This window comes from Capricornis sumatraensis, chromosome 21 (assembly GCF_032405125.1).
Source record: "Capricornis sumatraensis isolate serow.1 chromosome 21, serow.2, whole genome shotgun sequence".
Lineage (NCBI taxonomy): Eukaryota > Metazoa > Chordata > Mammalia > Artiodactyla > Bovidae > Capricornis > Capricornis sumatraensis.
The window spans coordinates 32,130,693-32,202,781 of NC_091089.1; positions in this window are offsets into that span (position 1 = coordinate 32,130,693).

The window sequence follows — 72,089 nt, forward strand, 5'->3', positions numbered from 1 at the left end:
CGTGGTTTCTCCCTCCTTAATGTTAGATCTCTATCCAGACAGATCTTAGATCTCAGTTTCTGTCCACGTTCAGAAATGGCAGTGCCTCCGGGCAAAACTCCCTACTGATGGCAGTTCTTACCTTAAGTACCTCACGCTCTGGCACTATCAGAAGATGACTTTTGTGTTCTATATAGCTTTTCTGGTTGTTCTCAGTGTGTGAATTGGCCTACCACCATATAACCTGAAAACAGAAACTTCTAAGGATTTTAAGTACTCCTTAGACATATTTGAGAATAGTTCTTAAAGGAAAAAAAAAGTGGCTTCAAGCAAGATACTTCCTATGGAAGAGTGATGAAAGTGATGAAAGTGAAATAACCTGAGACTCTAATGATAAAGAGGACTGTAACAGGGAGGCTGGCCACTGTGAATGATCACCATAGATCTCTACCCAGCTGATTTCCAAGTGTAGCTGCACTTTTAGTGACCTACTTTAGTGCATCTATAAAAGTTTCCAGGGGATTAGAACTAAAACCTACTTTGCTTTCTCCATTCTCTACTTGTTTCTTAAGAAAATAGGATTCTAAATGTGTGTTCCATTGCAATTAAGAATGGATCTCAACAATTAATTAATTAACATAGACTGCAACAACTTCATCTGGGGTGAAAGTGAAAGTGAAGTTGCGTCCGACTCTGCAATCCCATGGACTATAGCCTACCAGGCTCCTCAGTCCATGGAATTTTCCAGGTAAGAGTACTAGAGTGGATTGCCATTTCCTTCTCCAGAGGATCTTCCTGACCCAGGGATCGAACCCGGGTCTCCTGCATTGCAGGCAGATGCTTTACTGTCTGAGTCACCAGGGAAGCCCATTGATAAAATTTAGTAATTAAAATTATCTAATCCTGCACACATTCTTTTTCTAGAAGTTATTCATATTTTGCATCTTATACCTTTTTATCATCTCCTGCTCAGATTCTTCTCTGAGCCAAACTATAAAGTTCTCAGTTGATATGCTACTGGAGAAGAATGGAGAAATAGCTCCAGAAGGAATTCTTGAAGAGGCTGAGCCAAAGTGGAAACAACACCCAAGTATGGATGTGTCTGGTGGAAGTAAAGTCCGAGGCTGTAAAGAACAACACTGCATAGGAACCTGGAATATTTGGTCCATGAATCAAGGTAAATTGGAAGTGGTCAAACAGGAGATGGCAAGAGTGCATATCAACATTTAAGGAGTCAGTGAACTAAAACAGACTGGAATAGGTGAATTTAATTCAAATAACCATTATATCTACTACTGTGCACAAGAATCCCTGAGAAGAAATGGAGTAGCCCTCATAGTTAACAAAAGAGTCCAAAATGCAGTAATTGGGTGCAATCTCAAAAAAGACAGAATTATCTCTGTTTGTTTCCAAGGTAAACCATTCAATATCAGAGTAATTCAAGTCTATACCCCAACCACTAATGCCAAAGAAGCTGAACTTGAACAGTGTATGAAGACCTACATGACCTTCTAGAACTAATACCAAAAAAAAAAAAAAAAAAAGTCCTTTTCATTATAGGGGACTGGAATGCAAAAGAAGGAAGTCAAGAGATACCTGGAGTAACAGGCAAATTTGGCCTTGGAGTACAAAATGAAGCAAGGCAAAGGCTAACAGAGTTTTGCCAAGAGAACACACTGGTCATAGCAAACATCCTCTTCCAACAACACAAGAAACAACTTTACACGTGGACATCACCAGATGGTCAACACCAAAATCAGATTGATTATATTCTTTGCAGGAAAAGATGGAGAAGCTCTGTACAGTCAGCAAAAACAAGAACGGGAGCTGATTGTGGCTCATATCATGAACTCCTTATTGCAAAATTCAGACTTAAATTGAGGAAAGTAGGGAAAATCACTAGGGCATTCAGGTATGACTAAATCAAATCTCATGATTATACAGTGGAAGTGATAAATAGATTCAAGGGATTAGGTCTGATAGACAGAGTGCCTGAAGAACTATGGACAGAGGTATGTAACATTGTGCAGGAGATGGTGATCAAAACCATCCCAAGAAAAAGAAATGCAAAAGGACAGAATGGTTATCTGAGGAGGCTTTACAAATAGCTGAGTAAAGAAGAGAGACAAACAGCAAAGGAGAAAAGGAAAGATATACCCATATGAATGCAGAGTTCCAACGAATAGCAAAGAGAGATAAGAAAGCCCTTCTAAATGATCAATTCAAAGAAACAGAGGAAAACAATAGAATGGGATAGACTAGAAATCTCTTCAAGCAAATTAGAGATACCAAGGAAACATTTCATGCAAAGATGGGCTCGATAAAGGACAGAAATGGTATGGACCTAACAGAAGCAGAAAATATTAAGAAGAGGTGACAAGAATACACAGAAGAACTATACGAAAGATATCTTAATGACCCAGATAACCATGGTGGTGTGATCACTCACCTAGAGCCAGACATCCTGGAATGTGAAGTCAAATGGGCCTTAGAAATCATCACTATAAAGAAAGCTAGTGGAGGTGATGGAACTCCAGTTGAGCTATTTCAAACCCTGAAAGATGATGCTGTGAAAGTGCTGCACTCAATATTCCAGCAAATTTGGAAAACTCAGCAATGGCCACAGGACTGGAAAGGTTCAGTTTTCATTCCAATTTGAAAGAAAGGCAATGCCAAAGAGTGTTGAAACTACCTCAAAATTGCACTTATTTTGGATGCTAGCAAAGTATTGCTCAAGATTCTCCAAGCTAAGCTTCAACAGTAGGTGAACTGAGAACTTCCAGATGTTCAAGCTGGGTTTAGAAAAGGCAGAGGAACCAGAGATCAAATTGCCAACATCCAAGCTTCCCCCTGTGGCTCAGATGGTAAAGAATTAGCCTGCAATGAGGGAGACCTGGATTCAATCCCTGGGTTGGGAATATATCCTGGAGAAGGGAAAGGCTACCCACTACAATATTCTGGCCTGTAGAATTCCATGGACTGTATAGTTCAAGGGCTCTCAAAGAGTTGGACATGACTGAATGACTTTCACTTTCACTGTATCATACAAAAAAGCAAGAGAATTCCAGAACAGCATCTACTTCTGCTTCATTGACTATGCTAAAGGCTTTGACTGTGTGGATCAAACAAACTGTGGAAAAAGAAGAGAAGGGAATACCAGAGATGGGAATACCAGACCACCTTACCTGCCTCTGGAGAAACCTGTATGCAGGTCAAGAAGCAACAGTTAGAACCAGACATGGAACAATGGACTGGTTCCAGATTGGAAAAGGAGTATGTCAAGGCTGTATATCGTGACCCTGGTTATTTAACTTACATGTGGAGTACATCATGCAAAAGGCCAGGCTGGATGAAGCACAAGCTGGAATTAAGATTGCCAGGAGAAATATCAATAACTTCAGATATGCAGATGACACCACCCTTATTTCAGAAAGTGAAGAGGAACTAAAGAGCTTCTTTATGAAAGTGAAAGAGAAGAGTGAAAATGGTGCCTTAAAACTCAACTTTCAGAAAACGAAGATCATGGCATCTGGTCCCATCACTTCATGGCAAATAGATGGAGAAACAATGGAAATAGTGAAGCTTTACTTTCTTGTTTCCAAAATCACTGCAGATGTTGACTGCAGCCATGAAATTAAAAGACACTTGTTCCTTGGAAGAAAAGCTATGACCAACCTAGACAGCATATTAAAAAGCAGAGACATTACTTTGCCAACAAAGGTCCATCTAATCAAAGCTATTGTTTTTCCAGTAGTCATGTATGGATGTGAGAGTTGGAACATAAGGAAGTCTGAGCACTGAAGAACTGATGCTTTTAACTGTGGTGCTGGAGAAGGCTCTTGAGAGTCCCTTGGACTGCAAGGAGATCAAACCAGTCAATCCTAAAGGAAATCAGTCCTCAATATGTTTTGGAAGGACTGATGTTGAAGCTTCAATACTCTGGCCACCTGATGTGAAGAGCTGACTCATTAGAAAAGACCCTGATGCTGGGAAAGATTGAGGGCTGGAGGAGCATGGGATGACAGAGGATGAGATGGTTGGAGGACATCAATGACCTGATGGACGTGAGTTTGAGCAAGCTCTGGGAGTTGGTGATGGACAGGGAAGCCTGGGGTGCTGCAGTTCATGGGTCGCAAAGAGTCAGACGTGTGAGTGACTGAACAACAACAGACAATTGAAGACCTATTACGTCATCACTCCCAGTTAGTCAGTTGAGATCATCTGTTTCTATCTATCTGCCTTTCCTTGACTTCCACATATTATTAATATCTGTTTATTCCATGTCCCACCTTTGAGTTTTGAAATTCTGACTGGCAGGAACATTGAAGGATCCTGACTGTACACATAAGCTGGCTGTCTGAAGCAATTCCCGTGTAATTCTTTCCCATAGCATTACATCTTGGCATAGTGCTAGCAAGTTAAATGTACATTTATAATGCATATTAAGGTCACTTGAGGGAAGAAGTCAGTGTCTATGCTAATGAGGGATGAACACTGATCCCTTAATGAAGCCGTCATGCAGCCGAATGCTGTGACAGCATTGCCTTGCAGCCTGTTTAAAAGGCGTACCCATCATGATATGATAGATTCCTCCATATTGGGCTATGCTACTTTACTAACGCAGGAAAAGCCATTCATCTGAAAAGATACAGCCATTCGGGAATCTGAAAACATTTTGATTGGCTTTTAAGAGAGATATCTACCCAATTTTATGTGCATCTTAAAAAGCAGGAATTTGGCCTCTATTACTATCTGTGAGATAAGTAGGTGTTTAGCTTTCCTGTGTAGGTGACTTTGGCAATGATCAGAGGCATTGTTAACCATGTTGTTCCAGGTTAGGCTGTAAAGACTTTGTCATCAGACCAGCCCCTAGACACTTAGGAAAACACATTGTTCAGTTTAGTTCAATTCAGTTGCTCAGTCATGTCCGACTCTTTGTGACCCCATGAATTGCAGCATGCCAGGCCTCCCTATCCATCACCATCTCCCGGAGTTCACTCAGACTCACGTCCATTGAGTCCGTGATGCCATCCAGCCATCTCATCCTCTGTCTTCCCCTTCTCCTGCCCCCAATCCCTCCCAGCATCAGAGTCTTCCAATGAGTCAACTCTTTGCATGAGGTGGCCAAAGTACTGGAGTTTCAGCTTTAGCATCATTCCTTCCAAAGAAATCCCAGGGCTGATCTCCTTCAGAATGGACTGGTTGGATCTCCTTGCAATCCAAGGGACTCTCAAGAGTCTTCTCCAACACCACAGTTCTAAAGCACCAATTCTTCAGTGCTCAGCCTTCTTCACAGTCCAACTCTCACATCCATACATGACCACAGGAAAAACCATAGCCTTGACTAGACGGACCTTAGTCGACAAAGTAATGTCTCTGCTTTTGAATATGCTGTCTAGGTTGGTCATAACTTTTCTTCCAAGGATTAAGCGTCTTTTAATTCCATGGCTGCAGTCACCATCTTCAGTGATTTTGGAGCCCCCAAAAATAAAGTCTGACACTGTTTCTACTGTTTCCCCATTGTAGCACAGAGGAAATTTGCTCTTGGAATAAACATGGGTAAGTCTCTCTGACCAGAACATTGTTTAGGAAGTGTTGGAATTATTAAAACAAACAGGTCAATATAATTGGCCTTATCAAACTAGCAAGCCTCATTTTGTATTTATTTTTGTGATAGATTGTGGTTATTTAGCGGCAAAAAATAGACTATTTACTTCAAAGTATCCAATGTAATTATCACTTAGAGATTTTTCACTTCTAAGGGTCATAGAGGATACCTAGGACCTGGAATCGTTTGTTCTCATCACTGTTGGCATTTTGCTTTGGGACTCTGCTGTGCTTTTACAACCAAATAAAAAGCAACAAATTTATGTCTTCTTTTTCACTTCCTACCCTCTGCCTCCTCTAGGCCTTCCAAAGATACAGTCTTTTCAGGTAATTCAAGGCAAATAGGGATCTAAGACTCTGTCTCAATTGAACCTCCAATTATGGTGATGTTTTAGTAGATTGCAAGCTGTCTCTACAACACAAAGAAGAAGCACAAAAACATTTCCCAATGACCTATACCTCATCTACATCTTTGAATTTATGTGTTTTTACTTCTAATCTGTGAAGCAGTTTGCTGCTGCTGCTGCTGCTGCTGCTACTAAGTCGCTTCAGTCGTGTGCAACTCTGTGCGACCCCATAGACAGCAGCCCACCAGGCTCCCCCATCCCTGGTATTCTCCAGGCAAGAACACTGGAGTGGGTTGCCATTTCCTTCTCCTTACAATTTAAATATGAATTAATTCAACCAAAGACCCACACTCTCTCTTATAAGGCAATGATGCTTAAAGTGTAAATACACATCAGCCTGTTTTAAAACTGCACATTATTGACCTGAAAGATAAAGGATCTATAATGACTGATTATGTAAATCCTCAATTGCAGATTGTCACCATATTCCATAATGCCATTAATTTACATTAATGTCAGTCTTTCCTTACCAGGCACTTATTAATTAGCTGTGGCTTGACACTTATTCTAATTCAGGCTTTTTGTGAGTCATTAAAGTCCTTTGTGTGGAGACCTCTGTGAAGACCTTCTAGTTTGTGTGTAATTGACAAACCAGATGACAGCTTTTATTGTTGATCGTAAAACTACAGCCAATTCACTGGGGCACTGGATTTATGTTTTGAAACCTTTCCTTTTAATGTTTTAGTGGAGAAAAAAGTTTAAATGCAGGTACATTTTATTTATTAGATGGTCTAAAATATGCCCTTTTCTTCAAAGTCAAGTTCAGATCAGTTCTCTAACCAAATACATGATGGTTTATAGAGATTTTAAAATCACCAAACCTCCTCAGAAGAACTCACTTTCTTTGAGTTCTCTGAAAAAGTCTCACATTTTGCGATAATTTTCTAAACTAGCATTTAGAAGTACAGATTTTCATTTGTTTCATTCATTGTCTAACTGAATTCAGCCCTCTAGGTATCCAATGACTGATAACATGTACCTCCTGGAAAAACCCAACATCATTTAGACTTGAATAATGCTTACCAACCAAGGATAGCCAAGGTCCCAGATTACCTGTTTTGTGTTTTTTCATTTGACCTAATCATTGTACTGGGCTTCCCTGATGGCTCATCAGGTAAAGAATCTGCCTGCAATTCAGGAAACATTGGAAAAATCCCCTGAAGGAGGGCATGGCAACCAACTCCAGTATTGTTGTTTGGAGAATCCCATGGACAGAGGAGCTTGGTGAGCTACAGTCCATAGCGTCACAAAGAATCAGACAAGACTGAAGCATCTGCGCACATAGCACAATCACTGTACTAATAATCACTATCATCCATTTTTAAAATTTATTTTTTAATTGAAGGATAATCGCCTTACAGAATTTTGTTGTTTTCTGTCAAACCTCAACATGAATCAGCCATAGGTATACATATACCCCCTCCCTTTTGAACCTTCTCCCCACATCCCTCCCCATCCCAGCCCTCTAGGTTGATACAGAGCCCCTTTCTGAGTTTCCCGAGCCATACAGGAAATTCCCATTGACTATTTTCCATATGGTAATGTAAGTTTCCGTGTTACTATCTCCATACATCCCACCCTCTCCTCCCCTCTTTCCATGTCCATAAGTCTATTCTCTATGCCTGTTTCTCCATTACTGCCCTGTAAATGAATTCTTCAGTACCGTTTTTCTAGATTCTGTATATATATGTTATTATACATATATATATATGCAAGGAGATCCAACCAGTCCATTCTAAAGGAGATCAGCCCTGGGTGTTCTTTGGAAGAAATGATGCTAAAGCTGAAACTCTAGTACTTTGGCCACTTCATGCGAAGAGTTGACTTATTGGAAAAGACTCTGATGCTGGGAGGGATTGGGGGAAGGAGGAGAAGGGGACGACAGAGGATAAGATGGCTGGATGGCATCACCGACTTGATGGATGTGAGTTTGAACTCTGGGAGATGGTGATGGACAGGGAGGCCTGGTGTGCTTTGATTCATGGGATCACAAAGAGTCAGACACGAATGAGCGACTGAACTGAACTGATATGATATTTATCTTTCTCTTTCTGACTTACTTCACTCTGTATAATAAGTTCTAGTTTCATCCACCTCATTAGAACTGACACAAATATGTTCCTTTTATGGCTGAATAATATTCCACTCTGTATATGTACCACAACTTCTTTATCCACTCATCTGTCGATAGACATCTAGGTTGCTTCCATGTTCTAGTTATTGTAAATATTGCTGCAATGAACAATGGGATACATGTGTCTTTTTCAATTTTGGTTTCCTCAGGATTTATGCCTAGGAGTGGGATTGCTGGGTCATATGGTGGGTTTTTTGCTAGTTTTTTAAGGAATCTCCATTCTGTCTTCCATAGTGGCTGCATCAATTTACATTCTTAGCAGCAATGCAAGAACGTTTCCTTTTCTCCACATTTTTTAGTCATCCAAAGTATTTATTAAGTACTAATTAACTCCACACCCAGTACTACTTAGATTGCAGTGAAATAGATAAAAAACAAATCTCTGCCTGCATTCAGTTTACTTCCCAAGGGGGAGAGGGAATAAACCATATGATGAAAATTCTGTGGAACTTTGGAAGATAATTAAGTGCAAAGCATGGCACAAAGGAGGGGGATAAGAAGTGAAATAAATGCAAGGAGCAGCGGGGTCGAGGATAGGGGTTGAAGTAGAAATTTAAGGTGATCAGGGAAAGCATTCTTGAAAATGAAGGTATTAGACAAGGTTTGAGTAGAAGGAGGGAAGAAATTATGCAAATATCTTGGAGGAAGAGAGGTCCAGGCAGAGGAAACTAAAAGTTCTAGAAGTGCAAGAAGGCTAGTGTGATGGAGAAGAGGGAGTCACAGGAGGCCCAGGAGTCAGATTCATAGAGGCAGTTGGAGAGGCAGGCAGCGTGTGATGGACCATGAAGGCCACTGGACGGTTTTTAACTTTTACTCTGAGATGGGGCATCCTGGAGGGTTTGGTGCAGAAGAATGTGAATGTGTGAGCCGATTTTTTCCTAGTTTACATGTTAAATATGCCAAGGAGGTGGGTGAGTAGGCAAGCGCAAAAGCAGAAGTTTTAAGAAGATATCACAATAAGCCAGGCTAGGACCAAGGTGATAGTAGGTGATGTTTTGAAAAGAGGCCAGACTCACAATACGCTTAGAATACAGAGTAGAAGCTGGAATTTGTCCTTCGAGTTGGCTTTCATTCTATGAAGTATCTTTTTTAGTTCTATTCACAAATATGAAAGATAAAAATATTCATTTGCTTTTCTGGCCAAATTGCTAGGAAAACCCCAAAGAGGTGAGGTGATCCCAATGGAGGTGTTAAGACTAAAGTTCAGGGTATCAGCTTTGAAAGACTCTATGTCATTTTAATTGTATCAGGGCATTTTTGCATAGGTTTTTACAATGATCACTCTTTTAATCTCTTTTTAACTAGGTCAGGAAAGGGCAAAGGGGTTTTCTAGAGTCGAGGAAGAGAGATCATGAACAGAAGGCATCTACTTATAAGAGGTGAGCTAACATCTGCACTAAGGCAATAGAGAACAGAAAGAAATTAAATAAATAAATAAATAAAGATGTGATCCTTTTGGATTCTCAGAATTAGTTATGGAAGACAATTCCCAGGAAAAAATGTAGCTTCTGAAGTTTCTGAACAGTATGTTCTCATTAGTTATCTGTTTGATACATATTGTCAATAGTGTATATGTGTCAATCTCTAAATTCCTCCCACCTCCCCTTTCCTCCTTGGTATCCATGTATTTGTTCTCTACATCAGTGTCTCTATTTCTGCTTTTCAAATAAGCTCATAGATACCATTTTTCTGGATTCCACATATATGCATTAATATATGATATTTGTTTTTCTCTTTCTGACTTACTTCAATGTGTGTGACAATCTCTAGGTCCATCCACAGCTCTACAAATGACCAAATTTTGCTCCTGTTTATGGCTGAGTAATATACCATCAAGTATATGTATTATATGTAATTTTTAAAGTATTTTTTCTTTCATTTGCAAAAGTAACAATCCTCATCTGACATTTCTGATGCCTGCATTTAAAGTTGCTTTTTATATATGATAGTATATTCCCTTGTCCATCTTTTTTTTTTATCCATATACAACCCCTTTGTGGGGAATGAGAAGATAGCCCCCTGGGTTTGCTGAGTACAGCTGCAGAATAAAATCAAGGTGACCTGCCTACCTGAGGGTTGTTTTGTACTTGCTAACTTCATTAGCTGTGTTGTTTGACTCTGTGAAATGACTGGCCTGAGATATACTTTACTGCTATTTATTTTTCCTGGAGTCACCACAGTTATAGGATAGTTGTTTTAGCATTTGTTCCAAGTTGTAAGGAGCTCTCTATCTAATTTGATTTCATGGGCCATAATGCAGTTACATTCAAGTAGATATATTTATAAAAAATGCATTGTTTTCTAAATAGATGATAAAAAAAACCTTTGAATTCATTTTTGGCTGTTATTATTTTTACATCAGGGCTTCCCTGATAGCTCAGTTGGTAAAGAATCTGCCTACAATGCAGGAGATCCTAGTTCAATTCCTGGATCAGGAAGAGCCCCAGGAGAAGAGATAGGCTACCCACTCCAGTATCCTTGGGCTTCCCTCATGGCTCAGCTGGTAAAGAATCCACCTGCAATGCAGGAGACTTGGATTTGATCCCTGGATTGGGAAGATCCCCTGGAAAAGGGAAAGGCTACCCACTCCAGTATTCTGGCCTGGAGAATTCTATAGACTGTATAGTCCATGAGGTCACAAAGAGTCAGACACGACTGAATGAGTTTCACTTTCATTTTTACATCAAGAGAATATATTAATGAAGACAAGTAAAGATGAAATAAGAATGAACCCATGGGACTTCCCTGGTGGTCCAGGGGCTAAGACTCTGCACTCCCAATGCAGGGGGCCCAGATTCGATCCCAAGTCAGGAAGCTATATCCCACATGCTGCAACTAAGATGTGCACAGCCAAATAAATGAGTAGATAAATATTAAAAAAAAAAAAAAAACTCTGATGCCTGTAGACTTTAGTATTTAAAAATAAATAAATACTGTATTGGTGTTTTTCTTTCTGGCTTACTTCACTCTGTATAATAGGCTCCAGTTTCATCCACCTCATTAGAACTGATTCAAATGTACCAATACAGTATACTAACACATATATATGGAATTCAGAAAGATGGTAATGATAACCCTCTATGAGAGACAGCAAAAGAGACACAGAAGTATAGAACGGACTTTTAGACTCTGTGGGAGAGGGAGAGGGTGGGATGATGTGGGAGAATGGCATTGAAACATGTATAATATCATGTAAGAAACGAATCGCCAGTCTAGGTTCGATACAGGATACAGGATGCTTGGGGCTGGTGCAAGGGGATGATCCAGAGAGATGATATGGGGAGGGAGGTGGGACAGGGATTCAGGATTGGGAACTCATGTACACCCGTGGCTGATTCATGTCAATGTATGGCAAAACCAATACAGTATTGTAAAGCAAAATAAAGTAAAAATAAAAATTAAGAAAAAAGAAATTACCTATCAAATAACAGCTCTATTAGGCTCTCCTTCAATTGTTGAAAATAAAAGATTGAAAACAATTTAACCTGAAAAAATAAATAAATAAATAAAAGATTGAACTCATGATAGACTGAACTAAGGTCCACCTTTAAATTCTCAAATTTGGAGAACATTTGAATTCTTGAGTAGCATTATCAATCTAGTTTTGTCCTATATCATCACTAGAGATTCTCTAGGAAATTGAGTGAGTTTGAGTTCTTAAGAATTTTGATCTCTCTAGGACAAAAACTCATTAAGGATACTGTCTATTAAAATCACTTTTATAGTCCAAGTAATGAAATACAGTTTTGCGTCCTGTTTTAATATGTTTTCAGGGAAGCACCTGACAATTATCAATGGGCTGGACATCAACCTCTCTTCTGGGTTATTTTCTGAAATATATATTAGATTATGTGCCAAATTCTCTTTGCAAGTATTTGATAATTGAGTGCCATGGGAATATCCAATTATAAAGTGGAATTTTGTGAAGATGGGTGTTATGGTCTATTTTTGTCATTTAATTATTCTTTTTATCATCTATGTATAATCAAGACTGGTCCAAAGATAAATTCATCTCTCTTCTTTCTCTAAGCTTCCTCCCTCTAATTAACTCCACAATCCTACTTATATCTCCTTGTAATAACCTGCCATCTACTTCTAGTTTGAGTTTCTTCCTAAAAGTCAATTGAAAATAAAATCTGATTCTTCATACACTTATTATTGATAATGACTTGGGTTCAATCCCTGGATTGGGAAGATCCCCTGGAGAAATTTCAACCCAGTCTAGTATTCTTGCCTGGAAAATCCCATGGACAGAGGAGCCTGGCAGGCTACAGTTCATGGGGTCACAAAGAGTTGGACATGATTGCAACTACACAACATTATTGAAAATAAATAGCTATACTACACTTTCTGAGGAAGGAAGCATTGTACTGAGGCTGTAAAGAATTTGAAACGGTCTCTCTATTGAAGAGATTACAGTTTAATTAAAAGGAGGGGAGGATTACAAGGGCAAGATAATTGGGCTTCCCAGGTATCACAGTGGTAAACAAGTGAAAGTGTTAGTTGCTCAGGCCTTTCTGACTCTTTGCTACTCCACGAACTGTAATACACCAGGCTCCTCTGTCCGTGGGATTCTCCAGGCAAGAATACTGGAGTGGGTTTCCATTTCCTTCTCTGGGGGATATTCCACACCCAGGGATCAAACTCAGGTCTCCTGCATTACAGGCAGATTCTTTGCTGTCTGATCTGCCATGAATCCAACTGCCAATGTAGGAGACACAGAACATGTAGGCTTGATCCCTGGGTCAGGAAGATCTGCTGGAGGAGGAAATGGCAACCTGCACCAGTAATTTTGCCTGAAAAAGTCCATGGTCAGAGAAGTCTGATGGGCTGCAGTCCATTGGGTTGCAAGGAGTTGAACACAACTGAGCACTAAAAAGGAAAAAGGAACATAAATAATTGACAGCTAAGTTGTACAAATCCCAAGATAACATTCTCCATTTGGAATCGGAGGTCTCAAGTAAAGCTGGACTTAGATGTGCTTTGCTGGAAGGATGTAGCTGTATCCTGGTCCACTAAAGGCAGAGACCAGTAAACAATGGGATGGTCCCACTTAAAAGAAGTAAGGATTGGGAAAGGTTATGAAAAATTACCCATGCCATCATAAAAATCTTATTTATCTATATCTACTCTCTTTCAGATTCTTTTCTCTGGTAGGTATTACTAATACAACATTGTAAATCAACTATATTTTAATAAAAATTAAAATTAAAAAACAAAAAAAAAGACAGTCTTGTTTATCTAGCCCTATGACCCTCATCAGGGGCTGACTGTCCCTAGAGAATATTTTGGGAAGGATTTGAGGGGCTCAGGTTTGTCACATTATTAAGGAAGGGGAGTTCTGTTAATTTTTACTGACTTTTTAAATAAAGAATTTGATTTAGGTTATTCCGGAATGGTCTAGTGGCTTTCCCTACTTTCTTCAATTTAAGTCTGAATTTGGCAATAAGGAGTTCACGATCTGAGCCACAGTCAGCTCCCAGTCTTGTTTTTGCTGACTGTATAGAGCTTCTCCATCTTTGGCTGCAAAGAATATAATCAATCTGATTTTGGTGTTGATCATCTGGTGATGTCCATGTGTTATTGGAAGAAGGTGTTTGCTATGACCAGTACGTTCTCTTGGAAAAACTCTATTAGCCTTTGCCATGCTTCATTCCGTATTCCAAGGCCAAATTTGCCTGTTACCCCAGGTGTTTCTTGACTTCCTACTTTTGCATTCCAGTCCCCTATAATGAAAAGGACATCTTTTTTGGGTGTTCGTTCTAAAAGGTCTTGTAGGTCTTCATAGAACAGTTCAACTTCAGCTTCTTCAGTGTTACTGGTTGGGGCATAGGCTTGGATTACCATGATATTGAATGGTTTGCCTTGGAAACGAACAGAGATCATTCTGTCGTTTTTAAGATTGCATCCAAGTACTGCATTTCAGACTCTTTTGTTGACCATGATGGCTACTCCATTTCTTCTGAGGGATTCCTGCCCACAGTAGTAGATATAATGGTCATCTGAGTTAAATTCACCCATTCCAGTCCATTTTAGTTTGCTGATTCCTAGAATGTTGACGTTCACTCTTGCCATCTCCTGTTTGACCACTTCCAATTTGCCTTGATTCATGGACATGAGATTCCAGGTTCCTATACAATATTGCTCTTTACAGCATTGGACCTTGCTTCTATCACCAGTCACATCCACAGCTGGGTATTGTTTTTGCTTTTGCTCCACCCCTTCATTCTTTTTGAAGTTATTTCTCCACTGATTTCCTGTAGCATATTGGGCACCTACCAACCTGCGGAGTTCCTCTTTCAGTATCCTATCATTTTGCCTTCTCATACTGTTCATGGTGTTCTCAAGGCAAGAATACTGAAGTGGTTTGCCATTCCCTTCTCCAGTGGACCATATTCTGTCAGACCTCTCCACCATGACCCATCCATCTTGGGTGGCCCCACTCGGCATGGCTTAGTTTCATTGAGTTAGACTAGGCTGTGGTCTGTGTGATTAGATTGACTAGTTTTCTGTGATTATGGTTTCAGTGTGTCTGCCCTCTGATGACTCTTCAACACCTACCGTCTTACTTGGGTTTCTCTTACCTTGGATGTGGGGTATCTCTTCACAGTTCCTCCAGCAAAGTGCACCCACTGCTCCTTACCTTGGAAGAGGGGTATCTCCTCACAATCGCCCCTCCTGACCTTGAACGTGGAGTAGCTCCTCTTGGCCCTCTTGTGCCTGCACAGCCACCACTCCTTGGACATGGGAATACCAGATAATCAAATTCCTTATGATTATACAGTGGAAGTGAGAAATAGATTTAAGGGACTAGATGTGATAGATAGAGTGCCTGATAAACTATGGACAGAGGTTCATGTCATCATACAGAAGACAGGGATCAAGACCATCCCTATGGAAAGAAATGCAAAAAAGCAAAATGGCTGTCTGAAGAGGCCTTACAAATAGCTGTGAAAAGAAGAGAAGTGAAAACCAAAGGAGAAAAGGAAAGATAGAAGCATCTGAATGCAGAGTTCCAAAGAATAGCAAGGAGAGATAAGAAAGCCTTCCTCAGTGATCAATGCAAAGAAATACAGGAAAACAACAGAACAGGAAAGACTAGAGATCTCTTCAAGAAAATTACAGATGCCAATTGAAAATTTCATTCAAAGATGGGCTCGATAAAGGACAGAAATGGTATGGACCCAACAGAAGCAGAAGATATGAAGAAGAGGTGGCAAGAATACACAGAAGAACTGTACAAAAAAGATCTTCACAACCCAGATAAGCACGATGGTGTGATCACTCACCTAGAGCCAGACATCCTGGAATGTGAAGTCAAGTGGGCCTTAGAAAGCATCACTACGAACAAAGCTAGTGGTGGTGATGGAATTCCAGTTGAACTATTTCAAATCCTGAAAGATGATGCTGTGAAAGTGCTGCACTCAATATGTCAGCAAATTTGGAAAACTCAGCAGTGGCCACAGGACTGGAAAAGGGCAGTTTTCATTCCAATCCCAAAGAAAGGCAATGCCAAAGAATGCTCAAACTACCGCACAATTGCACTCATCTCACATGCTAGTAAAGTAATGCTCAAAATTCTCCAAGACAGGCTTCAGCAATATGTGAACTGTGAACTTTCAGATGTTCAAGCTGGTTTTAGAAAAGGCAGAGGAACCAGAGATTAAATTTCCAACATATGCTGGATCATGGAAAAAGCAGGAGAGTTCCAGAAAAACATCTATTTCTGCTTTATTAACTATGCCAAAGCCTTTGACTGTGTGGATCACAATAGACTGTGGAAAATTCTAAAAGAGATGGAAATACCAAACCACCTGACCTGCCTCTTGAGAAATATGTATGCAGGTCAGGAAGCCACAGTTAGAATTGGACATGGAACAACAGACTGGTTCCAAATAGGAAAAGGAGTACGTCAAGGCTGTATATTGTCACCCTGCTTATTTAACTTCTATGCAGAGGACATCATGAGAAACCCTGGGCTGGAAGAAACACAAGCTGGAATCAAGATTGCCAGAACTATCAAATATCTCAGATACGCAGATGACAGCACCCTTATGGCAAAGTGAAGAGGAACTAAAAAGCCTCTTGATAAAAGTGAAAGAGGAGAGTGAAAGAGTTGGCTAAAACCTCAACATTCAGAAAACTAAGATCATGGCATCTGGTCCCATCACTTCATGGCAAATAGATGGGAAACAGTGGAAACAGTGTCAGACTTTATTTTTGGGAGGCTCTAAAACCGCTGCAGATGGTGATTGCAGCTGTGAAATTAAAAGGCGCTTACTGCTTGGAAGGAAAGTTATGACCAACCTAGGTAACATATTCAAAAGCAGAGACATTACTTTGCCGACTAAGGTCCGTCTAGTCAAGGCTATATTTTTCCCAGTGGTCATGTATGGATGTTGGACTATAAAGAAAGTTGAGCGCTGAAGAATCGATGCTTTTGAACTGTGGTGTTGGAGAAGACTCTTGAGAATCCCTTGGACTTCAAGGAGATCCAACCATTCCATTCTGAAGGAGATCAGCCCTGGGATTTCTTTCGAAGGACTGATGCTAAAGCTGAAACTTCAGTACTTTGGCTACCTCATGCGAAGAGTTGACTCATTGGAAAAGACTCTGATGATGGGAGGGATTGGGGGCAGGAGGAGAAGGGGATGACAGAGGATGAGATGGCTGAATGGCATCATTGACTTGATGGACAAGAGTTTGGGTGAACTCTGGGAGTTGGTGATGGACAGGGAGGCCTGGCGTGCTGCAATTCATGGGGTCACAAAGAGTCAGACATGACTGAGCATCTGAACTGAACTGAATTGAAATAAAGAATTTCCTCTAAATATCTCATATAATAGGCTTTCCTGGTAGTTCAGCTGGTAAAGAATCCACCTGCAATGCACGATACCTCCAATTCAATTCCTTGGTTTGGAAGTTCCCCTGGAGAAGGGCTAGGCTACCCACTCCAGTATTCTTGGACTTCCCTGGTAGCTCAGATGGTAAAGAATCTATCTGCAATGCAAGAGATCTGTGTTAGATCCTTGAGTTGGGAAGATCCCTGGAGGAGGGCATGGCAACCCACTCGAATATTCTTGCCTGGAGAATCCCCATGGACTGAAGAGCCTGGTGGGCTACAGCCCATGGGGTTGCAAAGAGTCGGACACGACTGCCTGACTAAGTCCAGTGCAGCACAGGTGCAATGGTAATTTAACAGTGATGATTGCAATGATAGCTAGCATTGAGTATTTACCATGTCCACAGTCCTAAGTCTCATCACAACACTATGTTTTGGAATAAATTTTTATTTTCATTCCCATTTTATTTTTAAGGACAGGTCACTGGTTCTTTTTCTTTTGCAATCTGGCTCTGTTTGGGCTTAGTTGCCACATGTTGAATCTTCATTGCAGTGCATGGACTCTTCAGCTATGGCACACAGACCCTGCACACACACACACACACACACACACACACACACACAGAGACACATATGTTTACTTAATATGTTGACTAGTTTACTTAATTTAGAATTGTTAGCTTTTAAGTTATGCTCAAATTAGTCAGTCAGTATCCGTGGATTTCAGTATGATGGCTTTAAAATCAAGGAACTCTGCACTTGGATTTATTTAATGGGCTGATAAACTGCCAGAATTGTGAGTTCATTGTTAAACATTAGCCTGGAAGGGAAAGATAAGAATGCACATGCTTTGTCTGTAGATGGAGAGACTTTTCATTCAAAGCTGGAAAAATATAGCTTAGGAGTTTAAGAACTGAAGGGAACATAAGTTCAAGACCCAGGAGGAGGACATAAGACCAGACAATATGCCAATTAATGGAATTAAACTGAAAAGATTTAAAATGAGGTCCCCTCAGGAGACAATATAAGAAAAAAGGCAGTTAATTCAATAAGGACAAAAGGATAAGAGAGCTAACTATGAGAGGATCAGAATATTTAAAGTTGATAGTGTCTTAAGAATTCAAGAACATTGGCTTGTGATTGCTGTGAATTTATTATGCCCCAGTAGCTCAGTCTAATTTGGTCCTCTTCATCCTCTGAACAAATATGCTCATCCTGAAATTCTAGGACAAAAGAAATAATCCTTTTCTTTTTGCAGCCAAGCTATAAAAGTGATTATGATCGGCAGTCGTTCACAGAGGAATAAATAAGGGACCCATCCATCATGATAGTAAAGTTTTCTGTCCGTCTGTCATGTTGCATTTCAAAGACAGTTTCCTCATATTTTAGTTTCTTGAAAAGGTGTACTTAAAAAATAAATTGTATACCTGGAAACTCCTTGGTACACTGAGAGTATAAATGTATAAATGTAAATTGTCTTTTGCTAAGCAGGTTTTAGCTTGCCAAATGCATGGCAGGGGGTTGGTAAAGAATGCAATAAGGTGACTCTGGATGTGTCTGTAGCAAATAATTGAAAATCTGAATTTAAGAAATTTTGTTATAGGCTGTATTATCTAGAAAAGCAGTGGCTCAGTGTCATTATTCAATTGTGTATCAACAAATATGCCTCTAAAGACCAAAGTCAAAAAGCTATAGCAAGGAGTAGGTTTAAAATCCTACACAAAATACCAAAGTACCAACACCTTGCAGCTGGGCTTCCGTAAATGCACACTTGGAGGGATGACATTATGGAGAACACATGACTGATGGAGGCAAATAACATTACCTGAGGACAGAGGGATATAAACTTAAAAGATCATTTACAGGGAAAGAAAGTTTTTCATCAATGGGTGTCAATGAGGCTGAAATAAAGCAATTATATGAAGGAGCTTTCCAATGTGATATCATACCCGATGACTATCAGCCTTTATAATTGTCCTGCAGCTGATAAATTACACACTTTTATAATTTTTTATGAAGCCCTTGTCCACACAAATTTCATCATCTGAAAAATTCAGGAGTTAGACCAATACATTTTATGAGGTTTTTGTTTTTTTGGTTTTTTTTTTTGGTGTGAATGACCTAGATTTTCTGGCAAATAAACTATGCCCATACATAATTTTCTTTTACTCTCCTTCCCTAAAGCCTATGTGTACATACAACTAAAATTAGTTCCTTAGAAGTGGCAACAAAAATGTTCTCAGTCCATAAAGAAGTACAGGAGTGCCTTAAAGTCTGTGAATTATCTGTTCTAAAATATTTCTTTGAAGTATTTAGTTCAACCTGGAGATCAAGGAGGGGGATTCTACTCTATTAAACAAGCAGTCCTGTCTCTCTTGGTTTTTGTTTTGTTTTTATTTTTTGCTCAGTATAGAGGCAGTAAAGAGTCTGTCTGCAACACAGGAGACATGGGTTCTATCCCTGGGTGGGAAGATCCCCTGCAGGAGGGCATGGCAACACAGTCAGTATTCTTGCTGGAGAATCCCATGGACAGAAGAGCCTGGCTGGCTACAGTTCATGATGTCACAAAGAGCTGGACAGAATTGAAGTGACTGAGCATGAACATATATAGTTTAAGAGACTCACCATTCAGGTTACTGGTAAGACTGAGTCAGGATAGAATTTCTGACAGCTGTTCATTTCAATGACTCTTAGCAGTGACTGAGAGGAAAAGTCCCCCTCTTGAGACTCCTGGAATCCCTAATCTCTTCTGAAGAGGTCCTTCTCAGGATGGAACAAATCTAACATTGTCATAGATCTGGTTTCCTAGACGTTCTAATATACATTGACCCTTGAACAATGTGGATTTGAACAGCACCTTATACACATATATTTTTCAGTAGTATTAATAAATAGTATGGCACTACATTCTTGGTTGAACCCATGGGTGCAGAGGAACCCAGAATATAGAGGACCAACTACCCATTACACTCAGATTAACCTCCCAAGTTGTTCAAGTGTCCACTGTACGCTTTATATCAATTAATGAATTTATACCCCAAGGTCCAACAATGAGACTCCACGACGAAATATACCTTAAATTTGAATATATACTTGAAATACAGTTTATGTTTGACATCGCGCTCAGTACTTCATAGCACAATACAAAGAGAAAGTGAAAGTGTTAGTCGCTCAGTCGAGTCTGATTCTTTACGACCACCTGGACTGTAGCCTACCTGTCTCCTCTGTCCATGGGGTTCCCCAGGCAAGAATACTGGAGTGGGCTGCCTTGCTCCAGCGGATCTTCTGGCCCTGGGGACTGAATTGGCATCTCCTTCGGTTCCTGCATTGCAGGTGGATTCTTTATCATCTAAGCCACCAGGGAAGCCCAGCACAGTCCAAAGGTGAATGCCAATGTTCACATTACATTGGCATTAGTGGATCCATCTCATGTTGGCATCAGATTAAGAAAAGGACCTTTTTTGGTTAATGGACCTCATGGACCTCAGGCAACGTTTATCTCAAAACTCTGCAATCCAGTAGCACAGTGGAGTTGGAAGGTCTAGTAAATGGATAATTAAAATATTTTACCTACTATGTGCCTGGCACTGTGGCAGGATTAAGAGGGGGAAAAAGCAGGTGAGATACAATTTTTAATCAGCCAGAAATCACACCTACGGTAGCCTGTTCTCAGCCAATAGGGCAAGTGAGGTGGGGTGGGAACTAGCAGCTTCATGATGGCTTTTGACCTCAATCCAATGGTCTTTTGGGGGGAAGATGGGGAGAGGGTAGGTGACTAGTATGTTTCAGATCTTAGGTGAAAGCCTTATAGATTTTAGGTAATGTCATTAGTGGTGCAAATAATAGAAGCTCTCGAAGTTAGTGGTGAAAAGGTAGAGAGTTATTGTGAGTTTGACTATTCAGAGAAAGCTTCATGAGCTAGACGTCAGACAGGGTAGAAATAATGGGTTTTAAATGAAATGGGTTTGATGGTTGTGGGGAAAGAAGGCCTTTGAGATAGAAAGCAATCTAAGAAAGGCAAAGGGGGAGAAATTTGTATAATGTTTGGGGGAGTGAGGAACATGACACTATCACTGTGCCAATCATTTGTCATTCCAATGGTGCTTCACTGATCCAAAAGTTATCAATATTTCATCTAACCTGTTTACTTTGATCGCCACAGAAACAAGCCAATGCCTATCCTTTTCTGTTTGTTGAGACTCATGGCATGGAGCAAAGGATCATTCAGTGGAGACATGCCAACTCCTTGTTCTGCAAATTGCAAATATTGTAGCCGAGCTGTTCATCTATTGTTTTTGTCAGTGTTGAAAGGTCAGCGTTCTCTTTTTATACTTAGAACAGTCAGAGCCACTTTAATCCCAGAGAAGGTGTCTGACTTATAGTGTATGGTGATTTGTTTAGTCAGCAAGAAATTATCTTCTAATATAATTCTAAAATTGCTGACTAAAAAATATATTCAACTTGAAGCCCCTGCTCCTTCAGCCAAAGAAAATTCTGTGCCTTGAAATCACCTGTTTGAGAAAGTTGCTAATCTCCCGATGAGGTGCTCTTTGATACCTTGGGTAAAATAACCAGGCCAGGAGAAAAAGAAAGACAATTCTGTTAAAATGGAGATCAGAAAATTCAGACACAGGGACCTTCAACTTTTCCTTTGCCTCTTTATCTACTGCATTTGGAAATGAGTTTGACACATGCCTACGTGTCATTGTTAGAGTGACATTGAAGACTTGAGTTTTCCACTGGAATCGAGAATTTACGAGCACAGTCTAAATTTCCCCAGAATTTTCTGTCTTCTGGGCTGTTTTTTCTTTTAATATCCCCCACTAAATTAACTCTCAGTTCTCATTCTGCAGGGATGAAGAAATTCTGCGCTTTTTTCATGAATTTTTAAGAAAGGGAATGTTTGGTGTAAACAGGGTTTCGCTTGTCACCTCTCCCTCCAGACTGCCACCCAGGCATTTGCCTCCATGTCTTCCTGTTACCTAATGACTGCTTTTAGTATTGCATTGATTTTTCTGATCTTGCAAATCCCCACCTTTCATTCTCCTAAACTCCATTGAACCCAGGATTTTCTGTTCAGGAAATTATAAGGAAATTAACCAGAAAGCAAAAGTAAGACTTCAGCTGCCCAATTGTCTCCTGGCCACATTCTATTAAAGATGGAAAGATGTCTTGCTGGCTGTCTCTCTCTTAGGATCCTAGCCTGCTGGCATCTTGCAGAGCCCCTCTCATCCCTAGGAACATAGTTTTTTTCTTTTGGTTTCTCTGCCTAGTCCTTGGATCCACCAGAGAAAACCTGCATACCTTCAGAAATATTCTCTGCAGAAGTTCAACTCCCATCCCTACCATGGAGTAGACATCTAAATTATTTCTGGATACATTTCTCTTAATTACTTCAGTCTGTCTCACCATATAAAAATCTGTGAAGAAAATGGCTCTGAAAGTAATTCCCTCTCCCAAAAATACTGCCTTTGTGAGCTGGAATGCAGAAATGGCTATTTGGTATCTTTTAGAGCAGCAATAATTTTTTCATCCTTGGGCTCAAGCTGGAACCATAGAATCAAGGAAGAGGCCAGGATGAGCAGGAGCGAAATAAGGAGAGACTGGAGCATTGCATCCTGTGGGTGGGATCTCCTCTCAGATTTTAGGATCCTCTAAACTGGAACCTAAAAGTCGAACATGGCTGAGATTTCTAAGGTCAGCAGCCTAATTGTGGTAACCTGAAAACACCCTTTTTGTTGTTGTTGTTAGAAAAGACATCTGCCTTGGGGACAAGATCTGTTTTGTGCTCAGAGAAACTCCCAGACCATTTCTCCAAATCCATTATGAAAATTTTCATCTGAAGATCTGTACCCCTTATATTAAAATAAAAAAGTGTTCCTGATCATTTCCTCATTTGATGCCAAAATAATTTACAATAGTAGCCTGCAAAAATAAAGGGCCTTTTTAAATGCAGGTAATAGATTTCACTATATTATATTCTTAAAAGTAGATATATGAGGAGGGCAATTAGGTATATGGAATGAGAAACATTCATCAGAAACATTCCTGCAAATTTCGTGGCAAGAGAAATCCATTCATTTTCTGGAAAAATTATATTTTAAACACCTCTATAATATATATTGAATAAAGTACATTTTTAAAAAAGCCATTTTACCTTCTATCCTAAAGTGACTGACCAAAAAACAAAGTAAAATATGTAATTGGAAAAGAGAAAAAAAAAATCTGTTTTCTATGTTGTCGTTACTGGTATCATTACTGAGTCTTTTATAAGCTTATTGTTTTCTGACTACATTTGTTACAGCTAGTGGTGAACACCATAAAATTTCACACATGGGCGTCAAGACAAGCAAATGATGTTGTTTTGGTAATCTTGGGAATAAGAAATCTCTTTTTTCCTCCCTTTTTATAGCTGACCTTTTCAGAAATAAATCCCTCCTGAGAAGTCCCACTTTAATTTGTTATATTTTTCAAACTAGACTGTCACATATGCTTTAATGACATAGTATTTCTTAGCACCTAGAAATAAAACTAACAACATTTCTGTGGTTTTAACACTCCTGTGGTCTTATACACTGAATACAATCTTCATTAGTAACATATCACTTTATATATTTTCCTTTTAGAGATTTTTTATGTATTAGGATAGATCTCATGCTGAATAGAATTTAATTAAAAAAACCTTGGAAAGTGCTCTGCTGCTATTACTTAGGTGGGGAAATTTCGCCTTGGTCAAGAAGGTTAAATGAAGTTCACAAAAGAGCTCTTTTGTGATTCCTTATGCAGGAGTCAGTGGAGTTACTCACTTCTGTTACTTCATGGGTCATGAGAGATTTTAAGTTAGTGCTGAGCTAAAGTAAAGAAAAAAGAACATTGGTGGATATACTCTTTCACTTCCTTTGGTTTTGTTTCTTAGCATCATTCCACATCTGGTAGTAGGGAAATCAGGACCTAGTTCTGTTTCTGCCCCAAATCTCTTAATTGCTCTAGTCCTCAGTTTCCACATTTATGAAAGATGTAGCTTATCTTCATCATGCTTAAAATTTTAACTAACTGTACATCATAGCTTTGTTTGATAAGGGACTTGTAGCCAGGATATTTAGAGAACTCTTATTAGAGCTCAACAATAAAAATATAAAGCCCAATTAAAATAGGCAAAAGACCTAGATAGACGTTTCTCAAGAGAGTATTTACAAATGGTAAATAAACATTACTAATAATGGTCAACAGCATTAGCCCTTCAGTTCAGTTCAGTTCAGTCGCTCAGTCATGTCTGACTCTTTGCGACCCCATGAATCGCAGCACGCCAGGCCTCCCTGTCCATCACCAACTCCCGGAGTTCACTCAGACTCACGTCCATCGAGTCCATGATGCCATCCAACCATCTCATCCTCTGTCGTCCCCTTCTCCTCCTGCCCCTCATCCCTCCCAGCATCAAAGTCTTTTCCAATGAGTCATCTCTTCTCATGAGGTGGCCAAAGTACTGGCGTTTCAGCTTCAGCATCATTCCTTCCTAAGAAATCCCAGGGCTGATCTCCTTCAGAATGGACTGGTTGGATCTCCTTGCAATCCAAGGGACTCTCAAGAGTCTTCTCCAACACCACAGTTCAAAAGCATCAATTCTTCAGTGCTCAGCCTTCTTCACAGTCCAACTCTCACATCCGTACATGACCACAGGAAAAACCATAGCCTTGGCTAGACGGACCTTAGTCGGCAAAGTAATGTCTCTGCTTTTGAATATACTATCTAGGTTGGTCATAACTTTTCTTCCAAGGAGTAAACATCTTTTAACTTCATGGCTGCAGTCACCATCTGCAGTGATTTTGGAGCCCCCCAAAATAAAGTCTGACACTGTTTCCACTGTTTCCCCATCTATTTCCCATGAAGTGATGGGACCGGATGCCATGATCTTCGTTTTCTGGATGTTGAGATTTAAGCCAACTTTTTCACTCTCCTCTTTCAATTTCATCAAGAGGCTTTTTAGTTCCTCTTCACTTTCTGCCATAAGGGTAGTGTCATCTGCATATCTGAGGTTATTGATATTTCTCCTGGAAATCTTGATTCCAGCTTGTGTTTCTTCCTTAGGGAAGTGCAAATAAAAATCACAATAGGTACCACTTATTTCTGCTGGGGTAGCTATAATAAAAAAAAATAGCAAGTTTGGATGAGGATATAGAGAAATTGGAACCCTCATACATTGCTAGTGAGAATATTAAATGGTGCAGCCCATTTGGAAATAGTTTTGTAATTTCTCAAAATGTTCAAAATGGACCTATCACATAACCTAGCAATTCAAATCTTAAGCATATAATCACAAGAAGTAAAAACATACATTCACACAAATACTTGTACATGAATGTTCACAGCAGCATTATTTTTTAATAGTCAAAAAAAACAACTAAATTTCCTCTCAACTAATGAATAAACAAAATACTATATATTCATAAAATGAGATATTATTCTTAGGAAAAGATATTTATATTCATAAGAGAGATCAAGCATGAACACATGCCACAGCATGAATGAACCTTTAAAATATTATGCTTAGTGAAAGAAACTAGTCACTATGGCCACACAATATATGATTCCATTTACATAAAAGTCCAAAATAGTCACATCTATTGAGAAAGAGATTAGTTGTTGCTTGGTTCTTGGGAGGAGGGTAGGAGAACAGAGATAGGGATTAACTGCTGATGGGTGCAAAATTTCTATCTGAAGTGATGGCTATGTTCTAAAATTGATTGTGGTGATGGTTGAACAACTTTGAATATACTAAAAACTGTAGAGTTGTATAATTTAAATGAGTGAATTATATAGTATGTGATTTGTATTGCAATAAAGTTCTTATGAAAGCATCCTGTTTGTCTCTAAAATTTAATTTTATTATTAATTATTTTTATTAGATATTATTTACATACTTGTCCTTTTAAGTTACTTTTATACCACTATGCTTCCAATAAAACGGATTCTCAAGGTAAAAAAGGATAAATATTCCTTTGCAAGGCAACTGACTTTTTTAAAAAATAAAGATTATTTCATACATTTGTATGCTACTATCTCAATGCCATTCTTGGTGTCTTTATGACGCCAATAAAACTCTTCCTAAGCAATAGATGTCTTTATATTATAATGCCTCGGAGAGTCTTAGTGAAGATAAATCTTTAAAACATTAATTTCAAGTCCTTTTCATAATCCCTATAAGAATGAAGATATCAAAAGCGATGAGTGCAGAAGACTTTCTGAACATTATTTTGGTGAAAGAATACTTAAGAAATGAGTTTTCATGGACATACAGAGGGTGGATAAAAATGGGGAGGACAGCATGGGATGAATATCAGATTTTAGTCACCATGAAGAATTCAGTAAGTTGGAGGTCTCAGCTGGGTCCCTTAGAGCTAGTATTGATCCCCTAAGTTCCAAACAGAGAGAAACTGTAGGCAAAGGCTCAAGGAACAATCTAGAAGCTGCATCTCAGCAGGTTTTCTCTGCTGTCCAGGTGATAAACCTGAATCAAAGGTCACAATTTCAGTGTCGTAAAGTGTATGCAGTGTCTCTTTAGCACTTAGTTTTTTGAACTTTGTAGCACTGAAGACAGCATATTTGTCAGATATGTCAGAAATCTAAAAGAAGACATTAGCAATAATGAGGTGTGATCAACCACGGCTTTCAAAAGCAGCCGATTGCTGTCACAGAAGCTGGAAAGAGAGAGAAAATAAATGGACCATTAATAGATGCACGAGACATCCTCTGGGAATTCTCAAAAATACCCAAAGGAGGTTAATAATAATCCAGGTCCTGCTTCCATAGGTAAGATTTAATAATTACTATTAACATCCAGATTGCACCAGTTTTCCATGCCTTTACATGTGTGTGTATGTATGTAGTTGTATGCAGTTTTATAGTGTGTCTATATTTGTGTGCCCACAACCACAGCAAAGTACAGCTGCATCGCAAAGATCCCTCATCCTACCCTTAACAACCACAGTCAGCTCTCCCCTTGTGTAAGTGCTGTCACTTCAGTCCTGTCTGATTCCAGGCAACCCCATGGGCTGTAGCCCGCCAGGCTCCTCTGTCCATGGGATTCTCCAGGCAGGAACACTGGAGTGGGTTGCCATTTCCTTCTCCAGGATCTTCCTGACCCAGGGATCAAACTCGGGTCTCCTGCATTTCAGGTGATTCTTTACTGACTGAGCCACCAGTGAAGCCCAGTTTTTCAATAAATTAAAATTTTATTCTCTACTATATCATGAATAATCAGTTGGTTTAGTAATCAAATGTTGACTGCTCTTGATCCATTAAATGTAATTATTTTTTATGAGGTAAATGAGTATCAAAAGAAATCTCAAAAGAGCTTTTTATGCTCTTCTAGACTTTGAAATGAGAGTGTACTTTGCTAAAGATCTGTGTCTAATATTAATACATCAAACGTGCAGTGTAGTAACTCTACCATGAAGAAAAGATCTAAAACTACATGCATGTGGGAAGCGCAACTGGAGAGGTTCAAGATCATAGCAACACACTGATTTCCGATTGACTCATGGAAAGATATCCACTTGTGTTCCCTACTCCGTGTATATGTTAGACTATCCCCTCAGCACTCTGTTTGGTCACCTGCAATGTTTCTAGCTCTGGTTCTTCCTCTTGCCATAGTATTTACAGTGTTAGATCTATGAAGAGAGATCTTCATAGAAAGGATAATGCATCTTAACCACAGAAAGTTGCAAATTATCGTTAAATATGAAGTACTTCCTCTTTAAGAGATGTTTACCTTTAAAGGAGCAAAGTGTCTATAAACCAATAAAATTAAAATAAAATTTTTATTAAAATAAAAATAAAATTTTCTAAATTGGGGTATAATTTTGACATTTAAAAACACTTGACAGTGGGGCTGGTAGGTTTGTTTCAACAAGGGGATGGGTGGATTGGAAACTCTATGTATGGCTTCCCTAACCCAAAGCCAGCTCTGTCTCTTCACCACTTTGAATAGATTCTATTAATTTTAGCATGAGGATCCAGGGGAAGAAATCAACCTTACTAAAATCAAAACACCAAACTAGATGGAATTTGATCTATCAGGATAGTGAAGAATCACAGCCAAGATTTCAGCAAACAGATAGACATCTTTTATCACTTTTGAAATGGCTTTAAAGTGTTTATGATGAGGACAGTTCACTTTTGCCTATTTTGTTGGTGTATTGCAAAGTACAAAGGCTTATGGACATTGCCTTTTTTTTTTCCTATCCTTCAGGCTATGACCTCTGTCCACAGTTTGAAGAAAGACTTCCTGCTTTGACGTTCAGAATTATATTCAGAATCGTGGAACAAACTAGTTGGAGTCTCTTTATATGTCAGAGGTTTACAGTCTGAAATGGAAGCATTGAAATGAGCTTCTGATATGCACATTGTTCCCAAATAGCTCCCTAGACTCTGTGGACCGTTTTTAATGGGACCCACATTTTTCCTGACAGTCAGCCTTCTACAGAGTCAGGATTCATTCACTCCATAGGAGCCTGCATGGCTTTTGGCCATGGGTCCAGCTCTTAGGAACATTTCCAATATGATTCATGGTGTTTAGTTATGCAGCTGTCATAATTGGGTGAGTCCTTTCTCTACAGACACATCTAACTCCCATCAGTGTCAATGGGGTTGAAACTTGTGTTTCCAGGGAATAAAATGTGCCAACAGTGACAGGATGTTTTATTTTTCCCATGCTTTGATTTAGATTTCCTGTGGTGTTTTTTATTTCTTTGACAAAATTCTTTTTCTTTCCATTTGTTATCATGTTTACAGAAAATAAACTCTCCAAAGAACGTAAGGCAGCTGGAATTTCTCTGTCTCAGTCTCTCTAGCTCACTCTCTGTCTTTCTGTGTCAGATGACTGCATTTTTATTTGAGATCATTTCCTTCTCATTGCTTCTTGGGCCAGTAGCTTCACTCTTCCTTAGTCTTGTTGCTCACTCCAGATTCCTACTCCTAGAGGAAACATCTCTATGATCTTCGTTTTAGTCTTTTCCACGTTATTTTTAAATGATTCAGTTCTGTCTTCTGGTGTGACATCAAAGTCTTGGCTCAACTATATGCTTTGGGAAGGCTATCTATTTTATTTTTCTTTTCATTTATGCATACGTTGTGTACTCAGTGGTGTCCGCTCTTTGCAACTCCAAGAACTGTAGCCTGCCAAGTTCCTTTGCCCAGGAGATTTCCCAGGCAAGAAGACTGGAGTAGGGTGTCATTTCCTCCTTTAGGGGACCTTCCTGATCCAGGGATTGAACCGGCATCTCTTGCATCTCTTGCATTGTCAGGCAGATTCTTTACCACTAGCGCCACCTGGGAAGCCAGATCTATATGTTATAGATATACAATACAGAGATTCACAATTTTAAAGGTTATACTCCATTATACTCAATCTATAGTTATTATAAAATATTGGCTGTATTTCTTGTATTGTATAGTAGATCCTTGTAGCTTATCTTGCAGATAATAGTTTGTACCTCTTAATTATCTCCCCTCATACTGCCTCTTCCCACTTACCTCTCCCATTTGGTAACCACTAGCTCATATCTGTGAATCTGCTTCCTTTTTGTTATATTCACTAATTTGTAGTAATTTTTAGGTTCCACATATAGATGATCATATGGTATTTGTCTTTCTCTTTCTGAATTATTTTCCTTAGCATAATTCCTCCCAAGTTCATCCATGTTGTTGCAAGTGGAAAATTTTCATTTTTTCTTATGACTGAGTAGTATTCCTTTGCATATATAGATCACATGTTCTTTATGCTTTCATCTGTATCCATTGATGGACATTTAGATTATAGGGAGGCAGTATATTTTCATTATTTTCTTTGCATAAACCTCAAAATTATCAGTTAAATGTTCAGAGAAAGTTTATCTCAATATTATAAAAAAAATTTTAAAATTTTCCCTGAACTCGAAAGTTAAATTCTGTGATTGTGACATCATTAAATTCTCATACCTTGGAAAGTCACAACTTTAAAACATAGCCAGAAATATAAATTCTTCCCTCTCTCAAGTCCCTTAGCTTTTTACTTAAGACATAAAAGTCACTAGGCCAAGGCTTCTTAACCTAAATTCTGTGGAAACTATATTGATAGATGCATTTCAAAAGATTTGCAGAATTTCATGAAATTGTTTACTAATTTTTATCTATATACATTTTTCCAAGGAGGGTGTTAAAATCTTTCTGAAGGATTTATTACTTTGAAAAATTAGTAACCAGCCCATTAGAATTCCATTTCATGTTGCTTATGGAGATAGTCTTAATCCCTACTTTCCTGAAAATGGATAACATCTTCATGATAAACTACTTCTACATTCCTTAACAAGACCCACCAAACTATTCCCCTACCAAGTCCTTCCTGATTCATAAGACTCATTGTAGGGCCACCTTATCTCAAGTCTTCAGGGCTGTCACTTCTTGTTCTATCTGGTAGACAAGTGGAGATTCAGGTAAATTCAGGAAGACATCACCCTTGTCCATTCCTGTCTAGTAACAACAAGGTCACTGGGTCCATCCAATTCATTTCACTCTGAGATACCTCATTAAATTTGCAATATTATGCATTTTGGCAAAATGAGATTATATGAACATAATTCATGCTGTAGGTGAAAATAACCATACATAAATAGTCCCTGACTTACCACAGTTTGATGTAAGATTTTTCAACCTTATAAAGGTGCAAGGGTTTCCCTGGTGGCTCAGAGAGTAAAGAATCTGCCTGCGATTCAGGAGATCTGGGTTTAATCTCTGGGTCAGGAAGATCGCCTGCAGTGGGAATGACTACCCATTCCAGTATTCTTGCCTAGAGAATTCCACAGACAGAGGATCCTGGTGGGCTACAGTTTGCGGGGTCACAAAGAGTTAGACACGACTGAGTGACTAACACTTTCACTTTTTCACATAATGATGCTACTTGATACAAGTTTTGTGATTTACTAACTTAAAGATACTCGAATATATTTTAATGTTAAAAAGAAAAAATTGATTAAAATAATTCAATATTTTAAAAATCGTCTATAATCCAATCATTGCTACATTTTAATTTTAATACCATTTTATTCTCTGTTCCTGTGCATATATATCTTTATGCAACTTTTGTCATATGGTACACATACTCCTGCTTTTCAGTTAATACTGAACTGCATGCATTTTATTGTTGTTGTTTAGTTGCTAAGTCACATCCAACTCTTTGTGACTCCACAGACTGCAGCACACCAGGCTCCTTGTCCTCCACTGTCTTCCAAAGTTTCCTTAAATTCATGTCCTTTAAGCCAGTGATGCTATCTAACCATCTCATCCTCTGCCGTCCCCTTTCCCTTTTGCTTTCAATCTTCCCAGCATCAGGGTTTTTTTCCAGTGAGTTGGCTCTTCACATCAAGTGGCCAAGGTATTAGAGCTTCAGCATCAGCATCAGTCCTTCCAATGAATAGTCAGGGTTGATCTCCTTAAGAATTAACTGGTTTGATCTCCTTGCAGTCCAAGGGACTCTCAAGAGTCTTCTCCAACACCACAGTTCAAAAGCATCAGTTCTTTGGCACTCAGTCTACTTCATGTTCCAACTCTCACATCTGTACATAACTATTGAGAAAACCACAGCTTTGACTACATGGACTTTCTTAGCAAAGTGATGTCCCTGTTTTTTAATACACTGTCCAAGTCTATCATAGTGTTCCTTCCCAGGAGCAAGAATCTTTTAATATCATGGCTCCAATCACTGTCCACAGTGATTTTGGAGCCAAAGAAAATAGTCTGTCACTGTTTCCATTTTTCCCCCATCTACTTGCCATGAAGTGATGGGGCTGGATTCCATGATCTTAGTTTTTCGAATGTTGAGGTTTTTGTGTTTTTTTTTACTTTATTTTACTTTACAATACTGTATTGTTTTGCCATACATTGACATGAATCCACCATGGGTGTACATGAGTTCCCAAACATGAACCCCTCTCCCACCACCCACCCCATATCATCTCTCTGGATCATCCCTGTGCACCAGCCCCAAGCATCCTGTATCCTGCATCAAACATAGACTTGTGATTTGTTTCTTACATGATAGCATACATGTTTCAATGCCATTCTCCCAAATTATCCCACCCTCTCCCTCTCCCTCAGAGTCCAAAAGTCCGCTCTACACATCTGTGTCTCTTTTGCTGTCTCGCATACAGGGTCATCATTACCATCTTTCTAAATTCCATATATATGTGTTAGTATACTGTATTGGTGTTTTTCTTTCTGGCTTACTTCACTCTGTATAATTGGCTCCAGTTTCATCCACCTCATTAGAACTGATTCACATGTACTCTTTTTAATGGCTGAGTAATACTCCATTGTGTATATGTACCACTGCTTTCTTATCCATTCATCTGCTGATGGACATCTAGGTTGTTTCCATGTCCTGGCTATTATAAACAGTGCTGCGATGAACATTGGGGTACATGTGTCTCTTTCTATTCTGGTTTCCTCGGTGTGTATGCCCAGCAGTGGGATTGCTGGGTCATAAGGCAGTTCTATTTGCAATTTTTAAAGGAATCGCCACACTGTTCTCCATAGTGGCTGTATTAGTTTGCATTCCCACCAACAGTGCAAGAGGGTTCCCTTTTCTCCACACCCTCTCCAGCATTAAGTCAGGTTTTTCACTCTCTTCTTTCACCCTCATCAAGAGGCTCTTTAGTTCATTTTACAAATCTATAAATAGAAATAAGAAATGTCACTTTAACAACAGAAAAAACTTCATTATTACCAATTATGGCTTCACATATTTTCCAAAAATATATTGAACTCACACTCTCTGTCAGCTATAGTTGGTCATCAGTGAAATTTGGGTGTCCTCACTGAGGGTCAATAATAGTTATTTAAATGGGGCTGACTAGTTCAGTATCTCACTACTGATTTTCTAAGTTTTGTTACTTCCGTTCACTCTATTATTTCTTGCAAAAACATTGCAAACTCTCTCTGTTGTTTACTCAATCCCTTATGAACTCAGTTTCTCTTGTATGTTTCACTTTGGCATTCTTTTTGTATTCTTTCTCTTTTTTGCGCTTTCTACACTCTCGTCATTGTTTCCTCTAATATTTGTTCTTTGTTTCTGGGTTCCAAGTCTCTTCAGACAGATCCTTTCTTGTTTGCTCTGTCTGTGTTCAGTTTAGTTCAGTTGCTCAATCATGTCTGACTCTTTGCAACCCCATGGACTGCAGCACGCCAGACTTCCCTGTATATCAGCAACTCCCGGAGCTGCTCAAACTCATGTCCATCGAGCCAGTGATGCCATCCAACCATCTCATCGTCTGTCGTCCCCTTCTCCTCCTGCCCTCAGTCTTTCCCAGCGTGAGGGTCTTTTCCCATGAGTCAGTTCTTCACATCTATCTGTGTGCTTCTCGTCATGTTGCTGTCTTCATAACCTGGAGGCTCTGTCGTCATTCACATTAGGTGTGGCTCGCTTGGAGTTCACTATTTTCCATTTTATTTCCAACTGTTGAGTGGTTCTCTCTGACAAGAGAGGCCATTTCTCTCACCTCACAAAAGCACCCACTATCACAGGAAAAGTCTAGCTTCTGGTCAGTGTCATCGTGAATAATCTCTTCAGAAAGGAAGAAAAAAACCCTGAAGAATTTTCTGCTTTTTTTCTTTTGAGCCTCTGAGAGGAGCACAGCTATTATGTACTTAAAAGATATTTGTGCATGTGTACTAATTCACTTCAGTTGTGTCCAACTCTTTGCGACCCTATGGACTGTTGTCCACCAGGCTCCTCTGTCTGTAGGATTCTCCATGCAAGAATACTGGAATAGGTTGCTGTTTTCTCCTCCAGGGTATCTTCCTGACCCAGGGATTGAACCCGTATTTCTTATGTCTCTTGCATCAGCAGGCAGGTTCTTTTCCAATAGCGCCACCTGGGAAGCCCCTAAAAGATATCCAATCTCTTGCAATTCCATTGTGTGTTTGTGTATGTGTGTATTATCCTCTTATTCAATAGTCACAAATGTGTTAGGCAACATACAAGCTCCTGGAGATAGAAAGTTGCATGTTACCATCTCTGATCTCAAGAGGTGTATGGTCTAACATGAGAATAATCTTTGTCTTTAACCCTGCCAGCTCACTGTACTTAGATTACATTTGGTTCTTCTGGAACTAGTCAGTAACCTTATTGTTGCTGGTTTGCTTCAGTTTGTGACACTGTTTATATTCAGTATGCCAAATATTGTCATCCATAAGAAAATGCTCTGAAAGAACTTTCCTTTTCTCCAATGTCACATTTTTATAGCTACAACCTTTGACATCCATTCCTACTTTCCCCTCAGAACCTCCTTCTTCCGAGCTTTCTTATTTTATGAGAGCACTGAAAGCTATTCCTCCTTCCTTTTCACCTTTTCCCCTTGTCTTCAGTCAGAGACACCAGATTGCAATTGTAGCAGGCAAAATTGATGAGTACGTGGAGAAAAAGGCAAGCATAAAGCCAGATTGCAGGTATCTCCGTCACCTGTTCCCTTGTGTTATCTTCTGGGAATAAAGGAGAGCTATATTTTTTGTAACTCCATCAGAAATGCTTCCTATAAATGCCATAGCACACTGCCTCTGGTGATGCCCGTTTATCTCTAGCCTCCTGGAATCACTCTCTTGAAACAACCTGGAAGCTAGTCTCTATTTCTTTTCATGGAGACTCTATTATTCTGTTAAAACAATAGCCTGAATCACTAATTTATAGCCTAGGTGTCTCTCTTCTTCAGATACTGAATAGACAAAAATACTTTACTTAAATATTCTAGAAATATTTATTCACCTACACTTTCTGGTAATTTTTATACTGGGGAAATTCACCAAATACACTCAGTCATGAAACATGAGTTACATAACAGCCATGAGCCTGGTCATACGCCACACTCTGAAATTCAGAAATGTTGAAGGCCTGACCTCGGCCTTTCAAATCTACTCAAGAAAAGTGGGAAGACAAGTGTGTGAAGAGAAAGTTAAAATTGTTAAGTGTCACCCGGGACATGATTCTATAGGAGAATAAGAGAAGTTACTTTCCCTATCTTTCCTCTTTCATATAACCCCAGTATGGGAAGAAACATGATCTAAGGAATAGTTTTGATGTAATGGTAAGCTGTAAAGTACCTAGCCCCAGGTCTGGGGTTGCAACCAGCCAATGCTATTTACTCTCCATAGACCTTAGTAAGTCATACCCTCTCTCAGGTAATTTCTTGTTTTTAAAATGGGGATAATGATAAGTTTAGTTCAGGTTAGTCGCTCAGTCATGTCCGACTCTTTGTGACCCCATGAACCGCAGCATGCCAGGCCTCCCTGTCCATCACCAACTGCCAGAGTTTACCCAAACCCATGTCCATTGAGTCAGTGATGCCATCCAACCATCTCATCCTCTGTCGTCCCCTTCTCCTCCTGCCCCCAGTCCCTCGCAGCATCAAAGTCTTTTCCAATGAGTCATCTCTTCGCATGAGGTGGTCAAAGTACTGGAGTTTCAGCTTTAGCATCATTCCTTCCAAAGAAATCCCAGGGTTGATCTCCTTCAGAATGGACTGGTTGGATCTCCTTGCAGTCCAAGGGACTCTCAAGAGTCTTCTCCAACACCACAGTTCTAAAGCATCAATTCTTTGGGGCTCAGCCTTCTTCACAGTCCCACTCTCACATCCATACATGACCACAGGAAAAACCATAGCCTTGACTAGACGGACCTTGGTTGGCAAAGTAATGTCTCTGCTTTTGAATATACTATCTAGGTTGGTCATAACTTTTCTACCAAGGAGTAAGTGCCTTTTAATTTCATGGCTGCAGTCACCATCTGCAGTGATTTGACAGTGCAAAATAAAGTCTGACAGTGTTTCCACTATTTCCCCATCTATTTGCCATGAAGTGATGGGACCAGATGCCATAATCTTCGTTTTCTGAATGTTGAGATTTAAGCCAACTTTTTCACTCTCCTCTTTCACTTTCATCAAGAGGCTTTTTAGCTCCTCTTCACTTTCTGCCATAAGGGTGGTGTCATCTGCATATCTGAGGTTAATTATATTTCTCCCGGCAATCTTGATTCCAGCTTGTGTTTCTTCCAGTCCAGCATTTCTCATGATGTACTCCGCATAGAAGTTAAATAAGCAGGGTGACAATATATAGCCTTGACGTACTCCTTTCCCTATTTGGAACCAGTCTGTTGTTCCACGTCCAATTCTAACTGTGGCTTCCTGACCTGCATACAGATTTCTCAAGAGGCAGGTCAGGTAGTCTGGTATTCCCATCTCTCTCAGAATTTTCCACAGTTTCTTGTGATCCACACAGTCAAAGGCTTTGGCATAGTCAAGAAAGCTGAAATAGATGTTTTTCTGGAACTCTCTTGCTTTTTCCATGATCCAGTGGATGTTGGCAATTTGATCTCTGGTTCCTCTGCCTTTTCTAAAACCAGCTTGAACATTAGGAAGTTCCCGGTTCATGTATTGCTGAAGCCAGGCTTGGAGAATTTTCAGCATTACTTTAGTAGCATGTGAGATGAGTGCAATTGTGCAGTAGTTTGAGCATTCTTTGGCATTGCTTTTTTTTGGGATTGGAATGAAAACTGGCCTTTTCCAGTCCTGTGGCCACTGCTGAGTTTTCCAAATTTGCTGGCATATTGAGTGCAGCATTTTGACAGCATCATCTTTCAGGATTTTTAATAGTTCAACTGGAATGGCATCACCTCCACTAGCTTTGTTTGTTGCAATACTTTCTAAGGCCCACTTGACTTCACATTCCAGGATGTCTGGCTCTAGGTGAGTGATCACACCATCGTGATTACCTGGGTCATGAAGATCTTTTTTGTACAGTTCTTCTGTGTATTCTTGCCACCTCTTCTTAATATCTTCTGCTTCTGTTAGGTCCATACCATTTCTGTCCTTAATCGAGCCCATCTTTGCATGAAATTTTCCCTTGGTATCTCTAATTTTCTTGAAGAGATCTCTAGTCTTTCCCATTCTGTTGTTTTCCTCTATTTCTTTGCATTGATTGCTGAGGAAGGCTTTCTTATCTCTCCTTGCTATTCTTTGGAACTCTGCATTCAGATGCTTATATCTTTCCTTTTCTCCTTTGCTTTTCACCTCTCTTCTTTTCACAGCTATTTGTAAGGCCTTCCCAGACAGCCATTTTGCTTTTTTGCATTTCTTTTCCATGGGGATGGTCTTGATCCCTGTCTCCTGTACAATGTCACGAACCTCATTCCATAGTTCATCAGGCACTCTATCTATCAGATCTAGGCCCTTAAATCTATTTCTCACTTCCACTGTATAATCATAAGGGATTTGATTTAGGTCATATTTGAATGGTCTAGAGGTTTTCCCTACTTTCTTCAATTTAAGTCTGAATTTGGTTATAAGGAGTTCATGATCTGAGCTACAGTCAGCTCCTGGTCTAGTTTTTGTTGACTGTATAGAGCTTGTCCATCTTTGGCTGCAAAGAATATAATCAATCTGATTTCGGTTTTGACCATCTGGTGATGTCCATGTGTAGAGTCTTCTCTTTTGTTGTTGGAAGATGGTGTTTGCTATGACCAGTGCATTTTCTTGGCAAAACACTATTAGTCTTTGCCCTGCTTCATTCCGCATTCCAAGGCCAAATTTGCCTGTTACTCCAGGTGTTTCTTGACTTCCTCCTTTTGCATTCCAGTCCCCTATAATGAAAAGGACATCTTTTTTGGGTGTTAGTTCTAAAAGGTCTTGTAGGTCTTCATAGAACCGTTCAACTTCAGCTTCTTCAGCATTACTGGTTAGCGCATAGACTTGGATTACCGTGATATTGAATGGTTTGCCTTGGAGACTAACAGAGATCATTCTGTCATTTTTGAGATTGCACCCCAGAATCAGGGTCTTTTCAAATGAGTCAGCTCTTCGCATCAGTTGGCCAAAGTATTGGAGTTTCAGCTTCAACATCAGTCCTTCCAATGAACACCCAGGACTAATCTGCTTTAGGATGGACTGGTTAGATCTCCTGCAGTCCAAGGGACTATCAAGAGTCTTCTCCAACACCACAGTTCAAAAGCACCAGTTCTTCGGTGTTCAGCTTTCTTTATAGTCCAACTCTCACATCCATACATAACTACTGGAAAAACCATAGCCTTGACTAGACGGACATTTGTTGGCAAAGTAATGTCTCTGCTTTTGAATATGCTGTCAAGTTGGTCATAACTTTCCTTCTAAGGAGTAAACATTTTTTAATTTCATGGCTGCAATCACCATCTGCAGTGATTTTTAGAGCCCCATAAAATAAAGTCACCCACTGTTTCCACTGTTTCTGCATCTATTTGCCATGAAGTCTTGGGCCTGGATACCATGATCTTCGTTTTCTGAATGTTGAGCTTTAAGCCAACTTTTTCACTCTCCTCTTTCACTTTCATCTAGAGGCTTTTTAGCTCCTCTTCACTTTCTGCCATAAGGGTAGTGTTATCTGCATATCTGAGATTATTGTTATTTCTCCCGGCAATCTTGATTCCAGCTTGTGCTTCTTGCAGCCCAGCGCTTCTCATAATGTACTCTACATAGAAGTTAAATAAGCAGTGTGACAATATACAGTTTGACCTACTCCTTTTCCTATTGGGAACCAGACTGTTGTTCCATGTCCATTTCTAACTGTTGCTTCCTGACCTGCATACAGGTTTCTCAAGAGGCAGGTCAGGTGGTCTGGTATTCCCATCTCCTTCAGAATGACAAGTATTTCTCCTAATTGTCATTACACTTTGCTTAACATGTACCAGGTGTTCAATTAAATATTAGTGAAGTGAAGATATGAATGTATGTCATTGACAACATTCTCTGATGAGCATATGGCTATACCTAAGGCATGTGCTTAGTGTCAAAATAAACTAAGTCTCCCATTCCCTAGATTGTGATCATGGGTAAACTCTTTTTCTGATCCTTAAGATTTCCATTCTAAACAACACCTCATATTTTTTAAACAGAATTTATTTTTTATTTATAATCATTTTATTTCCTCATTTCACTGCCTAGAACAAATGATATAATGTTGAATAAAAGTTTTGAGAATGAACTTACTTCTCTCGTTCTTTATGAGAGAAGAAAGTGATAAATATTTCAGCATTTAGTTTGATGTTAGCTGTATGTATTTTGTAGGTAGTCTTTGTCAGGTTGACAGATTCACCTCCAAACTTAGCTTACTGTCTTTTCAGGAATAAATCTTGAAATTGTCAGACCCTTTCCTTTATCTATTGAGGAAATCACAGAATCTCCTTTTCCTGTTAATAGGGATAGTGAAAATGTAGTGAACAATTTTGTAAAATAAATGAATCAGTTCTGGGCATAATGAATTGTCCTATTTTCAGATATTTTAGTATTCAAGTTAAGAATATTTTGTTAATTTTTTCTTCTGTGCTTATGAATAATATTGGCCTATAATTATGATGACCATATAACATAAGTTGGGAAAAACTCCCATCACTTCTAATTTCTGAAAGATTTTTGTAACATTAGCATTATTTCTGCCTTAAATGCCTGAAAAATTCACCAGTGAACCCAGCAAGGCATGAAGTTTTCTTCACAACCAGTTTTTTCTTTATTATTATAAATTAAATCTCTTTAATATGTAAAGAACTATTCTGTTTTCAATTTATATGCTTGATTTAAGAAGTCATGTTTTTATAGTATTTATTTATTTGGTTTTGGCTATCCTGAGTCTTCAATACTGCATGGGCCTTTCTCTAGTTATGGTGAGTGGGGGCTATTTTCTAGTTGTGGTGCTCAGGCTTCTCATTGTGGTGGCTTCTCTTGGGGAGCCCACGCTCTAGAGCATGTGAGCTTCAACAGTTGTAGCAGATGGGCTCAGCAGTTGTGGCCCTGGGCTATAGGGGACAGGCTGAGTAGCTGTGGTCTAGGGTCTTAATTGCTCCATGGCATGTGGGATTTTCCCAGACCAGGGATCGAACCTGTATCACTTGCATTGGCGGGCAGATTCTTTAGCACTGAGCCACCAGGCAAGCCTGCTGCTGCTGCTGCTGCTGCTGCTGCTAAGTCGCTTCAGTTGTGTCCGACTCTGTGCGACCCCAAAGATGGCAGCCCACCAGGCTCCCCCGTCCCTGGGATTCTCCAGGCAAGAACACTGGGGTGGGTTGCCACTTCCTTCTCCAAGGCATGAAAGTGAAAAGTGAAAGTGAAGTCGCTCAGTTGTGTCAGACTCTTCACAGCCCCATGGACTGCAGCCCACCAGGCTCCTCCATCCACGGGATTTTCCAGGCAAGAGTACTGGAGTGGGGTGCTATTGCCTTCTCCAGCAAGCCTGAGAAGGCATTTTTTAAAATAAATTTTTCACCTAAATTCTGAATTCACTACCATTCCAGGCAAGAGTACTGGAGTGGGGTGCCATTGCCTTCTTCGGCAAGCCTGAGAAGGTACTTTTTAAAATAAATTTTTCACCTAAATTCTGAATTCACTACCATTCCAGGCAAGAGTACTGGAGTGGGGTGTCATTGCCTTCTCCGGCAAGCCTGAGAAGGTACTTTTTAAAATAAATTTTTCCATTTCACCTAAATTCTGAATTCACTACCATAAATCTCTTAATATTTTCAATGTCTATAGGATCTGTATTGATGTTCATATTGTTAATAAGTATTTGCCCTTTATTCTTATTAGTCTGACAAAAGGTTTATAATTTCTATTATACTGCTCAATAGTCAAATTTTGACTTTTTTTGGTTTGTTTTTTATTTCTACTCTTTATTTTTAACTTAGGGTTTAGTTTGCTCTTCTTTTTTTCTAGATTCTCCGTGTATAACAGCTTCCCTGGTGGCTCAGAGGGTAAGCCATCTGACTGCAATGTGGGAGACCACCCGGCTTCGATCCCTGGGTCGGGAAGCTCCCCAGAGAAGGAAATGGCAACCTAGTCCAGTATTCTTGCCTGGAGAATCCCATGGATGAAGGAGCCTGGTAAGCTATATAGTCCACGAAGAGTTGGACACGACTGAACCACTTCACTTCACTTTAGTTTGCTCTTTTTTTCTAGATTCTCCGTGTATAAACAGATATTTTTATTTCATAAATTTGTTATATTTTTATTATCATTCAGTTCAGAATATTTTCTAGCTTTAAAATTTTTTTCTTTTGTTCATGAATTATTTGGAAGTTTCTAGTTTCATTTTCAAATTGTAGGAATTTTCTGAACTATTTATTTATAATATTTTAGCTAATATTATTCTCCTTTAGTCAGATAAAATATTCTGTAGTATTTCATTCATTTAAACTTACTGATACTTATTTTATGACCGATTGCAAGTTCTATCTTGAAAACAGTGAATGTGAATTCAGCAATTATTGGGTGTGTGCATCCAGTTTCAGTCGTGTCTGACTCTTTTGCAACCCTATGGGCTGTAGCCCGCCAGACCTCTCTGTCCATGGGATTCTCTAGGCAAGAATACTGGAGTGGGTTGCCATGCCCTCCTCCAGGGGATCTTCCTGACCCAGGGTTAGAACCCATGTCTCTCATGTCTCATGTATTAGCAGGTAGGTTCTTTACCACCAGCCCCAACAGGGAAGCTCAATTATTGAGTGTATCTCTATAAATATCCTCTAGGTCAATGTAGTTTATTGTATTTGCAAATATTCTATGTCCTTATGTTATGGGGGGGTCTGATTTTTTTTATTAATTACTATAAAAAGATTAAAAATTTCTAACTATAATTATCAGTTCATTTCAGTTCAGTTGCTCAGTCGTGTCTGACTCTGCGACCCCATGAATCGCAGCACGCCAGGGCTCCCTGTCCATCACCAACTCCCGGAGTTCACTCAGATTCAAGTCCATCGAGTCAATGATGCCATCCAGCCATCTCATCCTCTGTCGTCCCCTTCTCCTCCTGCCCCCAATCTCTCCCAGCATCAAAGTCTTTTCCAACTCCCCGCATGAGGTGGCTGGATTTATGTATTTGTCTCTTTTTTAAAGTTATCTACTGATGACATTCTATTTTATTTGATCTTTCACTTATTTTATTTCACCTGTTTATTTAGACTGTGCAGGGTCTTTGCAGCACACGTTTTTTGTTGCATGTTGCAGTATATGGGCTCTTCATCCCCTGACCAGGGATCGAATCCAGACCCCTTGAATTGGGAGCAGGCACCAGGGAGGTCTCTATTTCTCTTTTTAGTTCTCTCAATATTACATATTTTAGAGTGCTGTTATTAGGTAATACACATTTGGATTGCAGTGTCTTTCTAATGAATTGACCATTTTATCAATATAAAATGACATACTTTATCACTAGTAATACTCTTTTTCTTGAAATCTACTTTATCTGACACTAAACACTGACTTTCTTATGCTTACCATTTATATTTACCATTCACATTCTAAACCTTTTTCTGTTGTTTTATTTTCAACCTATTTGTGTCATTAAAGCACATCTCTTGTAGTGAGCATATGGTTAGGTAATGCTGTTTAAATTGGAGTTTTTACTCCACTTACATTAAATGTGATTTTGCTATGCTTGGATTAATTTTGCCAAAGTTTTGTTTGCTTTCTTATTTATCCTATCCCTTTCTGGCTCTTTAGTTCCCCTGCCCTTTTCTTTTGTTTGTTTGTTTAAGATATATATTTTTTTGTGAACTGTTTATTTTTATTTTTAATTTTTTATTGGAATATAGTTGTTTTACAATGTTGTGTTAGTTTCCGCTGTACAACAAAGTGAATCAGTTATACCTATTTGCACATATCTGCTCTTTTATAGATTCCCTTCCCATTTAGATCACCAAGGATCATTGAATAGAGTTCCTCATGCTATACAGTAGATTCTCCATCATTACCTATTTTATACATAGTAGTATATGTATGTCAGTCCCAGGCTCCCAGTTTGTCTGCCTCTTCCCCCAGCTTGGTAATCGTAAGTTTGTTTTCTACATCTGTGACTCTGTTTCTACTTTGCCAATAAGTTTATCTGTACTATTTACATTTTATTCTTCAGTTTGTTAATATGATATAAATAGTGGTGCAATGAACATTAAGGTGCATGCATGCTTTTGAATTATGATTTTTTCCAGATATATGCTTAGGAGTGGGATTGCTGGATCATATCATATGGTAGCCTATTAAGGAAACTCCATACTGTTCTCTGTAGTGGCTGCACCAATTTATATTCCCACCGACAGTGTGAGAGGATTCTCTTTTCTCCACACCCTCTCCAGCATTTATTGTTTGTGGAGTTTTTTGATGATGGCCATTATGACCCATGTGAGGTGATATATTATTGTAGTTTTGATGTGCATTTCTCTAATAATTAGTGATGTTGAGCATCTTTTCATGAGCTTTCTGGCTATCTGTGTGTCTTCTTCGGAGAAATGTCTACTTAGATCTTTCCCCCATTTTTTATTAATACGGCGTAAAATATAACACACCTCCCCATAACTAGGTAGGACAAAAGGAAAAAGAAGGAATTAGGTTGGAGCCTGTGCCCCAGGGAGAAAGCTGTGCAGGAGGAAATGTTCATATGATTTTTATGATTTCTCTCCATTTTACATTTTATGGGAGATCTTCTGTTGGCACTCAGTAGCTGTTCATTGTGAATCATTCCACTTGAAGAAGTATTTTCAATGTTTCTGTGAACTCTGCTTTCTACTCCTCTGCCATATTGATCCTGACTCTCACCCCTGCTTTTTTTTCTCTCTCTCTCTCTATATATATATATGTGTGTGTATTATATTATATTTGCTACTTCCATCATGTTTTAGTTTTATATATATAATATATATATATATATTAGTGCTACTAGGGAATATAAAGTGCATCCTGAAATTTTCATTGTCTGCTTAAAATTAATATTGAACTGGTTTATGCAAAAGGTAAGAACCTCGTAACAGTTTAATCTCATCTATTCCTTATCCTTTGTGTTTTTGTTGTCAATATTTAATTTCTATGTACACATAATAAATGCTATTATTCTTACTTGAAATAGTCTTTCAGCTTTTAAGGAAATAGAGTCCTTTTTATTTGCCACATATTGACCATTTCTCTTCGTTTCTTACCTAATTATAACTTAATCTAATTCCTAACAGTGCTAAGTTTCCATCTGACAATATTTGCCTTCAGCTTGAAGAATTTCCTTCAGCATTTCCTGTGGTACAGCTTTGCTGGCAGTCGATTTTCTGAGAAATTATTTAACTGAATATCTTTGGATGATACCTTCATTATTGAAGGTAAGATTTCTGACCCTAGAATTTTTTTCCAGCACTTTACATGTGCTGTTCACAGGCTTCTGGCAGCCATAACATCTATTGGAAATTAGCCATCACTTGTAGTATTGTTCATCTGGACATAACGTGTGTTTTTCTCTCTGGCTACGTTTAAGATTTTCTGTTCAGCTCTAGTTTTCAGCAGTTTGACTATAATGTGCTTAATGTGGCTTTGTTTGGATACTGGGCATTCAACTGAGTTCCAGAAAGGCCATGTGATGAAAATGCATATGTGCTAAGTAGCTTCGGTTGTGTCTAACTTCACAACGCTGTGGACCATAGCCTGCCAGCCTCCTCTGTCTATGGGATTCTCCAGGCAAGAATACTGGAGCCGGTTGCGATGCCCTCCTCCAGGGAATCTTCCCAACCCGGGGACTGAACCCATGTCTCTTATGTCTCCTGCACTGGTAAGCAGATACTTTACCACAAGTGACAGCCGGGAAGCCCTGTGATGAGCGTTAAGGACCATAATTTAGGACCGAGGAAAGAAAACGCTGTAGACATAGATTAACTGAAGACAAAACCAAGCCTGACAAGTTCAGTAGGATACACTAACAACCTAACCAGCTTCCAGAGCACAATTCACCACTTCTCCAGGTGGGCCAGACCACTAACTTCTCCCAGCAGTGTCTGGCCTCTCTGGGCAGCTCTCACCCTGTGGCACATGTTGTCCACTGAGCCTTCCAGGCTCCCCCTGCACAGGCAGAGAGCAACTTTCAGCTGGGGTTTGACAGGGAAACCGCGCACCGTCCTTTGTACCACCATCTTCACAATTCCCTCCTTCTCCAGTTGCTTCAGCAGGTCCCAAACTGCCCTCTGGATCTCCTCTCTTCAACTCAGAGAGAGAGAGAGAGAGAGATCTCTCTGCTTGGACTCGACTTCTTTGCTCTGAGACTGGGAAAGGAGTGCCAGGCAAAAACTAGGGCAAAATGGATCACATCCCTTGTGTTTTTATACTCTGAAATATCACAGTCCTCTGATTCTGGTTGTCCAATACACTGAAACGGTTCTCTCATATACTTGGTCCCATTTTATACTTATTCACAAACAGTAGAATAAGTTGAATACCAGTTATTCCATCATGGCCAGAAATGGGAATCCTCTTTTGTTTTTAGACAAACCCTTAAGTGCTTTTTTATCTATGGCTGATTCAGGTTGAGGTTTGACAGAAAACAACAAAATTTTGTAAAGCAATTATCCTTCAATTAAAAAAAAATTAAGAGATACTTATTTACTTATTATTTTATTTTTTTTGGTTGTGGCAGGTCTTCATTGTTGCACACAGGCTTTCTCTAGTTATGGAGAGTGAGGCTACGCTCTAGTGGCAGTGTGGGCTTCTCATTGCGGTGCCTTCTCGTGTTGCAGAGCACATGCTCTAGGTGCTGAAGGCTCAGTATTTGTGACTCACAGGCTTAGTTGCTCTGCCGCATGAGGGATCTTTTGGATCAGGGATGGAAGCAGTGTCCCCTGCATGCAAGACAGATTCTCAACCACCGGACCACTAGGGAAGACATCAATTGATGTTTAAGGTATAGCCTAGAAAGAGAGTGACAGCTCCTGGATGATGGAGAGGCTGCTAATCTCTTTGTGAGCTGGGCACTCCCAGGTACTGGGGACCAGGACAGGAGGAAAGGTTATTAGAAAAGAGATTCCAGTGGAAGAGGGTCCAGTCTGCCTTTCCTGGAAGTCCCTTTACATGTTATGCGTTTCTGAGACGGCATGGTATAGTGGACGTGTGTGTGCTCAGTCACTTAATCATATCTGACTCTTCACAATCCCATGGGCTGTATAGCCTGCCAGGTTCCTCTGTCCATGGGATTTCCAGGCATCAGTGCTGGAGCGGGTTGCCATTGCCTTCTCCAGGAGATCTTCCTGACCCAAGGATCGAATCCGCATTTCTTGCATCTCCTGCATTGGCAGGCAGGTTCTTTACTCTTCTCCAAGTGAAGAAGCTTGGATTTTAGTTCTGGCTCAGCTGACAGCTGCTGGATGCCCATCGTTGACCTTGTCTTTCCATCTGCAGAATCAGGAAGTCAGATTTAGAATGCTTATTCTCATCTAGAGTCTGAGAACCATAAAATATTAGGCTATAAGGATTTCTATAACCAAATTACACAAGGGAAGGCATAAAAAATCAGGTTCTTGTTACAAAAAAAAAAATTCAAAAAACAAAACCTTTCATGGAAGGAATCCCTGTACCACTAAGGAAATGAAATGGCAAGATACAAATTAAAACTGACCATAAGAGGCTACAAGGGGTTTTGATATATTGTCAGGAACTCATTGCTGAATTTCAAGGTTTTCTGAAGCAGACACCAATTAAATCCTTAGTAATTAAGATGATAGATACTTTAAATTCCTGTTTTCTCTTTCAAATCTGCTCTGTTGTTAAAAGGGCAAGTGAATCCATTTTTAGCTGATGATAGCTGAATGCAACCACGGCCAATGAAGAAAAGGAGCATATGGAGGATAATTTTTAAACCTTACATGAATTAATTATTTTAAAAAAGCACAATCAGAAGACTTAATGGTCAGTCCAAACTCATCACACTCACATGCTTTGGTACTGAACTTGTATGTTGAAATATTAATAATAAACATTTTTTCCCCTCTTCAGATTTGTATTTCTCACATTTCTGAAGGGCTAAGTAAATCTCTTCCAAAAGCATTTGAACTGGTTCTTGGGCTCAGCATTCTGATACTCATAACATACATCCCAAGATAAAATAATCTGGAAATCTACAGTTAGGTAAAAATTTTGGCATATGTTGAGTTGAAAAAACAAGACACATTTGTCTTTGGGGGCATGTTTTTGATGACAAGACTGATATTCTAACAGAAAGTTTAGGCCTGAGGTTCTGTGCATCCTTGTCCCTTAAAAATCTTAATTTCCAGGGAGGAACTTCCCTGGTGGTCCAGTGGCTAAAACTGCATGCTCCCAATGTAGGGGACTGAGGTTTCATCCCTAGTCAGAAACTAGAGTTTGTTTGCCACAACTAAGACCCAGGGAAGCCAATTAAATAAGTAAAAAGAAATATTTTAAGAAAATCTTGATTTCCAGCTTTTCTTCTAACATATTTGCATACTTTCTCTACTATTCCAACTTTCTGAGACTCTAATTTTGCCTTTGCTTAGATTATATTTCCTGAATCAGTAAGAAACTCATTCAATTGCAAAGAAAATTCAGATGGGCTTTCCTGTCTTTCAAGAATTAAGACAACACGAAGGGAAATATTTATGGAAATGTATTTTGAGGCTCCTTTGAGTCTATCTTTAGAAAGCACTTTGTGTATAAGGTGAAGGAGGCCTAAACATGGCAGAAACTCGGTAAACTCATACACACTTTAAGAAAGGCATAGGTGTTAGGGTTAATGACAATTTCCAATCAATATCTGGCAGCATGCTATTTACAATAATAATATATCATGAGAACTTGTAGTTTCATTATAAGAAATGAAAATTGATGTCAGTAGCATATAGAAGCAAATAATGCTGTAATGATTTCCTAATAAAGTAATTTGCTCATAGGTCACAAGGGATACAAGCCAAAAGAACTGCCTATACTGAGGCCAAAGTAATTATTTTTCAGCCTTTAAATAAATATTAAGCAAGTTGCCTAAGGCTTCTCCTGGCATGCTAAATGACGTTTTCCTGTCCCACCTAGCTCTTGGGGAGTCAGAATAGGTCAAAGACAGAACTTCAGAGATAATTGAACACACTTAAAATGCAAATGTTTACCAAGAATGAGCAGGTTAAGTTTGTTCTTTTCCTGTGGCTAAGTTAGTTTTCCACCTGCAGCCCAATGCTTAACCAAAGAGAAAAAAGATCACTTGGCAGAATCTTTACCTGGTAGAACTTTTACCAAATAAAATCCAGTCACCACTCCCTCAACTACAACCTAATTTAATTCCAGGGTTGGTAAACATGAAGATTATATATATGAAAGTGCTTTGAAAGTTACAAGATAGTATATAAATCAAAGCTATTAAGACATATTTGACTAGAAAAGACAAACTATTTTCAACACCTAATTACATTTCCCTCTGCATTTCTAAAAGTAAGCCCTCTTGTGATTGTGTGTTAAGAAATAGTGACTAATGGTTTTTGCATTCAATCAGTATGGTGGAAATTACGTTTCCATTTAATGGACTTTCAATCAAGCAACCAAACTGACAAACTGAAAGCACTACGAATGGACATGTGTAGCAGTAAAGCATTTTTGCATGTTTTTCTTCATTATTATTTTTTTTTCCTTACTTTGGGCTGCTTCTAGAGTTTATTTTAAAAGAAAAAAAAATTGAGAAAGGAAGGAAAATTAACAAGGCAGATGGCTTGTCAAATCAGAAAAAGGAAACCTTTCCAAAAACAGACTAAAGAATATGGTGAATTATAAGATCTAAATGTTCACGGTGCATCTACTGCAATTCCTTTGTATGTTAAAGCAAGACATTGGTCTCCTATGGAGATTTGTAAAGTGCATTCTCCTGGTCACCATACTACTGTTCTTAAAGCTCTGGCCAGAGAAAGAGAGAGAGCAATGAATATGTACATTGATTCATGTAGATCATGAAAAGTGAAACTGTTAAGTCTCTCAGTTGTATCTGACTGTTTACAACCCCATGGACTGTGGCCCTCCAGGCTTCTCTGTCCTTGGGATTTTCCAGACAAGAATACTGGAGTGGGTTACCATTTCCTTCTCCAGGGGATCTTCCCGACCAGGGATTGAACCTATGACTCCTGCATTGCAGGTAGATTCTTTACCATCTGAACCAACAGGAAAGCCCAATGTAGACCTTACTTTTTGAAAAAAAGACTTGGAATATGTAAGTAAAATAGCCCTGTGGGCTATTTACCATATTAGAGATCTGCACCAAAAATTACATTTAGATCTCCATTTGCTAAGCTGGTGAACATGAGACATAGTTTTCAGCAAGAAAATAGAGTTATTTCACAAATTAATGGTAAGAAGTATTGTGCCTATTCCAATAAATGTCAGCAACAATCATCACCACTCCTATATTTTCATCTAAAATGATATTTGTCTGATTGCTAAATTTCTCTTACAATGTGCAAGAGTACAATCACTGGAGCCAGAAAGCACAGTAGTTGGAAAATTTTTTCTTTTATATGAACAGTAGTTTTAAAGCTGTATAGAAATCAACTAAGATAAAATATTCAGAATGGGAGAAAATAATAGCAAATTAAGCAACTGACAAACAACTAATCTCAAAAATATACAAGCAACTTATGCACTCAATTCCAGAAAAATAAATGACCCAATCAAAAAAATGGGCCAAAGAACTAAATAGACATTTCTCCAAAGAAGACATATGGATGGCTAACAAACACATGAAAAGATGCTCAACATCACTCATTATCAGAGAAATGCAAATCAAGACCACTATGAGGTACCATTTCATACCAGTCAGAATGGCTGTGATCCAAAAGTCTACAAGCAATAAATGCTGGAGAGGGTGTGGAGAAAAGGGAACCCTCTGACACTGTTGGTGGGAATGCAAACTAGTACAGCCACTATGGAGAACAGCATGGAGATTTCTTAAAAAACTGGAAATAGAACTGCCTTATGACCTAGCAATCCCACTGCTGGGCATACATGCCGAGGAAACCAGAATTGAAAGAGACACGTGTACCCCAATGTTCATCGCAGCACTGTTTATAGTAGCCAGGACATGGAAGCAACCTAGATGTCCATCAGCAGACAAATGGATAAGAAAGCGGTGGTACATATATGCAATGGAGTATTACTCAGCCATTAAAAAGAGTACATTTGAATCAGTTCTAATGAGGTGGATGAAACTGGAGCCAATTATACAAAGCGAAGTAATCCAGAAAGAAAAACATCAATACAGTTTATACAGAAAGAAGAACACCAATACACCAATACACCAATCAGTTCAGTTCAGTTGCTCAGTCGTGTCCAACTCTTTGCGACCCCATGGATCGCAGCACGCCAGGCCTCCCTGTCCATCACCAACTCCCAGAGTTCACTCAGATTCAAGTCCATTGAGTCAGTGATGCCTTCCAGCCATCTCATCCTCTGTTGTCCCCTTCTCCTCCTGCCCCCAATCCCTCCCAGCATCAGAGTCTTTTCCAATGAGTCAGCTCTTCACATGTGCGTCCTTTGTACTCTGCAATTTGTGATGAACACTGGGCACAACACTGTAGCAAATACCTGAGGTCAACAAAACTCTGTATAAAATAGACTGTGAAATAACTCCAGCTGATACAGAAAACTGGACCAGGTGGCATTAATACACAATTGGGGTTGGTCTTCTCCCATAAACTATAGGCTTAAAAATTTGACTGTCATAAAAGTCCTAGTTAGACTTCCTTTTTTACACATTGATAATAAAATTAAGGAGAACAGATCATCCAGTCAACTGAGTTATCCATTCTCTCCTTGCACAAAAATGTATATGAAAATTTAAATTTATTAGAAATCTGATTAACAAAATGACAACTAACCCAAAAAGTAAATTAAATTATCTTAATAACCGGGATCATTCAGCTATGAAACCCTGGTGTTGGATAGTACAACCCAACCTCAAGGATGTCAATTCTTGAGTTGATAGGGCCTTTTGCACCTTGGGTTGTCTTAGAGACACTGACATTCTTACTCTTTGGGGTCCCTAAGATCCACCATACTAAATCTAGTAGATTAGGCTGATATTAACCATTCATATAAAACTAGAGTACAATACTTTAGCACATCAATTGCTTTGTTTTCTTGGCCCTGGTTTTTCACCTTTTCACTCAGATGATTTTTGCTTCTACCACTCACCCATCATTAGTTGATCAGATTTTGAATCATCTCTTAGTGATTTGTTTCTTCTGAGTTCTTGGCAGAAACTTCACTGTAGCCTCCTGGGCTGGTTGCAGCAGGAATGTAAATAAATGAGAGAGTTCTTTTATCCAAACTGAATTGGAATCCTTGGTATCCAGGCATTTATAATCTTGATGCAGGTAGGGGGCCCGAGAATGATTCTTAGTTTTTGAAGAGAGAATGTGACTATTCTCTTTACAGTATCACAGGTTTTTGAAATGGTAGAATTGTCAGGTCATGACAAACCATTGCTGGAATCACATTTGAAGAAAGGGGAGGTGAGGTCATAGGATATTACGGATGTTTGTGTTGTGTTATAAAATTCTGTCTTCACTTCCTGTATTGGGTAGATATTCTGAAAGAGAACTAGTGCATATATATGGAACTTAGAAAGATGGTAATGATAAACCTGTATGCGAGACAGCAAAAGAGACACAGATGTAAAGAACAGATTTTGGACCCTGTGGGAGAGGGAGAGGGGGGGATGATTTGGGAGAATGGCATTGAAACATGTATGCTATCATGTAAGAAATGAATTGATAGTCTAGGTTCAATACAGGATACAGTATGCTTGGGGCTGGTGCACTGGGATGACCCAGAGAGATGATATGGGGAGGGTGGTGGGAAGGGGGTTCAGGGTTGGGAACTCATGTACACCTGTGGTGGATTCATGTCAATGTATGGCAAAAAAAAGAAAGAAAGAAAGAAATAGTTTTCCTTTTTCCATAAAAAAAAATGAAGAGAAATTATGAGTTAAGAAAGAGTGTCATAAAAATAAATAAATGAAGGCCAAATAAAAATAAATAAATAAATAAACACTGAGGATTATGCTGGGTCTTGTCGATTTTGAACTAGACCAGTAAGAGTTAAGTGTAAAATGTAATAGCTATTGCTGAGCATAATACTTAACTAATGAAAGTATTCTGTATTTCATACATTCCCTTTATTCAGAATGCCCAGGCCATGCAGAAAGACTGAGAAATCCAGGGAAAATTATCTGCTGGCATCACTGACTTTTTCCTGAGGTTAATGCATGTGTTTGTGTAAAGCAGTATTTTATTCTTGCCTCACTGATCTACACAGTTCCTGCAACTGTTGTATTTAGAAATTGATTGTTGAACAACTAAAGCTACTGTAATAACAGGACGGCTGTGCCTACAATTGCGAATCGTGGAATCTAGCGTAAGAGTCTAAAGCAAATTCTGTAGATCTCTTAGGAGTTCATATTTGGTGTTCAAGTAGCTCATGATCCCTTCAAAATTCTCCTTATAATTTGTGTCAAGTTAAATGCATTTTTCTGGGGGAGAAAAGCCACTGCTTTTATCAGATATATTAATATGTTTGTAACTCCGAAGATTGAGTTCCCAGTGTGGTAAGTCTATCTCAGCAAGATTCCAACAGACTTTCTGTGGTTGTGTTTCTTCTAGCAAATCCAAACCCTAAGACTTTAGTTTCCTTAAACTGTTCCCATTGTCTTACCCTCTCACCAGAACAGTGGGATTTCCAAGACAAATACAAAAAGAATGATTGAGAAAGGTAGTAGGGATAAATGAAGCAGGTCACACAAAGAAAGGCAAATATGTGACATCACTTATACACAGAATCTAAAATAAAATGCAAATGAACTTATTTACAAAATAGCAAGAGACTCACAGACATAGAAAATAAAGTTATGGGAATCAAAGAGAGTCCCTTGGACTGCAAGGAAATCCAACCAGTCAATCCTAAAGGAAATCAACCCTGAATATTCATTGGAAGGACTGATGCTGAAGCTGAAGCTCCAGTACTTTGGCCACCTGACATGAAGAGTTGCCTCATTAGAAAAGACCTTGATGCTGGGAAAGATAGAAGGCAGGAGGAGAAGAGGATGACAGAGGATGAGATGGTTGGATGCCATCATCGACTCAATGGATGTGAGTCTGAGCAAGCTCTGGGAGTTGGTGAAGGACAAGGAAGCCTGGCGTGCTGCAGTCCATGGGGTCACAAAGAGTCAGACATGATTGAGCGACTGAACAACTCCAAAGGGAAAAGTGGAAGGAGGAATAACTTAGGAGCTGGGGGTTAACAGATATACACTAATATAAACATAAATTAGATAAACAATAAGGACCTATTGTATGGCCCAGGGAACTATATAAATAAGGACCTTTTGTATAGCACGGGGAACTATATTCAATATCTTGTAATAACTTGTAATGGAAAAGAACCTGAAAAGAATATATATATAAAACTTGATATTCACCTGAATGTGTTCAATCTCTTCTCACCCAGCGCTGAAAATAAATTTAACAAATGGACTCTTTTCATCATTTGAATTTTTACCTTTTTGGAATATTTGCATTTTAACAGGAGTATGTCTGAAAAATAAGTCTTTGCTCGAGGGAATGTATTACTAATGTGAAAATGTTAGGCATTTGTTACAATTTAGTCGAAGAGGGATTTAAGCTTTCCTGTCCCACTGTCACACACAGGTGCTCAAATCATGTTATCATCTCCTTAGGCCTCATAAAATTCTCTACTTGTCTGATTGAAAAAGTTGCTCTTCGGAACAAAACAGCGGCACACACAGTTGCCACCAGGTGTGGTGACAAGGACCCCTAACACAGCCTTCTGAGACCATAGTCCAAATCATGGGTCTGCACACAGTCTGGTGTGACCTTGGGCACAGTGGTTAATCTCCCAGAGATTAAGTCTGCTTATGGATAACACTTAGATCATGATGCTTGCATGAGTACTTTAGCAAGTGAAAGGTGGTTTACAAACTTAGATGATATTATGTCATAAACACACCCCAATCACCCCATGTGACCTCTTCTAAACCTCATCTGCAGTTTACAAAAACATTTCTTGAACATTCAAAATGGCAATGATACTGAGATGACAGTTTTGAAACAAAGTCCTGTTGGACTTTGGAATGAAAGAGGGGAAAAAGGAGTTGATGAAAAGAGATTCTGCTATTTTAAACATTTTTGTCAGAGTGTGCTGCTGCTGCTGCTGCTGCTAAGTCGCTTCAGTCGTGTTCGACTCTGTGCGACCCCATAGACGGCAGCCCACCAGGCTCCCCCATCCTTGGGATTCTCCAGGCCAGAACACAGGAGTGGGTTTCCATTTCCTTCTCCAATGCATGAAAGTGAAAAAGTGAAAGTGAAGTCGCTCGGTCATGGCCAACTCCTAGCGACCCCATGGACTGCAGCCTACCAGGCTCCTCCTTCCATGGGATTTTCCAGGCACGAGTACTGGAGTGGGTTGCCATTGCCTTCTCCTGTCAAAGTATCGTTGATTTAAAATATTGTGTTAGTTTCTACTGTACAGCAAAGTGAATCAGCATATATATACATATATATCTGCTTTTTTTAGATTGTTTTCGCATATAGGTCATCACTGAGTATTGAGTTCCCTATCCTATAAAGTTCAGAGAAGGCAATGGCACCCCACTCCAGTACTCTTGCCTGGAAAATCCCATGGACGGAGGAGCCTGGTAGGCTGCAGTCCGTGGGGTTGCTAAGAATCGGACACGACTGAGCGACTTCACTTTCACTTTTCACTTTCATGCATTGGAGAAGGAAATGGCAACCCACTCCAGTGTCCTTGCCTGGAGAATCCTAGGGACAGGGGAGCCTGGTGGGCTTCTGTCTATGGGGTCGCACAGAGTCGGACACGACTGAAGTGACTTAGCAGCAGCAGCAGCATGCTATAAAGTTGGTCCTTGTTAGCTATCTGTTTTATGTATAAGCAGTATGTATGTTAATCACAATCTCTCAATTTATTCTTTGATCCCTCCCTTTCACTTTCACTTTCATTTTTCACCAGTAACCTTGTTTGTTTTCTATTGTATTACTGTTACCTAGTGTATTGTCAATACATCTGTGACTCTAAGAATCAGCTGTATTGTGAATGTGTAAGAGTTGCTCTCCTTGTAAGCATGACAGTTAGCCAGTGACTTTGCAGTTTGCTGGTGAACCCATAACATAAAGGTTTGGGGCTCTGTTATTAACCAACAATGTGTTGCTAACCAGTGTTATTAATAGCGAGCGTTTCAAGAGTCTCTTCATCAGTCGGGAATAGGGAGAGATCAACAATTTAGTCCAAAGATACAGGAAGACTGTATCTTAATACTGTAGCCTCATAGGCAAGTTGGTGATAGCAATTCTATGGATTGACAAGAGGGTTTCAGGTCATCTACATCCGCATAGATTTGCTAGTCTTAAGAGCAAGCAAACGCATTCACTGCCATGCAAAACAGAGCAAGTGTATCATAGACAGTATTAAGACTGAATGATGCCTGGACTATTGCATCCCTGTTGGTTCCAAATTTATAATATCTGGGGAAAGGTGGAGAACAATAATAAAATGTAATGACTCATATTCCATGGCTTAGGACAACGCCAGATAGGGCAATCAGTGTTGTCCATCTTTGTCCAGAGAAACTGCCATTTTAACTCACAACTCTTCATAGCTTTTCATCTGCAATTTTTTTTCTCAGTGGAGAATCCTTCCTGTGTTTCTGGATGAGGATGAGAACAGTAGCATAGTATCCATTACTTTTTAGGAGGCTAGAAACAAAGACTCTACAAGTGGGGATGAGGGAGTGACTAGAAAAGGCAGCATACTTGCATTTGGCCATAAAGAAAAGTAAACTTAAGGATCAGGGTAGAGCTTAACTAACTCGTTTTTTCCTTTACTTCCCCATTCCTGCCAAGTCTTGTGCATTTAAGAAAAAAGTGGGAAAGAGGTGTGCCACTTCTTATAGCTAATACTCCATCATAAATGAGCGACAAATCTGAGAATAAATGTCTTTTGGTACTTGAGAAACACAAATGCAAGTAAAGAGTTTCATGTTTTCATATAGGGTGAATTCTATAACTTCCAATTTCTCTCTTTGGCTTACCATGGTCACTCTTTTTTTTCCTCTAAAGGTGATCTAATTTATTTTCTCTAGAAGCTTAACATCCTTACCGTAGGCTTGAAATTCTGACATATTGACATCACAAGAAAAGATCAAGAACCTAAGTGTCAAATCATGAAGTCTTTATTAGAAAGTGCAAAGTCAACAGAAGACCATTACTTGGAGATTTACTCCTCTGAAGGAAGTAATATATCAGTATGCTCTCAGATATGGCCCAAGTGATACCTGCTTGGGAAACAAAAAATCTCCAGCTAGTGGGCTTTCTAACCTTCCCTTTATATCCGTAAAGCCAGAAGTTAATATGCAGAATTTTAAGTAATAATGCTACACACATCATTTTACCTTAGCTTCTGAGAGTTCATTGTTCTATGAGAAGAAAAGTACTGTGCCTCGTATGATGCTTTACTGAATCCCCAAAAACTGCAATGGTACTATTCTATTCTATAGAGGTTAATTTCCTTTTGTTTGTGCGAGAATTAGAAAAAGATTAACCTAGCATTCAAACTGAATTTACTCTTCTAGTCTCTTCTGCTAAAGATAGAACCTGGAGAGTCAGAAAACATGTCCACCAGCCCAGTGAGTGGTGTGGCTTTGTGATTTTTGAATCACTTTGTAGAACAGGTCATGTTTCTAAGTGTTCTTGGTTGGAGGCATCTAATATGTAGTTTGTAAAGCTTAAGGTACAAAGCTTTATTTCCTGTTTCAATGGGTTAAGAAGTTTCCTTCCAGCCCTTAATTTTATGCAGTGCTATTTTTTAAAAAAAATTAATGTAGGTATTTTTCACTATTTGTCTCTTAAGAATCATTGAGATAAAGAGCATCTAGGGGATTTATTTTTAATCTCTATATCCATTCTTCAATAAATCATGTATATAGTAATATAGATATTTCATAGACTTTCTGAAACTTATTCATACACCAATAAATCCATGGTTGCCAAGTTTAAAACCACAATTGTAAAGGAATTGGAATTGTATCAGTTTAAATAGATAAATAAGCTTCCCAAGTGGCACTGTGGTAAAGAATCTGTCTGCCAATTCAGGAAACACAGGAGATGTGGGTTCAATCCCTGGGTCAGGAAGATCCCCTGGAGTAGGAATTCACAAGCCACTCCAGTATTCTTGTCTGGAAAATTCCATGGACAGAGAAGCCTGGTGGGTACAGTCCATAAGAATACACAGAGTTGGACATGACAGAACATGCATGCAAATAGCTGACTATCATATCCTAGATTGGGCCAGGGATTCAGTAAGCACTTCTCCACCTTTTGGAGAAAATACCCAGTAGAATTTTTTTTTTAATTCTCTGCTCTGAAATTACATTTCCTGAGCCTCTGAGAGACCCAATAAGGGTCATTTCCAAGATTCCTGCCTTTCGTTGCTCGATTTCAACTGATGAGAGACAGGACAGGAAATTCCCAGTGTTTTGTGAATGTGATCATTACCTGATCTTGGAAGGCACCCTTAAGTTTTTCTCTCTTGGCTTTCATTTGTGACACTGGATGTGTTAGTGAAGGAAACTAAAGGAGACATGAATGATTTTGTAAAGGAGAGAGAAAGAAAAATTCCTTTCTTTAAAAATTTTTATTCAATCGCCTGCCTGTGATCAACGCAAAAAAAATAAAGGAAAACAATAAAATGGGAATGATGGCAGATCTCCACAGGAAAATTAGAGATTCCAGGGGAAATTTTCATGCAAAGATGGGCACAATAAAGGACAGAAACAGTATGGCTCCAACAGAAGCACAAGATATTATGAAGAGGTGAAAAGAATACACAGAAGAACTATCAAAAAACTAACAAAAAATATCTTAATGAGCCAGATAACCGCAATGGTGTGATAACTCACCTAGAGCCAGACATCCTGGAGTGTGAAATCAAATGATCCTTAGGAAGTATCACTATGAACAAAGCTAGTGGAGGTGATGGAATTCCAGCTGAGCTGTTTCAAATCCTAAAAGATGATGCCGTGAAAGTTCTGCACTCAATATGTCAGCAAATTTGGAAAACTCGGTAGTGGCCACAGGACTGGAAAAGGTCAGTTTTTGTTCCAATTCCAAAGAAAGACAATGCCAAAGAATGTTCAAACTACCGAACAATTGCACTCATCTCACATGCTAGAAAGTAATGCTCAAAATTCTCCAAGCCAGGCTTCAGCAGTATGTGAACCATGAACTTCCATATGTTCAGGCTGAATTTAGAAAAGTCAGAGGAATCAGAGACCAAATTGCCAACATCTGTTGGATCATAGGAAAAGCAAGAGAGTTCCAGAAAAACATGTACTTCTGTTTCATTGACTTCACCCAAGCCTTTGACTGTGTGGATCACAATAAATTGCGGAAAATTCTTCAAGACCTGGGAAAACCAGACCGCATTACCTGCCTCCTGTGAAACCTGTATGCAGGTTTCAAGAAGCAACAGCTAGAACTGGACATGGAAGAATGAACTGGTTACAGATTGGGAAAGGAGTACGTCAAGGCTGTATATTGTCACCTGCTTATTAAACTTATACGCAGAGTACATCAGGTGAAATGCCAGGCTGGATGAAGCACAAGCTAGAATTAATATTGCCAGAAGAAATATCAATAACCTCAGATATGCAGATGACACCACCCTTATGGCAGAAAGCAAAGAGGAACTAAAGAGTCTCTTGATGAAGGTGAAAGAGGAGAGTGAAAAAGTTGGCTTAAAACTCAGCATTCAGAACACAAAGGTCATGGCATCCGGTCTAATCACTTCATGTCAAATATATGGGGAAACAATGGAAACAGTAAGAGACTATATTCTTGGGCTCCAAAATCACTGCAGATGGTGACTGCAGTCATGAAATTAAAGGATGCTTGCTTCTTGGAGGAAATCTATGACAAACCTAGACAGCATATCCAAAAGCAGAGACATTACTTTGCCAACAAAGGTCTGTCTAGTCAAGACCATGGTTTTTCCAGTAGTCATGTATGGATGTGAGAGTTGGACTATAAAGAAAGCTGAGTGCCGAAGAATTGATGCTTTTGAACTGTGGTGTTGGAGAAGACTCTTGAGAGTCCCTTGGACTGCAAGGAGAATCAACCAGTCCATCCTAAAGGAAAACAGTACTGAATATTCATTGGAAGGACTGATGCTGAAGCTGTAGCTCCAATACTTTGGCCACCTGATGGGAAGATCTAACTCATTGGAAAAGACCCTGATGCTGGGGGAAATGGAGGGCAGAAAGAGAAGGGAGCAACAGAGAATGAGATGGTTGGATGGCATCACCAACTTAATGGACGTGAGTTTAAGCAAGCTCTGGGAGATGGTGAAGGGAAGCCTGGCATGCTAAAGTCCATGGGGTCACAGAGTGTTGGACCAGACTAGTGACTGAACAATCCTCTCTCCTTGTCTCTTTCTAGGCACACAGAAATTTGTTGTGTATTGCTCAAATTGTGTAATATGGTAATGAAATACTTTATTCATGAGAAGCAAACAAATATTTAGTAGTTCAACTAAAACAAATAGAATCATCTTAGTTTTATAATATTAAATTTTAGCTTTAGATACTTGCTCCTTGGAAGAAAAGCTGGGACAAACCTAGACAGCATATTAAAAAGCTGAGATATAACTTTGCTGACAAAGGTCCATTTAGTCAAAGCTATGGTTTTTCCAGTAGTCATATATAGAGGTGAGAGTCAGACCATAAAGAAGGCTGAGCACCAAAGGATTGATATTTTTGAATTGTGGCGCTGGAGCAGACTCTTAAGAGTCCCTTGGACTGCAACGATCCAACCAGTCAAGCCTAAAGGAAATCAACCCTGAATTTTCATTGGAAGGACTGATGTTGAAGCTGAAACTTCAATACTTTGGCCACCTCATGCGAAGAGTGGAGCCATTTGAAAAGACCCTGATGTTGTGAAAGACTGAGGGCAGGTGGAGAAGGGGATGATAGAGAAAGAGATGGTTGGATGACATCCCTGAGTAAATAGGCATGAATTTGAGAAAACTCCAGGAGATAGTGAAGCACAGGGAAGCCTAGTGTGCTGCAGTTTATGGGTCCCGAAGAGTCAGACATGACTTAGTGACTAAAAAACAACAACCACCACATCAAAATCCATCTGCTTGCTCAAACTCAACCATCAAAATTTACATCCCTTGTTACTTGTCATGAACTATTCTGGTTTTAAATGAAATGAAAAATAATTTTAAAAAGTAAGAAAAAAAAAGGAAGTTTATGCAATACAGTTTTACTGATTAACAAATATATACACAAATTTACCTCCATAGTTGAAAACCTATACAAATAATAAATTTCATCCTTGATTGACTCTAATACTTTTTTTCATTAATATCAGAAATAGTCTATCAAGACAGGAGAAAAGAACATTTTATTTTCATGGTGAAACTTCAGCAGAATTTTAAAGAGTTCTTGGGCAGTATGTAAGCTGAAAGTTTGATCTTTTATTAAATAATTTATAGGCTGAGTCTTTTAAAAATTTGTATTGAGAAAAATTTCAAATACATACAAAAGTAGAGAGAATAGTATGGCTCTGTGACCAATCTTTAAATAGATCTTTGAAGTCACTGATTGAATTATAGTATTCTAGAAAAAGCATTAATGATCATTGCATTATTTTAGTCCCTTTCTTACTTCTTCTCACATCTTATTAGAACTGAAGCTAAGTAAATTCCATTTTATATAAAATTAATAGATGATCATTTTAAAAAAGCCAAGCCATTCAGAAAAATGCAAAGAAAAAAGTATTTAAAACTATATCAGTTTCCACCACTTCTAAATTTACTCTTGTTACTATTTTTTGAACAGCATTCTATGCATATTCTTATAAAGAGATCAATAGGTAATAGAGTAAAAAGTATTATCATGTTACACCCAGTATTTAAAATGAAAATTATGGAATTAAAAAAAAAGAAGCTGAAGTAAAATGAAAATAATGGTTTCTTCAGGAGATAATCCTTAAAATGTCTTCACCTATTAATATAAAGAGTTTATTAAAAAGTACGTTTTACTTACTGGATATAGCAGGCTTCCCTGGTGGCTTAGATGGTAAAGAATCTGCCTGTAATGCAGGAGACCCAGGTTAGATTCCTGGGTTGGGAAAATCCCCCTGCAGAAGAAAATGGCAACCAACTCCTTTATTCTACCCTTAAAAATTCCATGGACAGAGGAGCCTGGTGGGCTACAGTTCTTGGGGTCACAAAATAGTTGGACGTGACTGAGGGACTAAGAATGCATGCACGTTTCTCCATATCCAAGTTTTCATTATGCTTTATCTTTTATCAGCCTGGCATTCATTCTGCTCAGAAATGTGCTGTTCCATAAGTTGTTAACGAAGTTGCTAACCTCAAGGAGATATCTTTATCTGAAGACACTTTGGATAGTGTAAGTTACTGGGTCACTTGGGCTTCCCTGGTGGCTCAGTTGGTAAAGAATCTGCTTGCAGTGCAGGAGACCTGGGTTCGATCCCTGGGTTGGGAAGATCCCCTGGAGGAGGGCATGGCAACCCAATCCAGTATTCTTGCCTGGAGAATCCCACAGACAGAGGAGCCTGGTGGGCTATAGTCCATGGGGTCTCAAAAGCTCAGACACGACTGAGTGACTCACAGCACAACAGCATTGGGTTACTCTCCTGGAACTCTATAAATATCATTCACTATCTTTGGGAATTGAACATTGCCTTAGAGATATCCACAGTCTACCCTATTTTCACTCTTTGCATACCATTCACTTTTCTTATCACAGGCTCAATTTTTTTCTGAATTGTTCAAGTATAGCCACTTTTACAAAACATGTCCAATGATTGTCTGAATTTTTCAAAGGTAAAGTGTTCCCTTTCAATTTTTTTTTCTCAGTTTTGTGGTATTTTCACTGGTGATACTTTTTATAATTTTAACTGTTTCATTTTTGCCATACTCTTCTTCAGCCATTGTGGATATACTGGAACTTCTTTTCTTCCATATCCATCAATTTACAAACAGTAATTGTTTTTCCATTTCTTTATTATTATTGTACTAATGTGACTTTCATCTTTATCATGGTTTAGTTTTCTGTTATATTTTCTCTATGAGTTGTACTGGCTCAAGCTTTTATTCATCTGTTATCTTATAATTTCTTCTTTGAATCCTTGGATCTATCCTGTGACATCTTTTCAGGAGTTATTATGCTTTTGCAATTTCTTTGAGATCTAGCAGGTTGAATGCTTTTGTAATATAAGCATAGCTGCTGCAGTATTTGTAGGTGGACTTACAGTGTGAGTTTGTAAAAATGTCTGTTTTATTGGAGATGAAGAGCTCTTCTCTTCTATTTCTTTTTCATTCCTCACAGAAGGATTTCAAAAAGGAGAGAGGAATTTTAGAAAGGTCTTTGCTCAACCATCTTTGACCTAAAGGTTTACAAAGAGGTTTAAGCCCGGAATTTTACACTGTGTCACTGCTATGACGACTTCATAGATAGCCACTGAGTTGGAGTGCTTCCTTTCACTTGGAATGAGCAAGTTCCTAAGATGTATTGATTGCAAGAGCTAAGAACACAGGATTAGTTTTCCAATTCTTCCAATTACCTTCACCCCAGGAAACTGGAGAATACAATCCCTTGCCCTGATAACTGTGATGGAGACACAGGGTGAGACTTTGCAGGTATGGTTGGAAAAAGCCCTTTTTTCCCCTGCCATAGAGAAATATATGGAGTCAGCAGCTTGACTGTGTTTCCGAAAGACTGGGCTGATTTTGGCTACACCTTGAATAAATTTTTACTGTGCAGATTGTTGAGACATGAATATCACACCTTGGAGGTTCATTTCCTCTTAAAAGGCAAAAAAGCAACTGAAAGCTTTGCCACAAGTTTTTTTTTGTTTGTTTTATTTGTTTTACCAGCAATAGGAATAAAGTTTACCTGGAAATACTGACTAAATTATAAGTTTCTCATATCTAGCTGGAAATAAAGTCTAACTGGAAATACTAACTAAATTATAAGTTTCTCAAGTGTCCATGACTTATTTATCTTTGCATTTTCAGTACCTTGCATACACAGTGTTTGGAAAATAGTAGGTACATAATATTAACAATAATAACTAATATTCAGATGCATGTTGATGATGGGCATTTTGCCAATCACTTGCTAGGAATCATCACATTCAATTCTCACATATAAAGAGCCACTTATTACCCTTCTTGATTAGGGTAGTGAGGCTCAAAAAGGTAAATGCCCAAGCTTTCAATAAGAAATTGTCTTTTGATCAAAACATCAAGACCACAAACCTACCCCAATATCATTTGCAAACATCTGTATGTGTATTGAACTTAGATGTATTTTGTTTGACAATCAAAGCCCAAGAGACATATTGATCAAGTGATTTTTCAGTGTAAGATATAGCACCACTACTAATTATTACTGTGTCTTAGAGATAGTGCTAAAGCTATCTGAGTTCCTGGTTTATGTTTAAAATTCTTTGCTCTCTTTTACCATATCTCCTTTCCTGTCTCATAGACTATCAACAACTGTACATAACTCTTCATTCATTCCCAAATGCAGCCAGCTCTGAGATGAAAGAATAAAAGACATGCTAGTCCCCTAAATAAATAAGCACGTTAGCTGTAAAGAAAAAAGGTATAGAAAGCATAAGAAAATCAACAGGAAGTTTTGAAAATAAGTATTCCAAAAGATATTGAAGGAAAAATCCACAAAACCTTTGATCTATCAAGTCTGTCTCTAGACATAAACATTATAGAAATACTTGTACAAGTGTACAAATAAGTATATAAAAGTAAAAAGTATTCATTGCAGCTATTTATTAGTGACAATTAGAAATAACAAATACCATCCACTGGGAAATAATTTAAAACTTAGGATATACCTAAGAAAACACTTAGGCATTGAATTGTATGAATTAGATCTCCATATATGACAATGAAAGAAGTCCGCAAGGCAGGATCATTTTTTAAACCAAGTTGCAGGCATTAAGTGGAAACATAATTTTATTTTTTATCATTCATGTTTTGTACCCAGGAAGGTGACTGTGCTCTTCAATTATTCAAGAGGATGAAGATGTTTTATGTATGTAAAAGATTCTTAAAATTCATTGTAGGTTTAGTGATTTGAGGATTTATTTAACTGTCTAAGTACAAGCATAGACTCTGAAAGTTGATCTTGAAAATACTAATGGTGATTTTTGTAGGGAAGTGGGAAATTGGAAAAGGGAGGTGAGGAGACATTATTTTAATCTGAAAACTCTAGCCATCCAATGCTTATAACTGATGAATAAACTATTAAAACAATCTCTGAAAAGAGCTACACTATCTCCTCCATAAATGACCCAGGCACTCACTGTAGTTTGGCACCTTTTCCTTTTGTGACTTGTGAAAACATGTGTTGTGAGCCAAGTATGGAGATAATCTTATTCGCAAAACAGAAATAAAGACACAGACGTACAGAACAAATGTATGGATACCAGTGGGGAAGTAGTGGGTGGGAAGAATTGAGAGGCTGGGGTTGACACATTTACACTACTGATACTTTGTTTAAAATAGATAATTAATGAGAACTTACTTTATAGCACAGGGAATCCTATTCAATACTCTGTGGTGACCTGAATGGGAAGGAAGTCCAAAAAGGAGGGGATATATGGATATATATGGCTGATTCATTTGGCTGTACAGTAGAAACTAGTTTATTGTAAAGCAAATATATTCCAATGAACCAAAATTTTTAAAAAGACAAACACAGAGAATAATGTAGGATTGGACTGCAGTTTTACTTCTAAAATTCAGTTTGTGCATTTGACAAATTATAAATGGAATAATGTATCTGAATTCTTTGTAGTTGCTTTCCATATGGTGGATGGAGATGTGCAGGACATGTGAGATGGCTGTATTTATGGCAGCAATGACTTAGACCCAAGTTCTGTTTGGTCCCAGAAGAGGTGCTGCTATCCATATCAGTTAGAGTCTATCAACATGGTTTAACAACCCTGTGTTAAACCATTTCCATAAAGAGCAGCTGTTTCCTTCAATCTGTCTCTCCCTTGTTGTCCCTAAATACGTGTTCATACTCACATTGGCCCTTTGATATCATGTAAGATGGACAAAGGTGTTTTATAAATATAAAAGATATTTTCAAAGGTGATTTTAAGGCTTACTATTTTAAACATGATTTAAACTGTAGAGGCTTAGTGTTTTCAGTGGATTAATGCAATAAAACCCACCTGTTATTTTTGGCTGCTTTGTTTAGACCATCTGCTCCACAAAGACTGAAAAGCTCAACAGTGGATGGAGAATTGTCTACTCCTCATGTGTCAATAATTTATTTATTCTCTCTAACCAAGCCTTCAGGTCATTGCAAAAGTGTTTATCTATTCATTTTCCAGCACAAAGGAAGCAAATATTTGGTGTCTGGCTTTGTTAAAAATCATCACAGGGGATTGTATTTTTGTTAATTCATGGTTTCCTATTTTCCCTGCCTTTAAATAGCTTGCTGGGTGCATGTATTTTAAGGACCTCGATTCTCTTTTCCTTCTGTGACAAGTGAAGTAGCTGCTGAAGAGGTGTTCTTGGTGATGATGAATAAATAACATATTCAGGTAGCACTCACCATTCAGGTAGCGATGTGAGCATCACACAGACTTCTCTGAAATTATGGAATCTCAGATAGAGATAATAATTACAAAGGTCGGGCACTTTGGTCACCAACTGTGTCCACTTGAATGAAATGGTTTTGCAGTCTTTGTCCTCATCTTTTTGCAGCATTGAATACTGGAGGTCACCTCACTTTAACTTTTCTACTTTACCTGATGCTGTGATTTATTCTCTCTTGAATTTAGTCTCACATCTTTTACCACCTCTAATCATAATCACGATCATAGCAATAATAACAGTTTGCATCTATTGAGTGCTTCAGCTGTTGTTTAGTCGCTAAGTAGTATCAGACTCTTTGCAATCCCATGGGCTGTAGCCTGCCAGGCTCCTCTGTCCATAGGATTTCCCAGGCGAGAATACTGGAGTGGTTTGCCATTTCCTTCTGAGGGGATCTAAGTTCTCACTACTATGCTAGGCACGCCTCATATCTACTCCTAATCTTTATTCATCTCCTTTTTCTCATCTTAGGCTCAAACTTAACTCATGGGTCTTTTCTTCTACTTATTTATTCATTTTTTCAATGAGAACATTTCACATATGGTTCAAAACCCCACCTCTATGTGCATGGGGTATAGCTACATTTCCAGCCTGTCTCAGTCTTTGCAAGCAGCTATACATATAACAAAATATCATCAGCTAGGTGGCTTATAGACAACAGAAATTTATTTCTCACAGTTTTGGGTGCTGGAAAGGCCAAGGTTATAATGCACACAGATTCAGTGCCTGATCAGAGCCCGCTTCCTCAGTGATGGCCATCTTCTCATTGTAACCTCACGCAACGAAAGGGATGAAGGAGGTCACTTTTAGGCTTCTTACAAAGGCTCTAATTCCATTCATGAAGACTTTGTTCTCATCACCTACTCATATCTCAAAGGCCTCACCTCAAAGCACCATCACATTGGAGATTAGAATTTCATATACACATTGTGGGTCAGGGGGATACAAACATTCAGACCATAATACAGACAGACATTGAGTGTGAAACTGACTTCCAGTTTCTAGCTGCCTAAGTAGAATCAGTTTCTGCTATTTCTTGAGTGTCTACCAAATGCTAGGCACTTGTTAGATATTTTACATTTTATCTTTAATCTTTACATAAACAAAGTACATCTCACTTTAGATTTGGGAAAAATCTGCATACAAATAATTTAATAATGTTCCTGCAATCACACTGTTGCTAAGAAACAAGCTGGGATGTGCAAATGTAATTCTAAAACCCAAGACTCTTATAGCATTTCATAGGATAAATCTCACATGTAATACTTTCTCCATATCACTGACTAAGCATTTGAGACTATCGCCCCTGTACTGACAGATCTCCCTTTCTGTGTTTCTATTTATCCCCAGCCAACCTCCTGCTAGGACTTTCATCTAAGTCCTCAGTAACCTCAAACTTAGATCATCCCAGTTACCTCCCTCCCTGCTCTTAATTTTTCTAACCCATCCTGTACAAAACTATCCAGTTTATTTTCCTATGGCATTATTCTATTGTCATTTCTTTTAAAGAATCTGTAACATCACCCATGATCTATCCATCAAGGTCAATTATAGATTCGGAGTTTTTCTTCAAGTTCTCTAATCTACCTGTCCAAATTGGTCATTATTTTATTAATTCCTCATTCACAACAATCGTCTTGCTGGGTTCTTCACTTACTCTGCCCTTTGCCATTTGTTGTCCACTTCCTCATATCTCTTCCCTTCTCTTTTTGGCCAATGCAATCTTACCCTGGTTCAAAATTCCAAGCCAAGTTCTTTTCTTCCAAGAAACCCATCTCCTGTCTACAGCCCACTAGCATCTTCTTCTCTGAATTCCTGCAGTATTTGCAGTGGACTCCAAGCCTTTATCTACTATCTCTCTCTCTCTTTCTCTCTCTCTCTCTCTTTTTTTTTTTTTTTTTTTTTTGCTTTTCATCATTTGAGCCTCCAGACATTAGACAGTAAACTTTTGAGGACAGAGGTCCTTGTATTACTTCTTGGATTTGGCACATGAACTTGGCACAGACTCTGTGCTCACTAACCACCTTTAGATAGTTGACTGCTATAAGCTGTGTGCTTAGAAGTGACAGTCACCTTGTCACACAGAGACCATAGCCTCCCTGAATACCTTTGTCATAATCTGTTTGTCCTACAAGTGTTTGGAATTCCCCAACTTGACATCATATATGCCTAACAAGAAACATCGAACAATATTTAACTCCTTAAGCATATTTTATATCCAATAGTCTCTCATGCAAAAAGATAATCATACTTACATGTTGTTATCCTTCAGAACCCATGTATGGTAACTTTGAAACTGTAATGCCTATTACTTAAAGAGACAGGGTAATACAAGGTATACTAAGTCCCCTAGATATGAACAAGTTCTATCCTGACAGCACATTCACAAGTCTTATCTATTCGCGAATCCAACACGGTTAGCCTAGGTACCCAACTAACACAATATATAATACTGGACTGTACTAGGTCTATAATATTTTTCCAAAAAAATACATAAAAAACAAACACACAAAATTTAAAAAAAAAAAACATGTTAAACCTCATAGTACAGTACCTTGAAAAGTATAGTAGCACAGTACAAGAGCTGGCATACAGGAGCTGGCATCGAGTGACGAGGAAAGAAGAATTACTGACTGGAGGAGGGAGACGAAGTTGGAGACGACAGAGCTGAAGGATCATCAACAGTAGCAGGTGAAGGGCAAGCTGCAATTTCACTCATGCTTTACGTGATTGGACATGCAAACTCATGTTCACATCTTTGAAAGTTTGCAACTGGAAGGTTCATATGTAGGGGACTTACCGTATGTCAGCATGTTTCTTATCATCTAAGTCATGATTCTCTCTTCTTTCCAAAAGGCATGCTTACAAAGCATTAGGTGTGGAGAAGGAAATGGCAACCCACTCCAGTGTTCTTGCCTGGAAAATCCCAGTGACGGGGGAGCTTGGTGGGCTTCTTTCTATGGGGCTGCACAGAGTCGGACACGACTAAAGCGACTTAGCATGATAGAACACAGTCAAGAAGAGCAGTATGTACTGGAAGAAAGGGCGAGACAGGGTCTCGTGGAGAAATGAAACGACCTCAGCCTATTTCTGCAGGTTCATTTGTCGCTCTGTCGTGTGCTTGAATTCACCTCACTGTACATTACATTTCGATATATACAGTTTATGTGTTCTCTCTACTTCCCTTAGAGCAGTTTGTTTTGTAGAGTTCTGGAAGGAAGGGGACACTTGTTTCTCCCTTTAAATATTTCAGTTTCCATCACAGTTATCAGGAAACTGACCTTTCAAAATGACTCTCACTAAAGAATCCTTTTACTTATAAGACCAATTGGTATACAGCAAGACTATTAGGAGGAAAAGACAATATTGTGGTTTAGAACGGGCACCATCCTCTTGAATTATTCTTAAGTTGTCTTGTTCAGTGTTTACAATTTTAAGTTGATCTTTGTAGTCTTTGAATTATCAGATTATATAAGTACTATAAATAAAAAAAAAAGCATTAGGTGAAGAATTTTAAAAGTTGCCTCCATCCCTGAAATATAATCTGTTCTAAAACACGCTGGAAAGATTCTGAAGAGCAAAAAAGAAAGTATGATGTACTTTAAGTTCTTTGAAGGTCAGAACCAACACTTGAACTAATTCCAACTTAGTGATTCCTGGAGAAATATTTGCTGTCTTGTTGCAGATGGACAATGTGACAATAATAGGATAAGTGGCTAGGAACTGATACCTCAGATAGTCTGATGTCTCTTGAGATGCAAGCCAGGCAACTGAACTCACTGTAATATGAGAACAACGGACAGGATTTCTAATGAGATTTAGCTTCTCAGCAAGAGCACACACTGTGTATAGGAAGCACTGTTTTAACTTTCCGATATTTTTAAAATACATTGGTATCATTAGTGCAGGACCATTTAAAGGTTGATAGGATTCCAATAGAAAAATCAATGACCAGTATAGGATAACACTAAGGTCACTTTAAAAAGGGCATGAAATGGACAGCTAATTCCCAGAGATGTGCTGTGTGATTCTCAATGCAGCATCTAATAGAAGGATGATTCAGTAGAATTAAAACTATCAGCAATACTTCCGTTTTGTTTGTACATTAAAATTGACTCCATACTGCTGGCATGCCAAAGACGTAGCCTAAATGCCATGATGATGCAGAAACATAGTAACACAAACTACATCACAAAACAAATAGAACATGTTACCGCTATTGGTGTTTTATCTTATTGAATCCAATTCTAACCAGTTCTGTGGGATGAATATTTGTATTCTAACGGCTGAGTATATTGAACCTAAGAAAGATTAAATAACTTGCTCAAGGTCAAAGTTAGTAAGAGGTAGAGTTAGGATTCAAATAAGTCTGAAAGCTAATTCACTTCCCTCACTCCCCTATGTGGGGTTTTGAGAAATCTTGGAGTAAAGAAATCTATTCCACCTGATTTAGGGCATGCTCTGCCACACTCATTTGACTGAGTAAACCTTTTCTCACAGAAGGCTTTCTAAAACCTAAGACACTGACTTTCAATAACACAGGCTTCAGGAATACTGCACTAGAAAATAAGTAGTTCAGCAGAGATATCAGATCTTCCTCAACTGAAAAAAACTACCAAGGTAGTTGAGTACAATTCAGTGTAGCCAAAGGGCATACCTTGATGGGTTCAAAAGGGGCAAAGCCCACTGAGCTTCTAAAATCAGAAGCACACGGAGCTGCCTGGCCAAAATGCCACACTACAGAAGTGGTCAATCAAGTCAACACATCAGTTGTTGGTCTCTTTCAGGATTCTGCTCACGTTTAGCAAGCGGAATCATGGATGATGCCTTGCTTCTTCAAGGTTACTCTAGATAAAGTAGATTCTCCCGTGAACTTTTCAACACTGTTTGCAAAAGGAGGCAGTGGTACTGCCCTCTCCACTAGCTGAAAACCGCTAACCTTTCCTGGATAATCCAGACGACCTAGCTTGAAGCCTCTTATTCTACTGAAACCTGTGAATCTTAGGAGACCAAGAGATTTCCATTTGTTTCAGCCATTCAGATGTGTTCACTATGAAATAGCTATCTTTACATGAGCTTAAAAATAAGTTATTACATTTTGTTGTTGTCCAGTCATGCCTGACTCTTCAAGACTGCACACACTGCAGCATGCCAGGCTTCCCTGTCCTTCACTATCTCCTGGAGTCTGCTCAAACTCATGCCCAGTGAGTTGGTGATGCCATCCAACCATCTCATCCTCTGTTGTCCCCTTCTCCTCCTGCCCTCATTCTTTCCCAGCATCAGGGGTTTTATCCAATAAGTCAGCTCTTCACATCAGGTAGCCAAAGTATTGAAGCTTCAACTTCAGCGTCAGTCCTTCCAATGTATATGTAGGGTTGATCTCCTTTAGGATTGACTGGTTTGACCTCCTTGCAGTCCAAGGGACTCTCAAGAGTCTTATCCAGCACCACTCAACTTTTTGGTGCTCAGCCGTCTTTACGGTCCAAATCTCACATCCATACATGACTATTGGAAAAACCATAGCCTTGACTAGACAGACCTTTGTTGGCAAAGTGATGTCTCTGCTTCTATTATGCTTTCTAGGTTTGTCATAGATCTCCTTCCAAGGATAAATATATAAATCAATGTAAAATATGGTTAAATCATTTTCACCTTGGGAAACCATCCGAGAACCTTTTTGCCTAAGCTCTTGACCTGCGTTTATAATACAGATGCTGTCTTCTCTAACCATGACGATTAAAAGCCTCAATTCAAAAATTTTTATGACCCAGGAAAAGAGATTGAAGTTTTCTTTCTCGACTGGACCTACTTTATTATGTTTTTGACAACTGTGGGAACTATCATTTCCTGAAGACCCTCAAAGAGCATAATGTACACACCAAGCAATCAATTCAGGGGGCTGGCTAATTCCCAGATATTCTTTGGCTAAACCATGAAAACCTGGAGGCAGCAACTTAGCTAAAGATTGTGAATTCTACCTGGAGTTCAATCTCTCACAAAGCCTGGCACCTGGCCTGTGGGCAACAATCTGTCTACCTGATTCCTTCCAGCTCACTGCAATGCTCTATTACACTCCAGGTGGCGCTAGTGGTAAAGAACACTTCTGCCAAGGCAGGAGACATGAGGCAGGAATCCAATCCCCAGGTCTATAAGATCCTTTGGATGAGAGCAGGGCAACCTCCTTCAGTATTCTTGCCTGGAGAATCCCATGGACAGAGGAGCCTGGCAGGCTGCCGTTCATAGGTTAGCACACAGCTGGACACAACTGAAGCAACTGCACGCACAAGAAGCTCACAGCTGCATATTGGCAGTTTGGGAACTGGAGAATGCTTGGAAAACATTGAAGATTATTGAGGGGTTGTTTGTAAAGTGGACGTAGCAGAAAGTGTCAACACACAATTTACAGGAAGGTATTTCTGTCTCCTATACCGGATCGTTTAGAGGAAATACTTTGCTTCAGGTTATAATTTCCATAGATCTAGTCTACAAGAGTATCACTTCAGTCTACAAGAGTATCATGTTTTTAATAAAGGCCATGCAATAAATAGTAG